Raw genomic sequence first — 72,089 nt, 5'->3', positions numbered from 1 at the left:
GTACATGTGTGTATACGTGCATATTATGTTGTCCATTTGCATGTATGTGTGCATGTGTAAAAGTGCATGCATGCGTATGTGTGCATATGTATTGTGCGTGCATGTGTGTATGTGTGCGTGCATGCGTGTGTATGTGCGCCTGTGTGTGTTTGTGGTGCGTGCATGTGTCTGTCTCCCAATCTGTTTACCTATCCATTTGTGTGTGTCTCTCTCTTTCTGTGTGTCTCCCTTTTTGTCTGTCTGTTCCTGTGTTGTTTCTTCTCTCTCCTATATCTGAAAAGTCTTTAATGATCAGGAAATGAAATGAAAGGAAGATTTTGAAAAAAAAAAGTTTACAAGATTTATAAACCGTAATTTTATATACAAACAGTTATAAGTTTGAAATGGCTGCACACAGGGATCTCTGTGGTCTAAGAAAAACCAGACATACTAATTACAGACATTGTGAACCCAACACTGATCACCAAATTCTAATTATACTTTGCTGGATCTTGGTGAGGTATATATTAGTATTTGATTGGGATTCCTGCTTAATTTCTACAACAAATGACATTCTTTCTTAAAGACTTTCTCCTTAAATAAGTCTGCATGTGTTTTTTTTTTAAATTTTGTTATATTTTGATTTACTTTCTAGAGTTCAACAAATAAAACAAACTAAAATTTTATACCAAAACTTCATTTTTTTCTCTTCTTGTGTCAGAGTCTCTATTTCGCTACTCTTCTTCTCTGCCATGTTCAAGAGCAACTTGCTCGTCATGATGAACAATCTGAGGAGATCCAACCACCTCCGGGGGAGAGGCCTCTTCCTCATTTAGAATTACATTAAAAAGTCGGGAATCTTGGTGATGTTCCTTTCCACATGCCTGGCAGCTGCAGTGTACAATTTTCTCCACTAGTTTGTCCACCCTGGGCATTTCATCATTGCTGGGACATTCCAACATGACCTGGAATACAAACCATGAACATCTTCAATACAGCATTTCAAATTTTTAGGATTTTTTTTTTGGCTATTTAGGAACCCAGTTGAACAGCAGGAGTGCAGAAAGCGTGAACAAAGGAGGCAATGCAGTTTGCAATGACTCAGTATTCCCAAGCTTGGGCTTTAAAAGGCTGCAGATTGCAGGGGTTGGGAAAACTGAGGGAGGGTGGTGAGGAGTTCCACAGTTTTGATGTCCTGGGAAAGACTGAGGTTAGGGTAGGAGACAGTGTGATGAGTCTTTATTTCAGAACAATGAAACTGTAGGGGAAAGTGGAGTTGAAGCCCAAGATCAGCCATGATTGTATTGAACGGCAGAGCAGGCTCAAAGGGCCAAGTGATTGACTCCTGCTCCTGTTTCTTGTGCTCTTGTGAGGGAGGATGAGTGTACGGGATTGGGTATTTGGAGGAACAACAGAGGAAAAGGTCCGACCATAGTGATAGACAAAATTGAGAGAGATAAGAAAGAATGCAGTGCAGGAAATGTAACTGCATTGAGTTTGTGCTTTTTGACCAGGTAGGAGAGACTTAGAGGAAGGGTAGATTACATAGGAGGCTGCATGTAACCAGACTGGGAGACAAACAGTTACTTACAATTTCCCACATGGACTGTGCTGGCATGCAGGAGTCACAGTGAACGAGGGACTCGGTGGACTGTGGAAAAGTATTGGGCACACTGTAGCTGAAACACTGGCCAAGGCATGCTCTGAGGGAGGGAACAAAGCAGGGTATTTATTATATCACTCAGCTTGTTCTTATAAACAGGATATTTACTTTTTTGACTGCAGTAAAACTAGATCAATCCCATCATCTCATAATCAACAATTACTGTTCAATTAAACCTGGCAAGATGACATGAAGTTGTTCACACTTTTAATTTGTTTTTGCCCACTTCCCTCACACAGGAGATGATTCTTCACATGAGTCCAGATACACAGGATTGGCAAGATAATCAAGCATGTTACCTATAATATTTATCGAGTGAATGAGTCGCTCACAAATGCTACAGCAAAGTAAATAGACTACTAAGTGTCAGAACCTCAAAATGAAACAGGTGCCACAACCCTTTATATGAGCACCAGGTCCCCAAATTCCCTGTGAATGGTGTGAATTTCTAATTATGCCTTTTACAAGTTGCAGTTCTAGGAACACTGCAGCTCATCGCTGCGTCACTGGGTACTGTAGTACTCATTCACACCTCAAATAAGCCAAGAGAACAGAGGACCAGCCAGTTCTCACTATGTGCTCGGCCAGCTGAAGGGCAGATGCACCATATCTGTCAGCAGAGAATCAGCCAATTGAAAACTCATCAATGCCATCAAAGACCCAGCTGCTGAGTTCAACTACCAGACAGCCCAAGACTCCAAACCAGCAACACTGGGTTTAAGTGCTTTCCAGCCTCTCACCCCTTGCTGCCACCTGGCTGGGATATTTTGAGTCACTGCAGGAGCAGCTGAGATCTTTTTAAGGAAGAATGTGTCATTTTATTGCAGACTGACATGAGCAGCAGTTTTAAGATCAATGGCGAATCTCAGCATTATCACTCATCTATTTCCAGATCTCCACTTACTGAAGCCGAGTCAAATCCCTGGATGATACATGGCCTTTAATTCTTATAGAAAACCATCTCACAAAATTTAATTCTCTGTGTTGCTGTTCCAAAGCATATTAAAATAACAGCTGTTAGGAACAACAGAAAGCTATTAGTCCTAACAAGCTCTTTTGCACTTTCTGTCTTCATCCCTCTATCTCTCCTCTGCACAAATCCACCCAACTATCTCCTTAGGAATCATGCAAAGGCCTTAGAGTAGTTCCATGGGTCAAGGACATCAGTTACATGGGTAGATTGGAGGAGCCAGGGTTGTTCTCCTTAGTGCAGTGAAGGTTGAGAGGAGATATGATAGAGGTGTTCAAAATTATTAGGTGGTCTCGACAGAGCTGTTAGAGAAAGTCTTTTCCCATTGGTGGAAGGGTCTAGAAGAAGAGGACATCGATTTAAGGTGATTTCCAATAATTTTGATTTGGAATGCACCTCCTGAAAGGCTGGTGGAGGCAGATTAAATCATGGTTTTCAAAAGAGAATTAGATATGTATTTTAAAAGGAAAAATGCAGGGCTATGGGAATAGAGTGGGTTAGTGAAAGTAGCTGGATTGCTCTTGCCTTCTTCTGTGCTGTAAATATTCAATAATTAAATGAACTTATTTATACTGTCCACTTGGATGACCTTCCCTGGGAAGTTAGTCCTCAAATTGATGACACTTTGGATAATGAAGGTCATCCTAACTTGACTTCTTATCCCTAACTAAGGGTGATGAATGTACGGAATGAACTTCCAAGGAATGTAGCCGGTGTCTAACTGTATGCATAAGCTCTAGGGAGAGATGGATAAACAACTGGGGAAAAAGACTGTTATGGGGGTACAAGAGACATCATGGAATATGATATTTCCTAAACATTGTGTCCTGTCCAGATGGACTGCAATGATCTTTTCCAGCCTTCTACATTCTGAAATTTTTATTTAATTCAAAAGCTAGTCTGACATAGTGATTCTTTTTATACCTACCTGTTCTGGATGGACTTTGACTCACATCCAGTGTGGCCAACTATCTGGGTGATATTCTTTGCTTCACACCAGGCACTTTTATCAGGAAACAGTGCCAGTTTATTGATGGGAGGAGGTGCTGCAACAACTAGAGTTGGAAGCAGAACGCCCAACATGGACATCATAGTCAACTGCTCCACCATGGTCCTAGAGAGAAAAGAGGCCAATTAGCAATGAGTAGTCATCTCAAAGAATAGCTCAACCCATAGATGTATCTACCTGAAGAAGCAGGGAGGAGAATGAGATGTATGAACTCTCCCCCAACAGATTCATCTGTGAGGTACATCCTCTCTCTCCCTTCCAGCCTCCCCTCATTCCAGATCCATGAATTGGCCCAAATTTCTCCTGTTTGGTTTTCAGTGCCAGAGACACAACTGTGTATAAACAGGGTGAAAGTTCACCAAGAGGGAATTTCTCAGTACAAATGTGAAGTCATTTTTGTGAAGCAGAAAGATCAATGCATCTGGTGTGATCAGCTGCAGTTTCCAATATCACAGCTTCACTGTGCTGGAATAAAGGAGGTGGATTTGACCCAATTTAGTTCATTTCCACAATATCAACTACCTCTTTACACATGGAGTATATGTTTATGTTCGTCACATCAGTGCATTTCAGATGTCTGATTCATTTGGAATTATGCAATTTTCAAGAGTATCACAGCAGGTGGTCAAATAGATCAATGCATTTCACTTGCATTTCCCCCAACTTAGTCTACTGCATTCGTTGCTCCCAATGTGGTCTCCTCTACATTGGAGAGACCAAACGTAAACTGGGCGACCGCTTTGCAGAACACCTGCGGTCTGTCCGCAAGAATGACCCAAACCTCCCTGTCGCTTGCCATTTTAACACTCCACCCTGCTCTCTTGCCCACATGTCTGTCCTTGGCTTGCTGCATTGTTCCAGTGAAGTCCAACGCAAACTGGAGGAACAACACCTCATCTTCTGACTAGGCACTTTACAGCCTTCTGGACTGAATATTGAATTCAACAACTTTAGGTCGTGAGCTCCCTCCCCCATCCCCACCCCCTTTCTGTTTCCCCCTTCCTTTTTTTTCCAATAAATTATAAAGATTTTCCTTTTCCCACCTATTTCCATTATTTAAAAAAAAATTTAAAAAAAACCCCCACTAAAGCTATACCTTGAGTGCCCTACCATCCATTCTTAATTAGCACATTCGTTTAGATAATATCACCAACTTTAACTTTAACACCTATGTGTTCTATTGTACTATTGTTGTTGACATCTTTTGATGATCTGCTTCTATCACTGCTTGTTTGTCCCTACAACCACACCCCCCCCCTCCACCTCTCTCTCTCTCTATCTCTCCGCCCCCCCAAACACACACCTTAAACCAGCTTATATTTCAACTCTTTCTTGGACTCGAACTCAAGTTCTGTCGAAGGGTCATGAGGACTCGAAACGTCAACTCTTTTCTTCTCCGCCGATGCTGCCAGACCTGCTGAGTTTTTCCAGGTAATTCTGTTTTTGTTTTGGATTTCCAGCATCCGCAGTTTTTTTGTTTTTATATTTATTTATGGTCAAATAGATCGTTCAGGCTGATGACAATAAACACCCAAAATCATTCCCATAAGGACAATTTGATTGGGTTAAACTTCTTCTGGACCCATCTGCTTTGGGATTCAAAAAGGGACAGAATAAAATACAATATGATCACACCCACATCAATCTCATACCACACGAGATATATACTGCAGTAACATTAGCATTTAAATTACAACAGCAATAAGATAGTAATCTCTCCCTTTCTCACCCTATTGCAGTAGGGAGAAGACTTTGATTTGAGTATTATTGGATAATTCCTTCTTATTTTTCAAAGTTGCAAATGGTCACATTTAAAATGTATAATTTCTTAAGATCCTATTGAGCTTTTACAAAAAGAAAGCTAGTATGGTGACGGTGGACTTCCCAAAGCACTGACTCTGACCAAAGTGCTCTTTCCTCTACTCGTTCACCAATGCTAAATGGGTTTATCACAAAAGCATATGCAAAGAGTCTATAATAAGTTCACTCTTATTGAATCAATTTTTCAGGCTGTTAGCCCACTATTCTGTAGCATTCACATTTCAATGCAGCCCTTAGGATAGATACAGATCAGAATCACAGAATTGTTACAACGTAGAAGGAGGCCATTTGGCCCATCATGTCGGCACTGGCTCTCCAGATCAGCAATCACCTATTACCATTTTCCCGCGTTCTCCCCTTAACCCTGCACATTCTTCCTTTTTGGAAAACAGTCTAATTCCCTTTTGAATGCTTCAGTTGAACTTGCCTCCACCACACTCTCAGGCAGTGCATTCCAAACCCTAACCACTTGCTGCATAAAAACGTTCCTCTTCACATCACTTTTGCTTCTTTTACTAATTACTTTAAATCTGTGCCCTCTTGTTCCTGATACTTTCATGAGTGGGGACAGTTTTCTCCCTATCTACTCTGTCTAGGCCCCTCATGGTTTTCAATACCTCCATCAGATCTTCACCTAACTTTCTTTTCTCTTAGGATAACAATCCTAAATTCAGAAAAGCCATTTGGCCCATCTTTGCTCAGCCCTGCAGTCTCTGCCTCCTTTAAGTTGATGCAGAGTTTTCTCCCACTGGCGAGTGTTGGTCACTATGTGTGAAGAATAGCTTATCGGTCCTAAATTTTCAAGTTTGAACTTGGTCGTGTCTTGGAATTCTCTTTTACCATATAACCCAAGAGGAATTTTGGGGGATTTTTTTAAGGTGTTTAAATTAATTATTAATTTAAAACTAGCACTCCTAGGATCCGATTCCCTGAATAATGTCATGACGAAAATGTAAATTCTTCCCACACACCAAATCAGCTTGAGAAAGCGGAGCTTTGTTGAAAACATTCCAGTAGATGTTTACACGTGATTTGTTGGAATGGTCATGTTTATGTGAACTCAGCCAAGATTGGTTGTCTGAAATCTAGGCCCAGACTCAGGTTTAATTGGTAGGTCAGCAGGGTTAATCCCCAAGCACAGAGAGCTGGGAGAGGGTCAGGAGTCAAACCTTTGACTTCCTGTCAAGCCAAGAAAGGAAACATGGGCTCTTTGGAGGTGCGATAAGAAAATAAGACACAGAGTGTGGGCGCCTTACTTAAGAGTCAATAGGTTTCAGGAAAATTACTAGCCTTAAAAGTGTATTTCAGGATAATGTTACACATATCATTATTTTCTATCTTACAAAGTGCAGTGCGTAATAGTTAAATTTCATTATAAAAATTATTCTGTTCATATATTGCATGCAAAATAAATCAGCCTGATGATTTATAATGAGCCTCTTCCGCTAGAATGCAATTCGGTCTTTTTCAGGAGATGGGGAAGAGTATATGAGGGACAAATGTGAGATTACAACAATCACATAGTGTAGAATGTCATTGTTACAACCCCCCAGTCATGCTATTATTAGGCTAGATATTAGCCAGTAAAGGTAAACTTTCAATGATAAGGGGCGCATGGTCCGCTTACTGGTTGACCTTGATGCTGACTCTGAGACAATATCCAGTCCAGGCTGTGGCATAGTGGTATTGTCACTAGACTAGTATTCCAGAAGCTCAGGGTAATGCTCTGTGAACCAAGGTTTAAACCCCACCACAGCAGATGGTGAAATTTGAATTCAATAAAACTCTGGAGTTAATAGTCTGATGATGACCACGAAACCATTGCCAACTGTCGTAAAAACCCATCTGGTTCACTAATGTCCTTTAAGGAAGGAAATCTGCCATCCTTACCTGGTCTGGCCTACACAAGACTCCAGACCCACAGCAATGTGGTTGACTCTTAACTGCCCTCTGAACAAGGACAATTAGGGATGGACAATAAATGCTGGCCCATGGATAAGTTTTTTTAAAAAAAGACATGTTTAAAACAATCCCTAATCAAATTCTCAAGATTTAGTTGAACCTTAGTTGACCTAATCTGATCTACATTATTCTGTGCACCCACCTAATCGAAGTTCAACTGGGCTAGTAGGCTAATGAAATCCCAGCCTGCTACATTGTCCAGTCTGTGCACTGTTTCTGTTGGAGTCAATGTTTCTGGAGCATAGAATGGATTATGGGACATCCTTCACTTGCCCGTTACCACCCAAGGGCAATTTCTCAGAGTCTTCTCTAGCTTGCAAAGGCTGATAGGGTGAATTTTGAGACATGGCTGTCTCACCCCACCCACGATATAAAACAAAACATAATTGGTACCAGACTAACAATAACCAGCTGCACATTTTACTGGTCAAGCTCTCTGCTCAACAGATTTTCAAAGGCTGATTTTGCAAAAGAAAGAGCAGCGAATGGAAGTGGAACACGACAGATCATGAATCACTGCTCTTTTCTCCTTAGTGGTCCCATATCTGAATCTGCTTAATGTAATCGGCTAATTGGCACCTTGTGACTACCACCCTTTAAGGACAGAGGTCGTGCTGACATTCTCGGTCCCTCACAAGAAGCCAAGCTATTTTCTTCTCAAATCTCCGCATGGCTTACATTTTTTTCTCAATCTTTCTTTCTCCACGGTTACACATTGGACTAGATTTTGCAGCGGCAATGATCGCAAGATAGTCAGCGTTCGCAATCATTAGTCCATTGAGACTGACTGCAACTTTGTGAGTCTGCATGTGCCCAGAATAACACAGAACTCCAGAAGCTGCTGATAGTGGGTCCGCACTCTTCCATAGGATGCGTACTTGAAGCCCCCCCAGACTAAAGTCAGCAGGAAATCATAGAACTAGCAAAAACTTCCATTTTAGTCTCACTATGAAAATCCTTCAAACAGTTATATCTTATTGAATGAGTTTTTAACAGCATACTAAGTTAATAATTACTGCTGAACATCATAACTGGCTCTGAAAAGGTAATGTTATATTTGTGAAATGTCAAATTTCTCCTTCATTACACAAAAATTCCACATATTTTAAAATAATATTGTTAAAGTTTATGACATTTTATCATTTATTTTAATTACATCAGAATCATTTATTTTGCTCTGTGAAATATTTGAAATAAAGTGAAGGATTAAATGCTTTTAATTTCCAGGTTTGCTGTCTGTGAGAATACTTCAATGTAATTGTTTGCTTGCCCTGTTTGCTGACATCCATGCTGATGATGCCAGAAGATCCCTTTGACTTGATTTAAACTGCTATTGGGAAACGTGTAAAACATAACACAGAGATCCCTAGATCCTGGTAGGCAGCTTTCTTCAATTGGTGGCAAGTGCTGTTGCTTCACTGCTGACCTCAAAATGGTAAAGAAGTTAGGAAGCAGCAGTGAATTGAGCTAAGGAAACAAGTGACCATTAACCAAGGGAGGAAAAGAAGGCAGGAGGAATCAGTACAAGAAACTGGGTCCAGATGTGTTCAGTAGTGAAGCAGCTCTTGACACGTATGATGAAGACAAGGGCGGAGGCATGGGGATACACAATCAATAGGAAGAAACACCACATCATGCAGCAAGTATTATCCATGAGGAAAGAAAGACAGTAGACAGAGGAACAGGAAGTGGTAGTGGGGAATTTCAAAATTATTGAGAACACAACTTATTAAAGGCAACATTTATATTACATCATTAACATACTCTTGCAACCCTCAGTTATTCAAGCAGGCTAGTTGTATTTAAAAAGTGCTAACCTTACCTCATTATTACTGAATCAGATCAATCTGTCTACAATCAGTTGTATGCATGGTGAGCTGTTGCCAGACTGCATCCTCAAGTGTTGCATGTGGCCGCTGTCTTTCTTCAGTCTTAGTTATGTCAATTTGGGCAGTTATCAAGTGTAGGGATAGAGAGGCCATTGGACTTCACAGAAAGGTCAAGGGAGAATTGACACGGGATGCACTCAATGGCTGAGGGAGCACATCCAGGATTATCACACAGCACACAGATCATGACCCTGACTCTCACACAGCACACGGATCATGACCATGACTCTCACACAGCACACGGATCATGACCATGACTCTCACACAGCTCACGGATCATGACCATGACTCTCACACAGCTCACGGATCATGACCATAACTCTCACACAGCTCACGGATCATGACCATGTCTCTCACACAGCACATGGATCATGACCATGACTCACACAGCACACGGATCATGACCATGGCTCTCACACAGCTCACACAGCATCACCATGTCTCTCACACAGCACACACAGCATCACCATGTCTCACACAGCAAACACAGCATCACCATGTCTCTCACACAGCACACGGATCATGACCATGGCTCTCACACAGCACACACAGCATCACCATGTCTCTCACACAGCAAACACAGCATCACCATGTCTCTCACACAGCACACAGAGCGTCACCATGACTCTCACACAACACACGGAGCGTCACCATGTCTCTCACACAACACACACAGCATCACCATGTCTCTCACACAACACACACAGCATCACCATGTCTCTCACACAGCAAACAAAGCATCACCATGTCTCTCACACAGCAAACAAAGCATCACCATGTCTCTCACACAACACACACAGCATCACCATTTCTCTCACACAGCATACACAGCATCACCATGTCTCTCACACAGCACACACAGCATCACCATGTCTCTCACACAGCACACGGAGCATCACCATGACTCTCACACAGCACACGGAGCATCATCATGTTTCTCACGCAGCACACGCACACATAGAATCACCATGTCTCTCACACAGCACATGGAGCATCACCATGACTCTCACACAGCACACACAGCATCACCAGGTCTCTCACACAGCACACACAGCATCACCAGGTCTCTCACACAGCACACACAGCATCACCAGGTCTCTCACACAGCACACACAGCATCACCAGGTCTCTCACACAGCACACACAGCATCACCAGGTCTCTCACACAGCACACAGAGCGTCACCATGACTCTCACACAACACACGGAGCGTCACCATGTCTCTCACACAACACACACAGCATCACCATGTCTCTCACACAGCACACGGAGCATCACCATGTCTCTCACACAGCAAACAAAGCATCACCATGTCTCTCACACAACACACACAGCATCACCATTTCTCTCACACAGCATACACAGCATCACCATGTCTCTCACACAGCACACACAGCATCACCATGTCTCTCACACAGCACACGGAGCATCACCATGACTCTCACACAGCACACGGAGCATCATCATGTTTCTCACGCAGCACACGCACACATAGAATCACCATGTCTCTCACACAGCACATGGAGCATCACCATGTCTCTCACACAGCACATGGAGCATCACCAGGTCTCTCACACAGCACACACAGCATCACCAGGTCTCTCACACAGCACACACAGCATCACCAGGTCTCTCACACAGCACCCACAGCATCACCAGGTCTCTCACACAGCACACACAGCATCACCAGGTCTCTCACACAGCACACACAGCATCACCAGGTCTCTCACAGAGCACACACAGCATCACCAGGTCTCTCACACAGCACACACAGCATCACCAGGTCTCTCACACAGCACACACAGCATCACCAGGTCTCTCACACAGCACACACAGCATCACCAGGTCTCTCACACAGCACACACAGCATCACCAGGTCTCTCACACAGCACACACAGCATCACCAGGTCTCTCACACAGCACACACAGCATCACCAGGTCTCTCACACAGCACACACAGCATCACCAGGTCTCTCACACAGCACACACAGCATCACCAGGTCTCTCACACAGCACACACAGCATCACCAGGTCTCTCACACAGCACACACAGCATCACCAGGTCTCTCACACAGCACACGGAGCACTCAAAGCATCACCATGTCACTCACACAGCACACACAGCATCACCATGTCTCTCACACAGCACACGGAGCGTCACCATGACTCTCACACAACACACAGAGTGTCACCATGTCTCTCACACAACACACACAGCATCACCATGTCTCTCACACAACACACACAGCATCACCATGTCTCTCACACAGCACACACAGCATCACCATGTCTCTCACACAGCACACACAGCATCACCATGTCTCTCACACAGCAAACAAAGCATCACCATGTCTCTCACACAGCACACGGAGCATCACCATGACTCTCACACAGCACACACAGTATCACCATGACTCTCACACAGCACACACAGCATCACCATGACTCTCACACAGCACACACAGCATCACCATGACTCTCACACAGCACACACAGCATCACCATGACTCTCACACAGCACACACAGCATCATGTTTCTCACGCAGCACACACACACATAGAATCACCATGTCTCTCACACAGCACACGGAGCATCACCATGACTCTCACACAGCACACGGAGCATCACCAGACTCTCACGCAGCACACAGAGCATCACCAGATCTCTCACACAGCACACAGAGCATCACCAGGTCTCTCACACAGCACACACAGCATCACCAGGTCTCTCACACAGCACACACAGCATCACCAGGTCTCTCACACAGAACACACAGCATCACCAGGTCTCTCACACAGCACACACAGCATCACCAGGTCTCTCACACAGCACACACAGCATCACCAGGTCTCTCACACAGCACACGGAGCATCACTATGTCTCTCACACAACACACACAGCATCACCATGTCTCTCACACAGCACACGGAGCATCACCATGACTCTCAAACAGCACACACAGCATCACCATGTCTCTCACACAGCACACACAGCATCACCATGTCTCTCACACAGCACACACAGCATCACCATGACTCTCACACAGCACACACAGCATCACCATGACTCTCACACAGCACACACAGCATCATCATGTTTCTCACACAGCACACGGAGCATCATCATGTTTCTCACGCAGCACACGCACACATAGAATCACCATGTCTCTCACACAGCACACGGAGCATCACCATGACTCTCACACAGCACACAGAGCATCACCAGGTCTCTCACACAGCACACACAGCATCACCAGGTCTCTCACACAGCACACACAGCATCACCAGGTCTCTCACACAGCACACACAGCATCACCAGGTCTCTCACACAGCACACACAGCATCACCAGGTCTCTCACACAGCACACACAGCATCACCAGGTCTCTCACACAGCACACACAGCATCACCAGGTCTCTCACACAGCATCACCAGGTCTCTCACACAGCATCACCAGGTCTCTCACACAGCATCACCAGGTCTCTCACACAGCATCACCAGGTCTCTCACAGCACCAGGCTCACACAGCATCACCAGGTCTCTCACACAGCACACACAGCATCACCAGGTCTCTCACACAGCACACACAGCATCACCATGTCTCTCACACAGCACACGGAGCACTCAAAGCATCACTAGGTCTCTCACACAGCACACACAGCATCACCAGGTCTCTCACACAGCACACACAGCATCACCAGGTCTCTCACACAGCACACACAGCATCACCAGGTCTCTCACACAGCATCACCAGGTCTCTCACACAGCACACACAGCATCACCAGGTCTCTCACACAGCACACACAGCATCACCAGGTCTCTCACACAGCACACACAGCATCACCAGGTCTCTCACACAGCACACACAGCATCACCAGGTCTCTCACACAGCACACACAGCATCACCAGGTCTCTCACACAGCACACACAGCATCACCAGGTCTCTCACACAGCACACACAGCATCACCAGGTCTCTCACACAGCACCACCAGGTCTCTCACACAGCACCACCAGGTCTCTCACACAGCACCACCAGGTCTCTCACACAGCACCACCAGGTCTCTCACACAGCACCACCAGGTCTCTCACACAGCACCACCAGGTCTCTCACACAGCACCACCAGGTCTCTCACACAGCACCACCAGGTCTCTCACACAGCACCACCAGGTCTCTCACACAGCACCACCAGGTCTCTCACACAGCACCACCAGGTCTCTCACACAGCATCACCAGGTCTCTCACACAGCATCACCAGGTCTCTCACACAGCATCACCAGGTCTCTCACACAGCATCACCAGGTCTCTCACACAGCATCACCAGGTCTCTCACACAGCATCACCAGGTCTCTCACACAGCATCACCAGGTCTCTCACACAGCATCACCAGGTCTCTCACACAGCACACACAGCATCACCAGGTCTCTCACACAGCATCACCAGGTCTCTCACACAGCACACGGAGCACTCAAAGCATCACCATGTCTCTCACACAGCACACATAGCATCACCATGTCTCTCACACAGCACACGGAGCACTCAAAGCATCACCATGTCTCTCACACAGCACACACAGCATCACCATGTCTCTCACACAGCACACACAGCATCACCAGGTCTCTCACACAGCACACACAGCATCACCAGGTCTCTCACACAGCACACACAGCATCACCAGGTCTCTCACACAGCATCACCAGGTCTCTCACACAGCACACACAGCATCACCAGGTCTCTCACACAGCACACACAGCATCACCAGGTCTCTCACACAGCATCACCAGGTCTCTCACACAGCATCACCAGGTCTCTCACACAGCATCACCAGGTCTCTCACACAGCACACACAGCATCACCAGGTCTCTCACACAGCACACACAGCATCACCAGGTCTCTCACACAGCACACACAGCATCACCAGGTCTCTCACACAGCACCACCAGGTCTCTCACACAGCACCACCAGGTCTCTCACACAGCACCACCAGGTCTCTCACACAGCACCACCAGGTCTCTCACACAGCACCACCAGGTCTCTCACACAGCACCACCAGGTCTCTCACACAGCACCACCAGGTCTCTCACACAGCATCACCAGGTCTCTCACACAGCATCACCAGGTCTCTCACACAGCATCACCAGGTCTCTCACACAGCACACACAGCATCACCAGGTCTCTCACACAGCACACACAGCATCACCAGGTCTCTCACACAGCACACACAGCATCACCAGGTCTCTCACACAGCACACACAGCATCACCAGGTCTCTCACACAGCATCACCAGGTCTCTCACACAGCACACACAGCATCACCAGGTCTCTCACACAGCACACACAGCATCACCAGGTCTCTCACACAGCATCACCAGGTCTCTCACACAGCATCACCAGGTCTCTCACACAGCATCACCAGGTCTCTCACACAGCACACACAGCATCACCAGGTCTCTCACACAGCACACACAGCATCACCAGGTCTCTCACACAGCACACACAGCATCACCAGGTCTCTCACACAGCACACACAGCATCACCAGGTCTCTCACACAGCACACACAGCATCACCAGGTCTCACACAGCACCACCAGGTCTCTCACACAGCACCACCAGGTCTCTCACACAGCACCACCAGGTCTCTCACACAGCACCACCAGGTCTCTCACACAGCACCACCAGGTCTCTCACACAGCATCACCAGGTCTCTCACACAGCATCACCAGGTCTCTCACACAGCATCACCAGGTCTCTCACACAGCATCACCAGGTCTCTCACACAGCATCACCAGGTCTCTCACACAGCATCACCAGGTCTCTCACACAGCACACACAGCATCACCAGGTCTCTCACACAGCACACACAGCATCACCAGGTCTCTCACACAGCACACGGAGCACTCAAAGCATCACCATGTCTCTCACACAGCACACATAGCATCACCATGTCTCTCACACAGCACACGGAGCACTCAAAGCATCACCATGTCTCTCACACAGCACACACAGCATCACCATGTCTCTCAAACAGCACACAAAGCATCACCATGTCTCTCAAACAGCACACAAAGCATCACCATGTCTCTCACACAGCACACGGAGCATCATCATGTCTCTCACACAGCACACACAGCATCACCATGTCTCTCAAACAGCACACAAAGCATCACCATGTCTTTCACACAGCACACGGAGCATCATCATGTCTCTCACACAGCACACACAGCATCACCATGTCTCTTAGACAGCACATGGAGCATCACCATGACTCTCACCCAGCACACGGAGCATTACCATGTCTCTCACACAGCACACGGAGCATCACCATGACTCTCACACAGCACACGGAGCATCAACATGACTCTCACACAGCACACGGAGCATTACCATGTCTCTCACACAGCACACGCAGCATCACTAGGTCTCTCACATAGCACACACAGCATCACCATCGTATACCATTGTGAATGGGAACAATGATGGAGGACTCACCTAACCTACTTGAATAGATCCTATCAGGGGGTCGCCTAGCAACAATGGTACAAGTAAGAAAGCTGGACTTTCCCAGCACCTGCAGTGGGTTCGGAACAAGGAAATCTGGTCCCTGGCTAGGGATATGCAGGACACAAGGATAAGTCATGAAGTTGAATGAGGCTAACAATGTTTTACAAAGCAGAAAGATATACTAACCATGAACAAACTTCCTTATTTAGACAGACAATTGTAAAAGGCCACCTCTTTTGCCAAACGCATAATGAAATATCATTCCCATGGAAATCACATTACAGGTTTTACAGATAGGGCAACGCTGTCAGAATTGGCAGGGGATGTACAAACTCAGCAATTAAAATTCATCACACAGAGAAACTTTAAGTTTACTTAACTGGACTGGCACCGACACAGGACCTTAACTCTCACAGACTGAACGCTGGCTCTCTACCAGTCACAGCTACATTCCTCATCGGCCAAATGGAGGAGAGGAGCCTGGAGTTTATATAGCTTTCCAAACAGGCCAAAACAATCAAATTCAGAGCATCAGTTATTCTTAAACAGTCAACAAGCAGGTTACAATCAGCATTGAGCAGTTAGAACAAGCAATGTAAACTGTAACATCAACTATCTCAAGCAAAATATCACAGCCCCCTGGAATTCCCACTCCAAGATATCCATTCTCTTTTAATAAACCAGCCCCTATTCTCAGTGCCAGCCACATGTCAAACTCATTCACTTGGCCCCCACCTATTTCCTCACAAAGATGCCAAATCTTTGCTGTGGTTTTACTTCATTTGTTGTTTATCACAGTGTAAGACAGTAACAAACATCCTAAATTGGATCAATAATACAAAAGCAAAATACTGCTGGAAATCTGAAATAAAAACATGAAATGCTGGAATACTCAACTAGTCAGGCAGCATCTTTGGAAAGATGTAACGTCATCAAGCTGGAACATTAACTCTGTTTCCCTTACCACAGATGCTGGCCTATTGTTGGCACCCCATCCACCATCTTAAACATTCACTCTCTCTGCCACTGACGCACAGTGGCAGCAGTGTATACCATTTGCAAGATGCACTGCAGGAAGTTACCAAGGCTCCTTCAGCAGCACCTTCCAAACCCACGACTTTTACCACCAAAGGGACAAGGGCAGCAGATGCTTGGGAACACCACCAACTGCAAGATCCCCCTCAAGACACACGCCATCCTGATTTGGAACTACATCACCATTCCTTCACTGTCGCTGGGTCAAAATCCTGGAACTTACTTCCTAACATTGTCCTCTTTTTTCCTACACCACATGGGCTGTTCAAGAAGGTGACTTACCACCACCTTCTCAAGGGCAATTAGGGTTGGACAGTAAATGCTGGTCCAGCCAGTGACACCCACATCCCATGAATGAATAATTAAAAAAAAACAGCTGAGTTATCCCAGCATTTCCTGTCTCTATAACACAAATAGGTCATATGGGTCATATTAGCCATACTCCAAATTCCCAAACAAGAGGCTGCGTTGAAGCCATACACTGCTCAGGTCATCCTGCAGCCAGTTGGTGCATTTAGGATTGGGATGAGGATAAATTACTTCACTCAAAGGGTTGTGAATCTTTGGAATGATCTACCCCAGAGGGTTGTGGATGCTCCATCGTTGAATACATTTAAAGCCAGGATAAATTTCTCAGGGAATCAAGGGATATGGGGAGCTGGTGGGAACGTGGAATTGAAGCTCAAGATCAGCCATGATCATATTGAATGGCGAAGCAGACCTCACGGCCCATTTGGTCTACTCCTGCTCCTATTTCTTATGTCCTTGTATATAGTTCAGGATTATGCACAATGGGCCTGAGAGGCATTGCAGAGGATTGCGAAGCTGATCCCTGGTATCAGAAGGATGAACTGTGAGTAATGACTTGATGAGCTGCTCAACCTTAGAAGGAGACATCTTAGAGGGGATATACTTAATGGGATAGAGAAAGCAAACACAACAGAATACTTTCACATACATGAACAATACTGAGGCCAAGAAACTGAACCCGTTTAGAGCCATTTGGATGTTGTACTGAAGAGATGCTGTGGTGTTATTCTGGAAGCATCAGGCCAAATGGGTTCAACTAAGATTGTGATTTCACAGGTACCAGGCACCACTCTGATACCTCATCCAAATGCCCATGTTGCACTTTTGAGCTTAGCAAGAAGTGTCAACTCCTGCCTCTGAGATCAATGTTCACTTGTTTCCACCACTGACCCATTATGCCTGTAACATATACTATATACAGAATGTATTGCAGCAAGCCATTAAGCTGATTTCAATGGATCCTCCTAGCCCAATGATCTCTACCATGGAGAAGGACGTGAGCAGCAAGATCATGAGAACAACATCATCCCCAGGTCCCTCTTAAATCACACACCACCCTGACTTAGATGCCTATCACCATCCCTTCATCACTGGGTCAAAATCCTTTTCTTAGGACAACTAAGGCTAGGTACATAGAAACATATGAATTAAGAGCCACTCAGCCTCTTGACCCTGCTCCAACATTCAATAAGATCATGGCTGATCTGATTGCAACCTACCCACAATAACCTTTCACCCCCTTGTTTAATGTATGCAGGTGATCCAATATTAACCAGACACTTCTGTGGACATTTTTTTTTAAACAATCAAAGGTGAGTTTGATCTTTTCCCCCACTTGACATCCACTTGAGCATACTTCCAACAGGTGTCACCATATGGAGATCTACAGCAGAAACCCCTGGTTGATTTCAGGAGCACTGATGCCAGTCGCAGCACCTTACTGAGTCCCCATCTAAAAGCAGCACAGATCCGGCTTCAAACACAGGCTCTTCAAGCCTATACCACTTCAGGTAGTATTTATACCTAGCTTACCATCAGCACACCTTCCAGCTTCATGCTAATGTTATTCCAGCAACTGTTTAGATTCTAGTTCTCATGGTCTATGATCTATAGCCGTTAGTCTATCAACAGAATTAAATCTTCTCCATTTACTAAGGATCTATATCGCTCTATCACATCAAACATCCATGCCCTGACCACTCATGCAAAAACCTACATGCCAACATTCTGAACTGCCCATACACTGTAAGACTTTGATGTCTGGTCCTGTTCTTTGGCACCTTTCTCTACTCATCCATACCCTGAACAGTGAATGTGCTAAAGACTGTACAGAAGCTGGGAACATCCCCATTTAACATTTAACTTAACTGGACAGTGAATGAAACTACCTTTGCCTCATCACAGATTGAAACTGGGCACCACAATATACGAAGGATGTGAAGGCAGTGGCAAGGATACAAAAAAGATTTACAAGAATGGTTCCAGGGATGAGAGACTTTGTTACTTGGGGAGATTGACAAAGCTGGGGCTATTCTCTTTAGAGAAGAGAATGCCAGGAGAGATTTGTTAGAGGTTCTCAGAATCAAGAGGGAGCAGGTAGGGAGTAGATAGGGAGAAACTGCCCCCTTTAGTAAAAGAGTCAAGAACCAGAGGGTACAGATTTAAGGTTGTTGGCAAAAGAAGCAATGACGACATGAGGAAAAACTTTTTACGCAGCGAGTGGTTAGGATCTGGAATGCGCTGTGCGTGTGGCTGAGGCAGATTCCATCCTGGCTTTCAAAAAGGGAATTTGATAATTATCTGAAGAGAAACCATTTGCAAGGCTACGGGGAAAAGGCAGGGGCAAGGAACTAGCTGAGTGGGCTTTACAGAGTCAGCACAGACATGATGGGCTGATTGACCACCTTCGGTGCTGTTACTATTCTATGATCCTATAACTGAGCTATTTTATTCTGACAGATTGAGTTAATTCCTTCACGTGGCTGTTGCTCATTTAAAAATGTGTTTGCTTTGATTACTTTGGCCTGTTTTGAAAGGTTATATAAACTCTGAGCTCTATCTAATCAACTTGGCATGATGGAAGCAACAGATTTGGCTGCAAGACACAAATTTGAACTTTCCAGTTGTATGGCAACATTTTTTTCAGAAACATGTTTTTGCTGACAAGGGAAACTCCTTTCTCACAGTTTTAGAGAGAAACATATATGCGTATAAGTTTGTGTGTGTGTGTGTGAGTGCGTGAATGAGTTTGTTTTTTTTTAATCATTCGTGGGATGTGGGCGTTGCTGGCCGGGCCAGCATTTATTGCCCATCCCTAATTGTCCTTGAGAACTAAATAGTTAGGCTAGGCCATTTCAGAGTCAACCACATTGCTGTGGGTCGGGAGTCAAATGTAGGCCAGATCAGGTAAGGACAGCAGATTTCCTTCCCTAAAGGACATTAGTGAACCAGATGGGTTTTTACGACAATTGACAATGGTTTCATGGTCATCACTAGACCTATAATTCCAGATTTATTTTATTAAATTCAAATTTTACCATCTGCTGTGGTGGGAACCCGGGTCCTCAGATCATTACCCTGGGTCTCTGGATTACTAGTTCAGTGACAATACCACTATACTGCCATTTGTGTGTGTGTGTGTGTGTGTGTGTGTGTGAATGCGTGTTTCTGTGTGTGTGTAAGTGAGTGTGTGAGTGTGTGCTCATGTTGTGTGATTTAGTTTGTATGTGTGTTTGTGTGTGTGTGTGTGTGTTTGTGCATGTGAATGTATGTGCAAGTGTGCATGTGTTACGTGTTGTGAGAGTGAGGTTGTGTGAGCGTCAGTTTGAGAGAGAATGTGGTGTGGTGCACGTATGTGTGAGAATATGTGTGTGAATGTGAGTGTGTGAGTGCATGTGTATGAAGTGTGTGCGTGTGAGATGTGTGATTATGAGATGTGTGTGTGTGTGTGTGAGTGCCTGTGCCTGTGAGTGTGTGCACATGTTGTATGAGTGTGTTTGTGCGTGTGCATGAGTGTGTATGAGTATGTGTGTGTTTGTGAGTGTGTATGAGAACATGAGATGTGTGTAAGTGAATATGTGTCTGTGTGTGTGTGTGTGTGTGTGTGAGTGTCAGAGGTGTGTGTGTGTGAGTGAGAGAGATGTGAGTATGTGTGTGAGGTGTGTATGTGTGTGTGTGGGAGTGTGTGTGAGAGATGTGAGTGTGAGTGTGTGTGTGTTTGAGATATGTGTGTAAATGTGTGAGAATCAGCAACATCCACCCATGCTGGGACACACAATTGTGATAAAAAGTGAGAGCTCATCATTCTAATGAAGAGCGGGGAAGGGGAGGACAGTGGTCTCTGCTGATGTTACAGCTCAACTCACTGCTAACACAGCATCAGTGAAACTTGATTTTAACCAACATCTCAGGGATACGAAAAGTCTAGTAAAAATATCAGAGTTTGCGAATAAAGAAGTGCTTAAATAATTGCACTCATTAAAGTGATTTAAATCTCATTCTGGTTTTATTTCCTGATCTCCTTCAGGTTTCCCTAAGTATTGAACACCACTTACCAGTCAGGTGAGTAGGTAGGTAGGCAGCAAGTAAACTGCCCCACATCCTCCACCCATACCACTGTCTGAACAGATTTTGGGAGCCAAATGAAAGGAGCTTGGGTTGAAACCTGCCTTCACCCCTCTGTCCTCCAGATGCCTGAGCAACATCAGTGATTCACAAAAGCCAATACAGGCCATGTATGATGTAGCCTATCATAGATTCAATGACCCTCCCTCTCCATCTCCTGAGGGAATGTTCTATATAAATACTTCCTAATTCACAATGAAAATCAAAATAAAATTCCAGATATTCATTCATTTTGAGAGTCTTTTTTCCAGAGGTGATCTGACAGCGGACTTTAAAATTATGAAGGGATTTGATAGGGTAGACATGAAGAAAATCTTTCCAACTGTGGGGACTCCAAAATAAGTATAAGAAAGTCACTAATAAATCCAACTGGAAATTCAGGAGAAATTTCTTTACTCAGAAAATGGTGAGAAATTGGAACTCGTTACCATTATGGAGTGGTTAAGATGAACAGCATAAATGCATTTAAGAATATTAGAGATAGGAGCAGTTGACAGGATTAGATGAGGTGAGGAGGGTCATATGGAACATCAACACCAGTACAGACCCATTGGGCAGAATGGACTGTTTCTGTGAATTAAAAGCTATGTAAACCCTGGCTTGCTATCCTTATCCAAACACTTCCACCACCCCACCCTCCCCAAACCTGGAGGAATTACGGGGAACTCTCCCTGAATATTTTTGGTATGGGTTACACCCTCTTCACTTTCTCCAGTTCCCATGTTTGCCGTAAATGCCTCTGCCAATTTTTGTACTGGGTGACATCTGTTTTTTCTCTATCAATGCATTATATGTCTTGAAGTGCTGGGTGCTCTTTGTCTGGCATGTGGAACAACACACACCATATACGCATCTACACAGGATACCCACTCCTTTGTGTGCACAAAAGCTCCAGTTAGAAAGGTACAATATATGCTCACAATCCTTCACATGTGTCATTTAGTGGAGCCCCTATTGGACTGGTCCTTTAAAAAATGTTCAATTTCTCATTACTTCCGACTCTACAAACAATGGGAGCACTCTGGACACATAACATTTTACTAATGTCAAAGTTTGTATTTGTTCAGTGCACACTGCCCCAAGCTCTAAATAGAATGAATGCATAACACATTAGCTCCATGAATGGAATCAATGCACGCTGCCCTGGACTGTGAATGGAATCCGGGCACAACAGGCCCATGAATGAAATATAATTTCCATTTGAAACTACTCACAGTGGATATTCTTACTCAGATATCATGCACATACGGAAAGACTCTAACTCTTTCCAGCAGGCAAGAAACTGGACAGTAGTGGAATTAAAGTGGAGGTGGTGGATTTACCATCTCATTCTTGTTGCGCCACCATTCTTCCTGTGGCCTTCCGTTGGGCAGCTGGGGTGCCCAGCAGAATGAGGCGGGTACCTCATGTAAATCATAGTCCTATGACATGCACAGGACCCCATTACCCTAACTATCAACTGGGCAGAGCGCCCTCTGTAGACAATCTGCTCAGCAAAACCTGGCAAGAGGAGGAGGTGTAAATAAAAAGAGCTAACATTATTTTTATGAGCCAGGGGTGCTGGGCTACACCTCCGCCTGAATAATGTTGGCCCTGGCACTGCAGGCTTCCCTCTCCACATTCGCAAACACTCTCACACACTGACCTACCCGTCCCCAGGCTGGATGGGCTTTTGGGCCATGCAGTACTGGGCTGCAGCAGCAAGCTGCATTGGGCCACCTGTTCAGATGAGGTTCCTGTTACTTAGGAACATAGAAGTAGGAACATAGGAGCAACAGTAGGCCATTCAGCCCATCGAGCCTGCTCCACCATTCAATATGATCATGACTAATCATCCACTTCAATGCCCTTTCCCCACACTATCCCCATATCCGTTTATGTCATTGGTATTTAGAAATCTGTCAATCTCTGTTTTAAACATCTCAAAGGCTGAGCCTCCACAACCCTCTGCAGTGAAGAATTCCAAAGGTTCACAGCCCTCCGAGTAAAAAAATTTCTAAAACACTGAAAAACATTTCCCCTCATCTCGGTCCTAAGTGGTTTCCCCCTTATCTTGAAAATGTGGGCCCCGATTCTAGTCACCAACCAGGGAAAACATCTTACCTGCATCTACCCTGTCTATCGCTTTAAGTATTTTGTGGGTTTCAATGAGATCACCTCTCATTCTTCAAAATTCTAGAGGATAAAGGCCCAGTTTCCCCAATCTCTCTTCATAAAGCTGTCCTGCCATCCCAGGAACAAGTCTGGTGAACCTACTTATATGTTGATGAGGCTTTGCCCATGCAATGGAGTGGGCCTCTTGCTGGCATTATCAAGTAGCCAGGTAGTGCGCTGGCACTGCAGCATCTAATGGTTAAAACCTACACCATAGGGCCACACCCACAGCAACTGCAGCAAGAACCCCTTCCAACATGTCATTTCACCCGATAGTAACACTGATAAAAGTGAAGGGTGTTGTAATTCTACAGTATGACATCAGTCACTTTGGTCAGCCCAAACATTCACCCAACTATTTCTATTTGAACCAATAATTCAAAAAAAATCTGGGAACTGGACCGGACCTGCTGGGGGTTCTTAAATAAAATTGAGGTACAGATCATGACCAAATTGAATGGCAGAACAGGCTTGAGGGGCTGAATGGCTTTTTTCTGTTCCTATGAGATGGGTTATTAAGTATTATTGGAAGATAAACCACTAATTACATTGGTGGATAATAAACATAAGAAATAGGAGGAGTAGACCATGTGGCCCATCGAGCCTGCTCCACTACTCAATCTGATCATGGCTGATAGACTAGTTACTTACAGGCCTAACCCATCAGTTTACTTAATAAATTACTCATTTTCTTCTTTGCTCCTCCTAAGCTTTAAATGCCCCATCCAATATAGCCCCTGTCTGACCTTCATCCTCACTGTAGTGAAATCAGAATGTTGTACCGTCTCCTACATACTCTCCCAAGACCTCAGAATTGAGGAATCCTTCACCTTCCTTAGTTATCCCTTCCCCATATAGTTTACAGGCTTTTGTAACTCGAGCTTGGAGTCAACTAATCACCACCTCCTGATTTACCTCAACTTCACCTTTTCAATCTGGATAATGCCCTAATGGTTTTTACCCTTCACCCGGGTTTGCCAATGATGAAAGCCAGTTCCTGTTTGTATGTTCAAATTACAGCACCGGTAAAGAATGGAAAACACCATGCAACAAATTGTAACAGAAGATAACATCACTGCATTTGTTCTATTACAGGCACTGAAAGCATCTCTGCAATTGGACAGAGTTTGCCCCTCAGGGGTCCCATAGAATGAACACTTAGTGCTCCCCAGCTGGACCACCCAGAGGGATCTGGTACCAATGCCAGGGTGCGTCTTCCTAGTGGCTTCTCCTGAAAATAAAGAAAGTGGTCACTTGATCAGGAAACAGGGCAGGGACTGACAGGAGGTGAGGGACAGAGTGAAGAACAAGGATGAAAGAGCTAGGCGAAGAATGGGTGATCCATTCCTGTGACTGGCTACAGGGCCATAGTCATGATGCAGGGATCACAAAATCAGATGCTACACAAATCCTGATGCTAGGAATGAAGGGGTTGTTAGTCATCACAGCCCACTTTAATTAATTTTTCTGCAATGACTGGAGGCAGAGAGCATCTGAAGACGGAGCTTAACTTCATTCCCAAAGGTCCCAAACTTTTGGCAGCTTTCTACCCCTGTCATATTACTCTACTATCTGCCTGTTGCTGAGGGAGTCCCAAGACACACATGTCCAAACATCGCCTCCATATTCCAAGTGCCTCTCTTCTCATTGACCATGGGCTGAGTAAGAGGACACTCCCCATCCACAGGTAAAAATTACCTTCGCTGGAGGTTCACAGCACATCAGAGGTTGACAATCAAATTATCCCACTCCATTTAGAGGATCTTATATGGACATTTGCTGCAAATTGATTTGGGCGAACTCCAGCAAACTTGAGAAATGTGGATATTCTTGAGGCACCTTTGAGTTTTGGAGAATTGGTTGGGAAGATACAAAGGAGAAAAAAAGTAAAATAAAAAGTTGATAGAGGAAATGTGAAAAATTTTGCTTGTGTGTACTGTGATTTGCTCTGCAGTGTGGATCCAATGATGTGTCTTGAGCGATAATTAGGAAGGCTCTTAGACTGTTCAGTACTGAGAATGAGGCAGTATGGAGCTTCCATTTTATGCCAAGGCCCAAATGAAGATGGGCAAGGTCATGACTTAATAGCCAGATGTTTGCTTTGAAATTCATCAAAAATACAACCTAAAGCACAAAAATAAAGCTTCCATATCTTAAAGGAAATGGACTTTGATTATTTTAAATAAGCAAACTTTCAGTATCTGGTTTAGAAATGTGCCTACTTCAAAACAGACTGTCTAAGCCAAATCCATAATAAAAACAGGAAATGCTGGAAAAACTCAGCAGCTCTGGCAGCATCTGTGGAGAGAGAAACAGAGTTAACGTTTCGAGCCCAATATGACTTTTCTTCAGGGCCTCCTTCTTCTCTCCAAACGTTAACTGTTTCTCTCTCCACAGATGCTGCCAGACCTGTGGAGTTTTTCCAGCATTTTCTGTTTTTATTTCAGATTTCCAGCATCCGCAGTATCTTGCTCGAATCTTAAGCCAAAATTCATGATGATTATCGGCCAATAATTATTCATGTCCTGGACTTGCATTGATTGAGTTAAAAGCAGTCAAACTTTCTACTTATATTAGGGTTGTAGCAAAAGCAGCATTTCCAGACACCAGTGTATCCACTCAGATAAGTTCCTATATTTGGGATGATTGCGGTGTAGCTAACTCCATGGAGCCACGGTACAGATTGCATCTCCAATGTCTCCATTGGACCTGTACTCATGTTACAGATTTCGAAGCGGGTGCAGCACTTCTCGCTCCAGAGTTACTTGCTATTTTCAGCCGGATTAATGTGAGCGGCTCCTGTCTCGTGCCTGAGGCACTGCGCTGCTCAAACTGAAAATTACTTCCTTACCGCCTGAGAGTTAGACTTGCTGCCTGACCCCAGAACGCTGGTTAAATAAATGTTTTGCAAACAGGTATCAGACTAACACTGAACATCAGCTCAAAGCACAGGCCTGGGTTACAGCGGTTCAACAATATGAGACTGTGTAATCAGAACCAGTCTGAGAGATCCTGATCTGATTCATTTGCTACAGTTCATATTATTATTGTTGTTCCCTGGTTATTATAATTTCATTTCCTAGTCTGCATATTTTACCATAAAGACTGAAATTTCTATCTGTTCAAAAATCAAATTAAAGCAAAATTTCTCCTTACAAATCGTGTATAGCTTCATTTTTGTTTCTGCATTGAAGTTTAAATACAAGTATTGTTTTCATCCAAGCTACTTGGCTCATTCCCGTGCATTGGGGAGCCTGCTGGGACAAGCTCCAATGTGAATGCTGTCAAGTTTGATTCCAGCACAGCGTGTGACCTGGTGCCGTTTCAATAAACTGCATTTGTTTCATCCCACACTGCATCGCAACATGTTAAAGGAGGATCATCCGAACTTGAGGCGCTGTCTCCTCAGCAGGCGTCCCCATTTGCCGTCCAGGAGTTCAGTGCAGCAATGTCCTCCTTCCTACACACCCAGGTCGGTTATATCAGCTCCCACAGATGAGCTGGACAAACTTGTCATCTCAGTGAGATGGATCATCTGATTGCGCCAGTGTTTTTTTTTTTGGCGCCAAGAGGTCAGGTCAGTCCGGAATGGATCGGGCAACCACGGAGCTACATCATGAGTCACCCACTGGGGACGTGACTCATAACATCGAACGAGTTTGGAGTTGTGCAGCAGCCAAAGTCTTGGATAGTTTGGAAGTGCAGCTACACAACAGCAGCTCAACCCTTGATTTCAAGCCCAGTTTCAGAAAAACCAGGAGGCTTTTTTTTCCTCTCTCTGTGCACAACATGGAATGATCTGCCTTACACAACTTTGAGTTTCCTTATTTGGGTCCTGCAATCCCTTATCTTACAACCCAAGGTCCAAGGCAGCATTGGCATGAGGTGCTGCTCATGACCGCGATGGCCAACAATATCAGAAAGGGAGTTGAAAGGCTCCCTTGAAGGCAGCAGCAGTACCACCAACAACTTGTGCTCATGAAGTGCCTTCCATGTGGAACAAAAAGTACCAAGTTCCTGGTCAAACCGAGGATACCGAGCTAAAGGGGATATCAGGAGGCATGACCAAACCTTACTCAAAGATACAGGTTTGAAAGGAGAATCTTAAAATAATTTGTATTTCTATAGCACCTTTAACATCCACTGGAGACATTCTAAATTATTGGAGTGAAGAGGGTGATGGGGTGATGTCCACAGGAAGTTTGCTTTTTTAAATTTGTTCATGGGATTAGGCGTCACCACAAGGCCTGCATTTTTTGCCCATCCCTCATTGCCATTGAGAAGGTGGTGGTGAGCCCCCTTCTTGAACCGCTGCAGTCCATTTGGTGTAGGTACACCCACGGTGCTGTTAAGAAGGGAGTTCCAGCATTTTGACCTAGTGACAGTGAAGGAACAGTGATATATTTCCAAGTCAGGATAGTGTGTGGCTTGGGGGGGGAACTTGCAGGTGATGGTGTTTCCATGCATCTGCTGCCCTTGTCCTTCTAGGTGATAAAGGTCACGGGTTTGGAAGATGCTGTTGGAGGAGCCTTGGTGAGTTTCTGCATTGCATCATGTAGATGGCACACTGCTGTGCATAGCAGAGTAAACAGTAGTTTCCAAATCCGTCAACCCACCACATCATAAACTTACATTTATACAGCTCCTTTCATAGAGAGTATTTCAAGGTGCATAAATGGAAGTGAGCAGGTCTAAAAGAGAGAGATTGTTAAAAGTTTTGTTGAAATGACCAACTTTGAGAAGAAGATCTTTAAACATGGAAGAAGCAGGAGAACAGACAGGTTCAGGGAGACTGCCAAACGTTGTGTCAGCGACAAATAGCCCATTGCTGCCATGTCGGAATCATCTCAGTTGGAAAAGAAAGCACCAATCACAATGACTGTTCGTGCGGTTTCTCTCCCCCCACCCCACCCCACTCCACTTTTGAATATATTTATTTTGCCTGCGTTTGCTGCCAATGCCGTACATGCACAGCCACCATCTTTATCGGGGGCGATGTGCATCAGGGCGCATGCATGGTCATCACTGGCTCCGGAATTGCAAGTATTACAGCCCTGGCAGTATCGAGCTAATGCTTTTTACTGTGCTTCATTTTTCACAGGGTTGCAAACAGAATTGTGGCTGTCACCGGGTGGATCAGGAGGGTCCCCTCCCTCACCACCCCGATCCCTGGGAACTGCAGGGATGGCTGACCGCGGGGCTCAGGAAGCGCGGAATTGCTTGAAATTTCAGACCGGCCAGGCCTGCCCAGTGGTAAAAGCAAAATGCTGCCGATGCTGGAAATCTGAAACAAAAACAGCAAATGCCGGAAAAGCTCAGCAGGTCTGGCAGCATCTGTGGAGAGAGAAACAGGATCCTTCTGAAGAAGGGTCATATGGACTGGAAACATTCACTGTTTCTCTCTCCGCAGGCGCTGCCAGACCTGCTGAGCTTTTCCAGCATTTTCTGTTTCTGTTCCAGATGTGCCCTGTGCTGGTCGCGGGAAATTGGAGCGCAATTTATTGAGTTCCGAAGGCTTGGTTGGCGTTAGCCTTTCCCCCTGGTTATCTAACATCTGTGGTGTGAATCAAGATTGATATAAATCAAGATGTTTGTGGCGTAAACCAAGATTAGCATCGCGAACGAAGCTTCACTTCGACCACCACCCCACCGCACAGCTCACACGCACCTACGTCATCAGATTCCGCACATGCGCGGACTGATAAGGGCGGCCATCTTGTGCTGGCTATGACGCGGAGATTTGTTTCTTTCTGCACACATTTACGTTCAGATATCGTTTCCCTGTTGATTGGGGGGCGGGGGGGGGGGAGGAATGGGAAGGAATAGGGACGATGCCCCCATGTTTCTCCTCACTGGCCTCGGTGAACAAGCAAGAGAGTAAACCCAGATGACCTCAACTCTCAGTAATCCCTCCATGTGGAGGGCAAGAGACACAAAGAGTCGTCTTTAGGTACAACTGTGAATATTGTTCATTTTGAAGAACTAAATTCAGCTGACTTGGATTGTTGGAGCAACTCCTGTCAGTCATATTGTAACAAACTCCACTCAAAGCTGTGCTTCTGTACCTCCTCGTCCTGTAAAGATAAAAGCATCTGATGGTATCAAAATGCAGATGGATGCCTGCCACTGTGCTGTGGGATGGTGGAATGGGGTTTGGAGCATTACAGCAGTGCATCTTTGACACAGTCACCATATTTTTATTTCCTGTAGGTTTTGCATTGCTTTTGTTGTAAAGCTTTGTCTCTATTTTATCTGCATCTGTTTCTTCACATTTATATATCCTACAGTGAATTCACCAGAATTGCTGTCTCTTATTCAGTGTAGGTAGTAAACACACCCATGGTATCAACACTTCACCCGCTAAGGGCCTTCAAGTTTGCAATGTCCTACAATTCATTTCAAATCCTAAACAAAAACAGAATTACCTGGACAAACTCAGCAGGTCTGGCAGTATCGGCGGAGAAGAAAAGAGTTGACGTTTCGAGTCCTCATGGCCCTTCAACAGAACTGGCCAACATTTCAAATCCTACCTTTCGTAAATATGGCACCGCCTGATCACAGTTTCCTGGTTGATCTTCTCACCTCTCCTACTCTTTTCAAATCCCTGCACTCTACCTTCACCTTAGGTGTCTCAATGAGGTTGTCTGTAGTGGGTTGCCAACCCTCCAGGATTGGCCTGGAGTCCCCGTGAATTGAAGATCAATCTCTAAGAAACTGCCCTGCGCAAGCCCTGGAGAAAAATCATCGGAACATTGAAAAAGATTGTTTTTTTTTAATGTTCTTTGAACATTTCTCTTTACCAGATATAATAATATTTAAAATGGGGGGAGGGGAGGTTGTTTGGCAGAGAGTCAAGCATAATCCAATTGGGTATTGAGTGTTTTTTGCTTCCAATTGGCGTAGGGAGGCAGTACGTCAGAAGGATGGATGTGTTGGCCAACTAATGGCTGGAGTGTGGAGGCAAGTCATGTGATGAAACCTCCAGGAATACATTTAATCGCAGTTGGCAACGCTAGTTATCTGACAGTTTATACAAACAGAGCTGCTGCTCCATGCAGCCTTTCGCATACAGTTGTGACGCCCCCGTATAACACAAAACATACACTTCCCACCCCAGCAGGTAATTTTCTGGGAAAGGTACCAAAAACATGGGGGAAAAACAGCCCGACTAGGGGGGAAACATTCCTCCCAAATCTTCCGAGGGCGATCGAAACCTATTCACTCTTGGCGCTAGCAACGCTGGTGCGTGGATCTCCCACTTTCCTCAGTAAAGGCAGCTTTGTGGGCTCTCTGAATGAGCAGAGCCACAAAAGGAGGTTCTGCGGCAGAGAAAACATGAGAAGGCAGAGGGAAAGTCACTGAGTGACTCCATCAGCCTGTTTCCTTACCAGAAGAATTGCAATTCATAAGAAATAAAAGTCGTGGATTTAAAACCATTGCCAAAAAGGCTTAGAGGGGATATGGAGAATTGTTTTGGGAGAGGGGGCTGTCCGAATGAGAAATGTTTCACCTGATAAAAGGAGGTCGGAATTGTTTTAAAATGGAGCTGGGCAGGAACTTGAGAATGAGGAATTTACAAGGTCACCGACAAAAATGCGGGGAGGTGGCCCAACTGGTCTTTCAGAGGGCTAGCAGTGGCGCGACGGGTCGAATGGCCTCTATGTGCGCTGTGAAGTTCCCCTGATTCTCCTGTCCAGGCGGCAGCACTGGTTCGGGAAGGCAGTTCCCCTACTTGGGATGTGTTGACTCATCTATCTTCCCGCCATTGGAAAGACTCCACGAAGATCATCCCTTCCCCACCCCCGCGGCAACAGTAATTGTCCAACGATGCGCCCGAGTGTCTCATCGCTTCCCTGAGGAATGAGAATTATAATGAAAGAGGGGGCGGGGGGGTGTTACTCTGTATAGAGGAGTGACACCAGGGCATTAGTTGTGAGGATCTCTTTGCCTATTAAAAACGAATGGGTATGGGTGATGCCGGAAGACTGTGGCACTATCACATTTGTGATCAGACAGTTTGAAGGTGAGCTCATCTTTTCCACACGCGGCTGTGTTGCACACTCGAGATCGTTTCGTTACTGAAATCTGCACTGAAAACTGCTGAGAATAAATAAGTCCGAAGACGGGCAATAAAACCAAAGGCCAGCAGAGGGCCTCAGTCAGGCTTCAAACTTGAAAGAAATGGCCTCAAAAAAAACTCCTTCAAATCTCAGGGCCGCTGCAAAGATAAAGCTGCTTTGAGTTTTAACATACCGCCAGTCAAGCGAGACTTAGACTTGAAACAATTCCTACGTTATCGGATATTTTTTAAAAAAACATTGCGTGCCGCTTAATAAAAAGCAATAGTGCGCGAGGACGGGAATTCTTAGAAAAAGCCCCTAACATAAAAAACAAAAGCGTGAAGCACTTTCGGATTTGGCAAAGTTGCAGGAAAGATCAGAGCTGGCTTTAAAGCGGTGAAGAAAATGGTTCAAATGTGTTGACCCAGCTGAGGTGTTTGAATGTTTATTTATTGGTCTCAGAACAGGCTGGGGAATCGAAGCCAAAATGATGAGACGCTCACACGTATGGGTGGGCCAGGATTATTGGAGATATGGGGCTGGATGGTAATTTTTAACATTAAAAAACCAGGTCAAAAGCAGCTCGGCACCATTGGTACAATGCGTTTCTTCCTGTTGGCCGCCTGTCTTTTTAAAACTGAATGTCGACTCCATGTAACAAGAGAGCTTTGGAGATTCCTGTCAGATGTGAATGGACTGTTTTTAACCCAGAAACCCAGAGGGTAAATAAATCCCGCTCAATTTTTAAGGGTTCACCACTAACAAAAAAACTTTAGTTTTTACACCCGATTATTAAAATAACAAAACCTGGATTGCTGAAACAGGCAATCTGGCCACATCCATCCAGACCACTCAACCCGGGCAGGTGTCCAGAGGGCCGCCCCAACACCCCAGGGGTATGAGGTGATTGAAAAGGGTGGGGGGGGGGGGGTGAAGAGGTGTAAACCAGACATTGAAAGGAACGGCGGCTTCTCTCTCTCTCACACACACACACTCAGAAGCTCACGGGGCTAGAGAGGGCCAGACAGCGTTCGGGACAACTGGGGTCGAACTGACCAGACGCTCCCCAGCCCAGGAGGGGGGGGGGGGGGGGGAGTTGGGGGTGCCGGAGCTCTGTCACGGGACAAGGTTAAAAAAGAATCGGTGTGTAAACAGAGCCCGTAAGAGACTAAATGAACGGTTACAAAGAACTTTGTGGCCCTGTACAACCCGGGCTCTTTCACAGTCACGTTTAAACAGTTTCGCAAATCCCCAAGGTTGTCCTCAGAAGGGACCGAGGTAAAAATCGAGCCCGAATTAGACACTGCGTTTGCGCCCACCACATCAGACACTTTCCCGGGACTGGGATAAACCCTTCGGGGCAGCAGTTCATCCGTCGGGACAGGAGGATTGTTCTTTTTAGAAAATCCCCTGCAGCGAAACGTATTTTTAACAAACCCGAAATGTACAGACATAAAAGACATGCTTTTGAACCGCGCTCTGTGAACGCAGTACAGGTTTAACCCTGGACACAGGTCGTAGCTGCTTAAATCCTCCCTTCAAGTTTTACATAATTTGAGATTTCAAACACGAAAGAGGAATTCTAACTACAAAAAAATGTACCCGGTGATAGAAAGGAAAATGTTCGTAAAGAGAGAGAGGGAGAGAGAAAGCACAATTCGAATTAAATTAAATCTAAATAAACGGATTGTGGAATGAAATGGTGGGGGCGGTGGGGGGGGGGGGTGTCTGAAGGAGAATTAAGATCTTGACGTAAGAGGCAAACCTGATGCCTGGAGTTTTACAAACACTTTCCCATCAGAAACTGAGGTTGCTCGCGAGAAACTGAACCACACGGCAAGACGCAGAAATATAATTGCACCCATTCTATAGCACAGCAGAAAGTGTCAAGAACAACAGCATCCAGGAGCTTTCAAATCTGTTTGAAACTGCAGCGGGTCAGAAAAGGGCGCATTTCTTTTCTGCCCCTTGCGATATCCACATTGAACTTATTAGAGGTGAAAATGTATTCCCCGAATTGAAACCTCGGTTTTATTGAAATATTCGGGGATTCTTTGATCAGTTTAATCTCGGGTCTGGAACAGTTTAGTTCTGAGGACAGAGTCCGAGTGAAGTCCCGGGTTTCTGCCGCCGGAAGCCCTCTGGGGGTGGGGGAGTAAGGAGGGGGGCGGGGTGGGGACCCTGGTTACTGTCTGCTCTGAATTTCTCTCCTTTTAAAGCCCAGGTTCTTCCCACCCCACCACCCCACACCCCCCCCCCCCCACCCCCAATAGTTTCCCTCTCAGAAACCCTCCCCCCTCAAAGCTCGCCTCTACCGGGGCTGTTAGCGGCCCTAAAGCCGTTCCAGAATCGGGGTGGGGGGGAATCGACCCATGGGACGGCCGCCCATCCAACAGCCCGGGGGAGGGGGGTCCGGAGTTCGGGAGAGCCTCAGCCCCCTCCCCTCCCCTCCCACCTTCGGTCCCTCCCAGCCCCTAGCGCCCACCCCGCTCAGATCCCGGTACCGACTGGGTGCTCCAGCTTCAACCGGATCCCCACGGGTCTGGGTCCCGCCAACCGCCGTTCCAAAAAAGCCCTGAATGCCCCCCCCCTCCCCCCCCTCCCAGACCCCCACCCTACACCCCCTTAGCCGCTGCTCAAAGTCCCCGTACCCTCCGGCCCTCCCGTTAAGAAACAGCCGCGATCCAAGCGGAGACTCACCGGCCGCTCGCCTGCCGCTTCTCACCGTCTCCAGTGACTGGGATTCGGGGGTGGGTGCTGGTTGGGGGTGGAGAGGAGGTAGTGGTGGCGGGGTCGGGGCGGGGGGGGAGGCTTGCTCGGAGCCCCAGCAGGAAAGCCAGTCCTTTGAGGGGTGTGAGAGCCGCTCTCTGAACCAGATTTTTTTTTCAATCAATTACATTTTCTCGACAGTTAATTTACCTTCTCATCAGCAAAACTTTGTCCAGTGTAGGGGTGTCTGCTTGAAGAGGGGAAAAACGCTTTTATATATATGTAGAGACAGTTTCTACAGAAGGGGGAGGAGGATTGGACACATCAAAAACACGCTGCTCTCTATCTTAGGCTCAAACGACAAAATCGGCAAAATTTTGAATAAAGTTCTCTGAGGAGTGAGGCCAGAGCCGCGCTGGTTAATGGAAACAAAAGTTGGTTTCAGTCAAGAGACTCGTTCCCTGAATGTACCTGAGCCGGGGAAAGGGTCCGGTAGTTAGTTGGTGGGACACCTGCATTTAACCTTCCTCCCTGCTCCGAATTCAAACAGATATTCGGCTCTTCAGGGCATTAATCCGTCCACTTGTCAAATAGGCTTTAGGCGGTGTCTCATCCAGCGTTTACCAAAGGATGGCACCTTTTATTAAGCCATCAATGCCAACCAGGGTGGCACCCCCTGCCCCCCGAATCAACCGAGCCCAGTTTACAGACAGAATGGGCACCGCTGCTTCAGGGCGTTGGAGAGGCCACGGGAGGCAATACAATGCAAAAGGGGTGGAGGCCGCCATTTCTGAGTATGGGAGTTCCCGATCTCAGTCGCGCCGTCACTAACAGCGAGTCGAGATTCAGCGGGAAATAAATGTCAGGGAGTCACAGGTGTGGAGGTCCTACAGCCTGGGTGACCAAGTATCTCTGATAGACTCCTCACCTAGGCATTTCTCAGCTGGTCTGGGATAAAGGGAATGGAGGAGGGGAGGGGTGGTACTGTGAGAGGACTAATAACATTTTAACCGAGACATAACAACCCTTAAATTCACACCTTAGGAGGTTTTTTTAACAAAAATATGTGAACTATTATGTTCAAAGTAGGACATATTGGTGGTGGAGAATGGCATAATGCCCATTTCTGATAACATTGTTAGCATCAGGCACTCCTAGATCAGGCCCAGGGTAAAGCTCCCTGGGAACTGGCCCATCAATTTGACTCAGAAAAATGCCCCCTAATGCACCAGCTTGACTACGTCTAGTTCCTACACTAGTCATCATGCGAGATAGCCCCTTAACACTGAACTGTCTTCAGTCTTGTGTTGTAGGTCCACATCTACTAGGATTGAGTTGAGATGAAATCCGGGCGGCGGCGAACAGAGCGGGTTTTCGTCCAGTCAGGGCTGGATTTGAAGCCAAATGCCCGAAACTAAAAATTCACCGGGGGGCGGGGTAACATCATCCTCAAATTATCTATACTAACTGGATACTGTTGGAACCCCATAAACCTTCAATGTAATGTGTTAGTTGTTTTACTGTGTATTAAACAATGGGACGAGTTCCACCTGTCAGAACTGGTTAATATACTTCAGTTACCAAAATGAAACAAATGGCAAAGATTAAATGTAACTTTACCGCTGTACATTAAACTCCTGACTGACAGCAATCTGCAGATCGCGGCAAAATCCTTGCAAAAATCTATTCTATAAAGTGAATGTTCTTAAATTTAGTACGAAATTGCACTCAACTTAAACATACTTAACAGGAATTCAAAAAGGACTTTTATTAGCGTTCCCCCCCACCCCCTCCTTGCTGAAGGTGCTGATTTTGCTGTATTTGGGTGCCCTCTAGTACTTGGGCCGAGTGCCCATCCGGCATAAGTGTGCTTGGCGAGTGAGCCCCAATATAGAGACAACGGCAGAAACCAGTCCTCTCCCCTCGCCTAATGAGCGCACACACCCCAGAGTCGCCAGCAGCAGTTACTGCCCGCTGCTCAGGAGGGGGACCCTGTCCTGAACCCGGGTCTCTGAGACCGGCTGCAGCATTCGTACCGAGGATCCGCTATCTCACAGCCCCGGGTGGCTGCCTCCACTGTATGTACTGCCAAAAATAATGCGGGTCACTTTCAACCCTCGGATCGGATCGCTCACTCTCTGCAGAACCCGGTGGGAACTAAGGTCCGACCAAGTTCCACAAGTGGGAGTGATCTAGTTTTATCAGATTAACATGGTGGTGGTGTGGGGGGGGGGGTAACATTATCCCCAAATTATTTATACTAACTGGAGTCTGATGGAACCCCATAAACCGAGGTTTCGAAATAAAAACTCTCAGACATTTCTAGGTAAATTATATCCCTGCTGCCGTATCAATCCGTCATTTTCAGATACCTCCCGTACCGATGATTCTTGAAGCCCATCGATCTTTCGCGGCAAGAAATGGCTCCTTTCACCGTCCGTGTGCAGTAAGATTAAAAAGGAGGATCAGATCATTTTGGCCCTTTCTCCTTCGGTCCTCTGCCCTGGCTTCTTTGTAACTTCTCCAACACAACCCTCCAGATGTAAACGCCAAGTGTGTGACATGTGAAGCAGAAGAGGATTAAGAATTCTTGGAAGTTGGTGGTTCTGCAATTCGCTAAAGGAGGCCGGGGGGTGGGGGGGGGGGGTGTTGGTGGTGGGGAGGAGGAGGAGGAGGAGGGGGAGGGGAGCCATCCCTGGCCATTCCAGGATGATAAAAAGAGATAAAACACAGTCCAGGATGAATCCTATTGGAAAATGTGCATATTGTGGGAGTTGTGGTGCTCTCCCCTGGCCGGTGTATGAAGGACAATTTGCCGGCAACAGAAGCTGCTAACACCCGGCCGCGAGTCTCCGCTGAGAGACAGTGGCCGAGCAAAGAAAGCAAACGGGGCAAACTGGCAACACGACTTTTTACCTGTGTTTTCGAAGCAAAGTCCTTGATTGTCCTTTCCTTGGGAAGTTTGACGGTGCCGAACGATTTCTCCTTGAAAACGCATTAAGGTGTTTCCAGCTTGTTTGAATCGAGCCCTTTCCTAATGCTAAGGGATGCCGTAGAGACTGTGTAATCCAGGGTGACTGTCAGCAGATATAACAAGGAAATCAGCAGTCTAACAGCGCCGTGTTAAACTGGAACACGCTTTTATATTCTGCTGCACTCCATCTGGCCTTGGTTGCTTGAAACTTACTTGCAGTGGGTGGTGCTCATACTTTGTGACAGATATAACAAGTCTGAGAGGTATTACCAATCCCTGATGTGATAACAGCAACCACCACCACCGCCCCCCTCCCCCCCAACCCCTCTCTGTACTCCCCTCCCCGCAGGACTGTGTACAATCTGAATGGGTTTGTCAAAGCAGGCCGTATTATTAAAAGTGGAACAGCTGCAAGGAGCGGAAACGCGCCCTGGAGGAAATGCGAGGTCCGGGAGCAGTCCTGATCCTCACCGTTGGAATGTGCACTAGAGCCGGCCGCTTTGATATCAGCTCCCGGCCTAATCCTCACCACCGCTTTAATGCAGCCTCGGTCTACATGTCATCCAGAAAGTTAATGGCTCTAGCATTTCACAATTTGATCTTACAGGAAGAATCGCTGTTTAACGACCGACGTGGTTTGTTATATTGTTCCCCTCCAAAATAAAAGGCCACAGTAACTGCACGGTAACCACATTGTAGCATTGTGAAAAATACCATGCGCAATCCCTCCTTTTGTAAATAAGGTTTTGTTTTTTTAGCAAGAAGCTTGTTAGTGCTGGGGTAATGGATGCATTTTACATTTCAGGAACGCGGCAGGAATCTCCAGGGCAGGTAACTGTAAACGAGAGTTAGATACAGAGTGATGCTCCCTTTACACTTCCCCCATCGAGCACTTCGATATTTCATCCCAATCTGGGACACAAGCTGCCGGATTCGATAGATGTTAGAGTCCATTGTGCTCTTTTGAAGAGAGAGACGTTATCCAGGACGCTATCTCTCCTCAGTCAAAACAGATGAACTGATCATTTTACAATAACAGCTCGCGTTCACATAACACCCCGTTAACATGAGAAAATGTCCTGCGGTGTTTCACCAACAGATGTAAGCAAAAACAAGCTGGGCTGGAAGCGAGACCTTAGAAGAGGTGACCAAAAAGCTTAGGCGAAGGAATGGGCTTTGAGGGTGTTTTTGCAGGTGGAGCGAGGTGTCCAGGTGAAAAGATCTGGAGACGGAGTCAAAGCCCAGGACAAAGGTTGCTGAATGCTTTGCTATGAATGGTGAAGGAAGAGGGGATGCAGGATCCGGTATAGGGAGGAAAAGCTTTTCAAGGGGGATTATGGAACTAGAGGAGATTGCAAACAGGGCGGAGCAAAGCTTTGTGGCAAGATTTCTTAACCAGGACAAGAACTTTAAGTGTGATACATTGGGGAACACCAGAGGTTTCCGGTGGGACAGAATGTGTGTGGTAGAGTTGGAGACGGGAGGCCAGTGAGGGGATGATTGGTGTTGTAAAGCCCAAAGATGACAATGGGGTTTTAGCAGTGGAAGGGATGGGTGGTGAAGGTGGGTCGTGGCGTTCAGGTGGACGTAAGCGGTTTTGATGATGGATAGCTGCGGCGCCAGGAGCTCAAACTTGGGTTGAGCCGGGCGCTGAGATTACGAACCGTCCGCTTCAACCTGAGAGCAGGGTTGACCTGAGAGTGGAGTCGATGGCGGACGTCGAAGGAAATGACTTTGACTTCCAAAGTCGAGCTGGAGGAAGCCAAGGATTTTCCAGGAAGCTGCCGGACAGAAGGTGCAAAGCCATGGATATAGTCGAGGGATCAAATGATGTGAGGAGGGAACGCAGTTGAATATCATAGGCAGGCATGTGAAAACTGGCATTATACAGGCAGCTGAATCTGTCCAGGGACAAAATAAAAAGGTAAGAGGATAACCCTGGGGCAGTTCTCCTACTGATAACGCAGGAAGAAGCCACAAACAGCAATGAGGTTAAAAACAGCTGCTTTTGCCTACATAACAGTCTCTGCACTCCAAATCATTTAAAACCCCGCCATTTGCGGAGGCTATTTTCTTGGAAAACTTCGCAAATGTCGAATTCGCAAACGTATCTTATAACGTGAGTCAGTTAGGTAGGTTCCATCCATTCAGAACAATTGATACGTTTATAGACAATAAAAACAAAGTTTTAAATAAATATAAAGGTGTCCTGTTTAACAAAATAAGAAATATATATTAGACATATTAGTATGTATTAGGCCTTCTTCACCGTCACCAGTAGTACCAGCAGTAATTCCTTTATTACTTTTTAACGTGCTGGTACAATTCAAGCGCCTTGCTTCTAATAATTTGGCCATTAACTGTTTTTTTTTTTGATGCTGTTGCTCTACCCAGACGTTAAGTAACTTCTCCATTTCTTCCAAGTGTGGATCTCTCATACTTACAAAAGTTAAACTGGCAGTAGGACTACACTAAAATTGGCCCTAACTTTATCTTCAGACTGTCTAATGTACCCACTTGTAGATCCATTAACAGTGTTCTCTGGCCATCGTGGTAGCACCTGTTTTTCAGCCAGCAAGTGTCATCGCTTTTCTAGGATATTTGTTGCTTGGTTCAGATTCACTCATTTTTCAATAATGGTGACTTAAGATTGCCCAGATGCTGCACTGTAGACAAAAAGGAATTTGTAGCAACTGTGAACACCCACGTGCAAACGCTCCAGTAAGCAACATGGCAGACGACGCATGAGCAGTGTGTATCTCCTAGCCCAGCAAATGCGGGATGGACACCTTCCATATGGTATTTTTCAGATTCATTTAGGTGCTTTGACTATTTTATAACATTTTCTCCAGTTTTTCTTCTAGCCTTTTTCTCTGAAAGCTGTAGATAAACAAACATTGGACCCACAATTGGCAAAATAAACAAATTTGCCAATGCGAAGACCCAAATGGCAGGATTTTACTGTATGTGAAACACTGTGCCATGAGAGATTTGATAAGGTACTGTATAAATGTCAAGGTTTTTTCATGAAATATATTCCAGATCTCACTGCGATATGTCAATTGAAAACAGCCAGCATGCACAGAAATTACATGTGAACATTGGATGAGGGCAGATTTTGGCTAAACTTTGGTGCTATCCACAGTCAAATAGGCTTCTCAATAAAAGAAAATGGCAAGTTACTGGACCATCTCTCATCGAACTCTAACCCAGCCTTCAGAAGAGGAGAAATTAACATAAGAAATAGGAACAGGAGCAAGCCATTCGGCATCTGGAACCTGGTCCATCATTCAATAAGACAATGGCTGATCCGATTGTGGCTTTACCTTTACTTTCCTGCCTGCCCCCACGTAACTCTCGACTCTCTTGCCAATCAGAAATCTGTCTAACTCAGCCTTGAATCTATTCATGACCCTGTCTCCACCCCTTACTAGGGCAGAGAATTCCAAGCACTTATGACCCTCAGAGAAGAAATTCCTCATCTCTATTAAATGGGAGACCCCTTAATTGTATATGGTAAAGAGTAGGGATACATTCAGAAAACACGAGCTTTTTCAGTGTTATTTTAGTTGGAAGAAAAAAGCTCACGTCAGTTATTTCTTGAAGCACAATTCACTGTTGATCAATCTTTAGTTGATGCTGTGATGAATCACAAAGACTTCAGATGCCACCACTGAACATTTTCATTTCTCTTCTGCACACATATCTCTTGCTACATTAACTAAGTGGCTAATATCTGCTGAAAGTTTCCCTCTTCTCAAATAGTGAATATAGTCAGACCCCTATAACCGTCTTAAAAACAAAAAAATTGCGGATGCTGGAAATCCAAAACAAAAACAGAATTACCTGGAAAAACTCAGCAGGTCTGGCAGCATCGGCGGAGAAGAAAAGAGTTGACGTTTCGAGTCCTCATGACCCTTCGACAGAACTTGAGGGATAAGGTGTTGGCAGGAGGTAGGTTAGTGGTGAAGCTGCTATGCAAACACCAATAGTAGTTCAGGAGCTGGGAGAAACCAAAAGACACAGTTGGATATATATATATATATATATATATACATACACACATGTTGCTTTATTTCAGTACAGATAGGGCCACACTCTTAATAGTCATTGTGAATTTTTCCTTAAAAAGTTACTCGATGTCATCAATAAACATGCGGTATAAAAATGTTGTGTTTGTCATTCATCAGAAATCTCCAACCAACACTGCCTGATTTCTGAACATGAAATGAGCAGAGTTACAAAATAAAATCCAATTTACTGAAGCAATTCTATCGACAGTTTGAAAATTGATTACTTCCAAATAATCCATTATTAAAAACAATTGAAAATCTGAATATATCACTCTTGAGCAAGGCAATAGGTCTGAGGCAAAAATCAGTACGGAAAGTTTTCACATTTTTATATTCTGAGTCTAGCAAATCCTACTTCCAATCAGTTTATAAACTCTTGACAGTTACATGACCAAGGATTCTCTTCCTTATATTTCAGCACTGTAGCAGGGTACGGTATACCAAACCCTTATTACTGTAACCAGTATAAGAAAGAGGTTATGATTACTAACTATATTTGAAAGTTTTTAGTTTTTCTGATTTCCTTCTTGTATCAAAAAATATGTTGATGACCTCAAAGAAAATAGGCAGACGAGGGAGGGACAATTAGCGCTGGTATTGGCAGGTTAGACGCTTTCCACTGAAAAGCAAAAAAAACTCCAAATGATCAGCTGACAGCAAACTTTGCGCATGACTGAAGGGGAAATATACAGGAACGAGATTAGGAAAAGTAACATTTGCGCATGTCTATATGTACGGACTAAAAATATCCTTTGCAACATCATCACATTCCCATTGCCACTCTAATTAGATCGCAGCAAGGTCATATAGGTTTATTTAAAAGAGGTTTGCATATTGTTCACAACTTCCTATTTTCATGGATCCGTGTTAAGGTGAATTATAATGTGAAATGTGATAAACACAAATCACAACCCCGAACGCTGTTACTTTGTGCTATAGACACTAGCAGTTGTTAGAATCCAATATTTAAGGCATTTAAAGATTGGGATGTATCATATGTAGTCCCTTTACATAGGCACAATTGGAAAGAGTAATTATGAAAACGTATTTCTTAATTTTGTTTTTAATATGTAAAGATCTTCAATGGCATTTGCTTACAATAGGGTAGACTATTTAAATGTACAATGTATTATTCTACTGCTGAAACGCAGCTGTGTGTAATTTGGTGTCCCTTTAAGACCATAAGGTCTAATTTGTTATGCCTATTTAGGGGAAACTTCTGGAAACTAATTACTCTTGGGCAGATCCTATGGTGGATATGGTGACACAAGCAAAACCACATTTATTGCTCATCCTTAGTTGCCCATAACTGGTGGGGTTTGAACTACTTGCCTCCACCATGCCAGTCTAGGATCACAACTACTACATTGGCCTATCTCAATTAGAGGGTTTAATGAAGAAATTACTATTTATTTCTTTTCAACACTTTTTATTTCAAAAGTGTTGTAGAAATGTATACACTTAACCTTTGACAGTTACAACTCAAAATGTTTTACAAAGTTTTTTTGTTTTAAAATGTGAGGGTTAAATGGACTTGATTAGTTGTCCAGTAGCTGGATTATGGTAAGAAATAAAATGAAGTACAGAATCCAAAGATAATGAATTCAGTCATAATTCTAAGCAACCATTGATTTTGACAGAACAGGTGGAGAGAGCAGTTAATAAAGCATTTTGTATCCTGGGCTTTATTAATAGGGGCATAGAATACAAGAACAAGGTTATGCTGAATTTATAAAAGACATTCTTTAGACCTCAGCTGGGTGCCACATTATAGGAAGGATGTGAACACATTGGAGTGCAGAAGAGGTTTACAAGAATGGTTTCACGGGATGAAAAACTTCAGCTATGAGGATAGATTGGAGAGGTTGGGACTGTTCTCCTTGGAGAGAAGGTCAAGGGGAGATTTGATAGAGCTATTCAAAATGATGAGGGGGCTGGACAGAGTAGATAGGGAGAACCTGTTCCCACTTGTAAAAGGATCAAGAACAAGGCAGCACAGATTTCAAGTGATTTGCAAAAGAAGCAAATGTGACGTGAGAAAAAAACTTTTTCACACAGCGAGTGGTTCAAGTCTGGAATGCACTGTCTGGAAGTGCGGAGGAGGCAGGTTCAATCGAGGCATTCAAGAATGCATAGGATGATTATTTGAACAGAAACAATGTATAGGGTTGTAAGGAAAAGGCAGGGTTAATGGCTCAAGGTCATAATGCTCATTTGGAGAGCTGGTGCAGACACAATAGGCTGAATGGCCTCCTTCTGTGCCATTAAAATTCTGTGATTCTGATTCTGTTGATGAATTTTCTCCTCTCCTGACTCTCCACGGGTACAGTTCCATTGATGACAAAAGCCATCTGCTTATTCACTAGTGGCCATCATTGAGCTGAGATCCTAGACCCTGAATGTCAGCAAACTATTCCACTATGCAGAGCATCAGAGCTGAGCTTAACTCTGTCCTCCGTGACACATGCACTTTCTCATAGCGAGCTGAAGTGGAAATGCTGGATCATTTTTCTCTTCTTTATCCAATTGTCATACCTATAGCCAACTCCTCTGAGCCTTTGCTGAAATTAGCCAGCTCAGAGGAGTGGAATCTGGGACCTTCTCGTAGCAATTACCATCCTCGTCAATTTGTTTAGTTTATCAGGGACATATTGATCATGGACTCCATCATCATTACCAATTTGGTAAACTCAACCAGTAGAGGGTTTTCTGGGGTGCCACACCTCCAGTTTGGAAACAAGGACCAGTCTGAGGGTGAAAGAACTCAACAGCATTGCTCCAGGAAGCACGAGATATTACCATAATGCACCTCAGAAAAATAACTATGGAAGGCAATAAGATCTGAAATTGCATAATTCGTTACCCTGAAAATACCTTTTCAAATTGACAATAATTAGATATGCATTAGGTATGGTGTATAACATACTTTGAGAGACAGGGAGAATGTACCCTGAAAGTACTTGACCCCTTTCTCCTTCACTCCCTTCACGGCAGTTCCTCCTTTAATTACAGAGCATTCCCTTTAGCAGCTGCACATAAATAACAGCTACAAGATCAATCAGAGGCTAATGCAATCTTCGGACAGTTTAATTTAAGCCTAGACGTCAACCAGGGTTTATTCCAGTAGTGTTAACCAGCAAATCATACCTATTAATATACAGGTAATTTATAGACTGTGGAATCCACATGCATGTGGACTAGGCACTCAGCAATAATTAATTGAAATGTACAATTAATATTTGACTTATTATGGAGGTGACTTTATAATTTCCCTGTAGTGAATCTGCGGTAAACCTTTACAATTTTGCTCTCCAGTGCAAAGCATTAATTGAGCTGATTTACTACTAGCCTGGACTGCAGTTAACATCAATACATTATCACACTATAATTTATTGTTAGCTACATAGTGATTCTAGATTCCAGAGATTGCACAGAGGGAACATTCCAAACCAGGAGCACAGCTTATAGACCGACTATAAACACAGGAGTGATTTAAAATGCCCTCTGGGGGAAGGCTGTTGTGGAGAGCAGAAGCCGTGTGCTGTGCTGCTCTTGCTTCACAAGAAACCAGGAGCTAGCCTTTCTTTTAATGACTCCAGCTGTGGGTGTGTGCTCCTTCCCTCAGCTCCTGTGTAACAAATAAAAGGGAAGCCTTCCTTAGAAAAAGATTCCTATAACCCAAACAATGCCACAAGACAAACATAAATCTGTCAATAAATGTCCATCAGGTTTAATTGGATGCTTGATAACTCAATAACTTATTTTCAGATCTCCACCTCACTTGGTCATGCCACCAGTGGCTGTATTTTACATGCCTTCCCAGATGAGCCCATCTGGTAGTCTTTAGACCCATACCTTTCTCTTGCCATGCACAAATGGATCAAGCTGCGCTCAATAAATAAGAGTCGTTAGCTCTTTTTATTAATGACGATTTTAATATAGAAGCTTGAGAAGTGAAATTAAATACAGCACAGCAATCAGAATCGCTGTTACATGCACACAGGCAGAATTGATCCACGGGAAACTGGTACTGTATAGTAAGCAAATCCTAAGGCGACTGGTCCTGTGAAAAAAATAATAATTCACAAAATTAGTATAGAATTTAATTTGGCAGAATTAAGAAACAGCAATAATATTTTACCACAAATAAAGAGGCACAGAAAATTACATTATCTGCGTTCCTCACAAAGAAAAAACGGGCATGTTTAACTAGTAACAGAAAAAGGTGGACATAAACACAGAGATGAGGGCACAAAAGAAGGTACGGAGAAGGACCTTCAGAGGCACAGTCAAAGAGCTTTGGAAGGAAGTGGCAAGGAAAAAGGATTTGGGGAGAGAATTCCATATGCAATTGATCTACAGCTTTAAGACAATTAATTTTGTTCTCACCTCTGGCAGAGGCTGAAGAACAAATCAGCTTCATTTCCTCAGTTGGAGAAATTCTGTATGTGTAAAGCAGAGATAAAAAGAGCTGAGAGGAGGCACAAGGGTGGGGATTGCAGGGGGAAAGTTTTCACAAAAGCAGCTGAATGTGAGAGGAGAAGACAGACACTCTTCTCCTGGCTGTGTAAATCATTCCCAGTTTGATTTTGACCATACAAGCCTAATTTCATTTAAAATGCAATCATGTCATATATATGAAAGAAACTCAAATTTAGCTGAAACGTAATACACGCACAGCACAACTTACAGTGCCATTTCTATGCATGAATTACAATTTCAATGATATTTCTGTTCTAGTGGGATGAACCTATAGCAGGTGAATTTCAGTATTTCTGGTTCATTCCAAGTTCAGTGATTTACAACCAAGCTAAACAAAGGGGTATACTGCATTTACAGCTAATCTTGAGTTTTATTACCTTGCCCTGTCCAGAAAGCTCCTCACTGGAGTCAGTTTCATGGGCCCTGACTACCCTTTTGAATCTCATAAGGGGTCATTCTTCATAGTGTTGACAGAATACTTATCTACAGAAGACATCACATTGAGACCAACCTCATCCTCACCTGATATTGTAATTTGTAGCAGGAGGATCATAATTGACAACCAACATGAACATCTATCCCTCTACCCCAACCCCCTTTATTTTGGATAAAAACACATGTGATCCAAATAACTGATTTGAGAATAAAACAATTCAACTATTTAATTTTTTAAAAATTGTAAACACAGACATTGTAACAGAGCTCACCATTTTAAAAATGAATCAATTTCATATAACCATTTAGTGAAAGGTTTAACTAGCCTCCATTAGAAAACTTGTAAAATGACTATCACTTGACATTTGCTGAAGCTTTCTCAGGGAAACCCTGGTATTTTGCTAAACTAAGTATTTTATTAAGATTCAACTACACAAGCAATGTTTTACATGAATGTGACCTCACTGCCCTTTGGTCTAGGTTGGGCAAAGAGAATTTTGGATCACTATTCAGCAACCCTTGCTGCACAAATATCAGGCAAGGGTGAGTAGATTCGCTTCTACCTTCCTGATAGTTAAATACATCTTTCCTGTCGGACAGTGAGGTCTAGAAAGCCTGGTTCTGTGTTTAGATGTTCTACAGCTACAATTTGCAAGGCCAGTAAAGGTCATAAATATTTTGCAAACCTGAAATTCAAGGGAAATGGAGGAAACATGTGTTCAAGAAAAGGAGAATCCACATATACTTCGAGTTAACTTGGCAAGCATCCTTGTGCCAAAACAGAGGAACGGGTCAATGACAGAAACAGGAACTGCAATAACAGTCACTGAAAAGTTGTAGGCAAGTCACAGCCAATGGAGCAAGAATGCCCATCCACTGACCTCACTTGTGTCTACAGCATCCAGTACAGAATAGACTTGCACACAGTTGGGATTGTGAACTGTCTTCCTTACAATCTGAAGCTGTGGCCCTCCATGCTGATCAAACCATACCCAATAGATTTGATGACAAGAGTTTGGCAGAGATGCAATGGACTAGTAGGTCAAGTCTCCTTTGACCATAATTCTAGTTTGCTTACATATGACAGCACAAACTCTCCTTGCAAGGGTTCAACAAATGCTGAAGGACAACTCAGAGGTTGTTTGATTCTCCCATATCATCTGTCCTGTAATACCGATCAAAATCTCAGTTAAAATACAGTATCTGTACTCACTTTGACGAATTTTCCATACATAAGATACGGGGACTGGAAATCATTCTGGCAGTTAGCATAGGCCATTCCTATACCCATTCCTGCACCAAATGTAATAGGCCAAACACGCCCTACACACAGAAAAAACATAACATTAGGCTCAATGTAAATACCTGAAGCCAGGAAATCATTAAATACATTTTTCAATTTATTTAATAAAGCTCTAAAATAGACTCATTTGCTTTTCTGTTTAATAGAATGACAGAATAGTACAGCCCGTCAAGTCGGTGCTGCCTCTTTCAAAGAGCAATACAGTTAGTCCCACACCCCCTGACACTTTCCCCATATCCCTGCAAGCTTTTCTCCTTTGAGTATTTATCAAATTCCTCTTTGAAGGCAACTACTGAATTTGTATCCAGTATCCTATCAGGCAGTGCATTCCAAATCTACTCTTTTCCCCTCTCTTCTGTAGCCACATAACCGTGCTAGGTTACAATTCCACAGCCACAGTCTGACAATGAGCACCATGACTATTCTTCTCAGGTGCATTTGGGCAATGAGTGTCAGTACACTATTCAATCATGGCAGGAAGGAGGTGGAAGGGGCAATGCAGCCCAGCCTGGTCCTTATATCACCCAGTATTAGCTTGCCAGAAATGTTCAGGAGGTACAACTCTGGGGGAGTTTTGCCCTCTAGTGTGCTGACACACCTACCACTACCCTGGAGAGTCACTAACTCAGTATAGACCAAAGATTGCACCTGGGCTGCAGCTCTGTATGGCTCAATTACTTAAATGGTGGATATATTTAACAGAGTTATCAGAGGAGCAAGGGTGTTAATTTTCCTGAATATGTCAAATCATAGCTTTGATTTTTCTGGGCTATAACGGCAGCACCTCCCACAATGTTGCTATGACTCACCTATTGGGAAGCACTCTACATCAGCCTGGGGAATGACCCCCATCCTCCCGCTTACCTCCTCCCAGATTTTGCTTCCTGCAGTTATGACACTCACTTATTTACTGTGCCATACACACTCAACAATAGTGAACTGCAATACTTACGCTTAAAAACGACGACAGAGAATACAATGCCTAAGCCAAAGCCAACACCTGAAAAGTAAATAAATTTTCTTTTAAAAAAAGCTTGAAATTTAACCATCAAAAGCCACAAGCTAAAGTGTACCAGTCTTATAAACTGTTTGGATCAGTGGCTTTGCAGCATTTAACATTTCTGTACACCCGCGGATCAAAGAATTATTTTTGTCCATTTTGTAGCTTTTTGTAAATAACCTAGCAAAGACCCAGTCAATACTGGGCTGGTCTATAGGCCTCTCCTCTCACTGGCCTCAAAAATCATCAGGGTGGGGGAGGAGGAGGTGTTAAGTAAGTTTTGGCTTTTCATCTTGAAAGAGAATCTTCCTTAGGGGCAACTAACACAATTATAACTTGGAGTCAAGTCATGGTGTTCAACAAATTGCAGGAACTACTGCAGGGGAAAAAACATCCGCCTGCACAACTGTGAATTTCAGCTTGTCTGGCATTATTAGTCTTAACAGATTGATTGTATAAAGAAAGACAGGTACCTCCTAACTCAAACTAATAAATGAACACACTTCAACTCAGTGCTAATTAGCTCCATGTCAAAGGCTTTAAGAGCAGACCTACCCGCTCCAAAAAAAGTTTACAGTTTTTGTATTTTTATATCGAGTGCTCCCTGATGGCTTGATGAGCTTATCAGGGATGTAGCTGAGACTTACAAACTAGGAGGTCTCAGATTCAATCCTTTGTTGATCCAGGGCAATACCACTGAGAAAGGGAGTGGAGCTTTCCACTCCCGATAGAGTGATACCTGCAGGAATTGCACGTGGACACTGATGGACAACCGAGAACTAGCTGTGATGTCACACATGAGTATTGTGCGCTTTGGTGAGATACTGTAACCCACCAGGGAGTTGGTGCCTTTTTTTTGGGGGGGGGGGGCAATTTTGGAGAAAAAAATGTGGTACATCATGTTGGAGGATGGGACAAAAAGCATAGAAATTAGTTTTCTAAACAAGTCAGTTACTACCTAAAAGGAATTGGAAAATGAAATGTTCATGCAACAATCTAACATCAGGCTGTCAACTTACACTATCATGAGCAGACTTTTTTAACCACAATTTGGGCATTAAATTAGCAATAGAATTTCATATCTTAAAATCAGCATTTATTTTATGAAACATATCAGGAATTATCAAACCAGAATAACTCAATATTTATGGACTCAGCACTAAATAGCAGAAGTGTTGGTCACAATCTTTCAATCTTCACTGGATATAGGAGTGCTGTGGCAAAACTGCAAAGCTGTTAATGTTATACCATTATCCAAGAATGGGGAGAAGGATAACAGGAAACTACAGCCTAACATCAGTGGTGGGGAAGTTACTGGCAACCATTGCCAAGGACAAAACAAACCTATATTTGGAAAGGCTTGAGTCAATCAAGAGGAACCAGCATAGATTTGTTAAAGGCAACACATGTCTAATTTTGTTGAATTCTTTAATCAATCTAGTTCAGTAGATGTTATATATTTGGACTTTCAGTTGGTATTGGACAAAGTGCCACATAAGAAGATGGAATCCTGTGGAATTAAAGAGAAAGTGGGGGTATGGATACAAAATTGAATCAGCAAAGGGTAGTGGTGGATGAATGTTTTTCAGACTAGAAGGTGGTGGTGTTCCCCAGGGGTCAGTTTTGGATCCCTTGCTTTTTGCACTTTTATATAAACGATTCAGACTTGGGTGCAGCATTGTAAAATTTGCAGATGATACAAAACTTGGCAAAGTAGTAGATAGTGATAAGGACAGCTTATAGGTTTCAGGATGATACAGAGAGGATGGTGAAATGTGTATAAGCTTGAGCTCAATGCAGAGACGGGTGAGGTGTTGCATTTTGGGTAGACTAATATGAAAATACTATAACTATAAATGGCATTATTTTGAAAAATGTAGATGAGCAGAGTGTCCTTAAAGTCAATACATACAAATACTTAAAAGGTGGCAGAGCCAATTAATAATGTGATTCAAAAAGCATATGGCTTTATTGGGTTTATAAATAGAGGAATGGAATTTAAAAACAAAGAGATTACACTGGAACTTTAGAAATCACTGGTTAGGTTGCAGCTATTGTGGACAATTCTGTGCACAACACTTCAGGAAAAGATGTAAAGCACTTAGAAAGGATGCAGAGGTGTTTTATTACCAGGGATGAGGGACTTCAGTTGAGCAGCAGTTAGAGAAGTTGGGACAGCTCTCATTGGAACAGAGAAGGTTAAGAGGTGATGCAAGAGATTTTCAAGATGAGAGATTTTGATAGTGTAGACAGAGAAAATTATTCTCCCTGGTGACTGGGTCAATAACGAGAGGTCACAGATTCAAATTCATCGATAACAGATCTAGGGGGGAGACCAGGAGAATTGTTCCTCATTCAGCTGTGGGGATCTGAAATGCTTTACCTGAAATGGTGGTGGAACCGGATTCCATAAATAATTTTAAAAGTGGGAGTTACTTGAGGATGAGGAACTTATAGGGTTACAAACAAAAAGGGTATGTGGGACTAAGCATGCCTGATCTTTCAAAGAGCCAGCAAGAGCACAAAGGGCTGAATGGTCTCCTGTGCTGTAATTGTCTGTGACTCTATGAATTTTCAACTTGCTAATAAATTTAATTAATAGCTTTAAAGTTAATCTTCAGTAAGGTTGCAGTTACAAACAAGCCAATTTAATCTTGCACTGAAGATTTTGGCCATTAGATCAGCAAGAATTTGAGAACTTGTTTTGTTCCAAGCATTTTTGAACCTCAAAGCCCACTACAATTAACAATTTCCTAAAATACCGCGCACAGAAATTATACCTAACTAGTACACGTTAACCATCAACAAGAATGTACAAAATAGGGAACCATTTCGACCTTTAACCTTCATCTCTGCTGCACACCACCTGTCTCCCAGACAGAGATGCATTAAGGTCTTTTTTTTGTTGCCCTTAACCCTAGGGCTGGGGCCCACAAGAAGGGACTTTATAAAGAGGTCAAGTCTGCATTTTGCAACACATTTTTGTCTTTTTAAAAGAAAAAAATCTCTTCTCTGTTGGAAACTGACTTTCACTCTAAGTATTTAAACTGTGACAGAAAGTTTGTGAACTTAACAAATATAAGCTTTGTACAAGGAATTATTTAATCAGGAGAAAAGCAACCCAGGCATGCAGTCAGTAAATGCTGCAGTCGGCTAATTTATGTATTGTTCACGTTTGGATTGCAAAGCCATTTACGTGTTGGAGTGTTAATCATATAGAACTGCACCTCAAATGTTCTAAAAGAAAAGGCAATGTACATCTATACTAGATTCAAGGATGTGGCTTTGTTTAATCTTTAACACAGAAAAACACATTAAAACATATATGCAAGCCCAGGATAAATGGAACATGGTAGACTGAAAGGTTCCAGGATATCACAAAACTCTGCCACAGAAGGGCCTTAGAACAGAAACTTTATAATCAGTATTCAAATCAACTTACACTATCATGAGCAGACTTTTTTAACCACAATTTGGGCATTAAATTAGCAATAGAATTTAATATCTTAAAATCAGCATTTATTTTGTGAAACATATCAGGAATTATCAAACCAGAATAATTCAATATTTATGGACTCAGCACTAAATAGCAGAAGTTTTGGTCACAATCTTTCAGTCTTCATTGGATATAGGAGTGCTGTGGCAAGACTGCAAAGCTGTTAATGTTATACCATTATCCAAGAATGGGGAGAAGGATAACAGGAAACTACAGCCTAACATCAGTGGTGGGGAAGTTACTGGCAACCATTGCCAAGGACAAAACAAACTTATATGTTGCATTACCGCTCCAATGACCAATAATCAAATTAATAAGTTCTAAACTTATTAATTAGTTCTGAACAGAGTTTGAGACTGATTAGATGAGAGGTAGTGGGCTTCACACGACGATAGTGGATCCTAACATACAACTCTACAAAATATACAGCACAGATAAAAGGCTAGTAGGCAAGAAAGATAGAACTCAAAGATAATCAGAAAGGACCAAAATGAGACATTTCAGAGGCTTCAGTGTTTAGGAAGAAAATCTTGTTAAATATATAGGACTGTGTTTTTGTGGGGTGCTTGGAATCTTAAACTTTGTCTCAGATGTGACCACGGAGCCAAACTCTAGCCTTAGCCACAAAATTATACTTCTTCAGTGCTTTTAGTAGCAGGAATACCTGCATGCAATCGGCTGAAGGCCACTATTAACAAGTACAGTGAGTGAGGAATGGCCCATTTGATTTCTAAGGTGGAACTAAAGAGTACATTTACAACAGGGTTGAAAATATTGTATAAAATAGTGCAGAGAAACTACCCAATTAAAATAGACTTGCATTTTTTATATCGGGGCTTTCATGACCAGAGGACGTCCCAAAGCATTTTGCAGCCAATGAAGTACTTTTCAAGTGCAATCACTGCTGTGAGAAACATGGTAGCCAACTGGTGCACAGCAAGCTTCCATAAACAGCAATGGAATAATGACCAATTCATCTGTTTTTAGTTATGTTGGATGAGGGATAAATACTGGCTAGGAAACCGGGGAGGACTCCCCTTCTCTTTATTGAAAAATGCATTCAATTTCATCCACCCATTTCACCAGTCTGACTCGGTCCTCCTGCAGTTTTCTACTATCCTCACTGCTCACTAAATTTCCGAATTTTGCACCGTTTGCAAACATTGAAATTCTGCCCTGTATACCCAAGTCCAGTCATTAATACACATCAAAAAGAGCAGTGATCCCCACATCAACCTCAGCAGAAACCAGTGCACACTTCGCTCTCGTCTGAAAAAAATTCTCTGCTTTCTGTCGCTCAGCTCATTTCTTATGCACGCTACCACTGCCCTTGTAATCTCACTGGCATCTATTGTTAGTTATATTTATCAAACACCTTTGGAAAGTCCATATACACAACATCAACTGCACTACCACTTGTTAATCCTTTCCACAACTTCATCAGGATCTGCAGCAGCCCCCTGCCACACTAAATGCTACAGGATAAGCACAACATTATGACCAGCAGCCCATCAATAAGTATACCCTACCCCAAACATCAGTAACATCCCATGCATGGCGGCATACTGGTATTCAGTCAAACTGGACAGTCTATCACAAGTCGCAAACAACAGGCACTTGAAAAAGTAAAATCAGGACTTGTGCAACAAAGAATGTTTCAAGTAAACAAGATCAATGAATCAAAAGGAAGCTTTCCATGAATTGAGGAAATCGCATAAGACTATTGATCAAGTGGGAAATATCAGCAATTCCTCCTTAATCATAACAGTCTTTGCAACCCACAAGTGGCTACCCTGTACTCCATAGATAATTCAAGCATGTCCATGATTGCTGTTTGATCAAACAGCAGTCTAACAAATAAGCTTATATTTCTGGGAAACTGAGATTTGACACGGCTTGCTGTCTCCACTGAGAGAAAGTATGAAACAAAAACTAAGATGGTCATGTAAATGTCCTAGAAGGTACCTGAATAACACTGAAAAAAAGGGGAAATATATGTCACTTTATTTATGTCTTCTGAAGCAGTCTTAGAGAGATCAATATTAGGTCAACTGAAGCACTTGGAGAGTAAAATTATAATTAATCATTACAAAACTACTTTCTGAGCCAGTACTGAAGTAATCAGTACCAAACTCTACCTGGAAAAGGGAAAATCAACTGTAGGGCATGACTGATTGTAAGTTCCTGTGCAAGTCTCCAATTCAGACTACTCACTGACAAACTAACCTCAATGGTGGTTAATTAAATAGGTTACATTCTAAAATGGTTCTCCTCATGATAATAAATGGCAGCTCAGGCTTGCAAGTGGTGAAAGAGGAATGAGCAATCAGGGCTACAAAAATAAATAAATAAAATTAGGCTGAAGATTCACCCATTTTTGGACGTAGGACATTTTATCATCTGTAACATTTAGCATTAATGCTGTCAGACACTGATAATGTGGAAAAAAAATAAAACTCCCTCTCCCCCAACATCCAAAACACCTATGCTTTTATTTCTAGGTAACCCCACATAAGGAGAATTATTTTAGACACCAGAATGCTTCAGACGATTGATCGCAGAATTATCCTTCAGGAACTGTGGAAATGCAGTAGCAAAGCCTGTTTCTATTTTCACCATTAATATTAAAAACCTAACATACAGGGTCACACAGACTAATCTCAGTAACAGCTCTAATATTTATATGTCAGCCAGGTTCCAACTCTTACATGCTCAATTTCCATTACACAGCAACATATTCCCTTAAACACTGCCCACATGAGTAAAATATAATTATAAAATATAACTGCCCTACAGTTGACTTTACTGTGATCTTGTTCCCAAGTCAAACTCCCTCACAGTTACACAATAAGGCTAATTTGGCAAAAAAAATACCAAGAATTGTGTTTTGTTTAGAATGCCAACAGTATTTTGTGTCATGAAAGAAATACATACATGAGAAGCAATACAAATAATTTAACTACTGAACACTTTGATCACTTAAACAATTTCCCTAAATATGTAGCCACATGTTGTTTGGAAATAAGATCTAAATTTTCAAGTATCCCACTTGATGCTTTTCAGTATGGTGCAGATGCTGGAATGGTTTGAAATAATTTGAGAACATGAAAAGATTCAAAAGCAAAAGTATAAAGCAAGCTTCAAAGACCAGCAGCAATGAGTAACTGAAGAGTAGACTCCAATCATCATTTTATGGTCATGTATCTAGCTAAACAAGGGTTTCTCTAGCAATCCCAGGGAAGGTGGCTGCTCGGCATACCGAGATACAAATGGGGTATGAAAATTGGTCAGAATTTCAGTACAAATAAAACGTTAAGAAACCAGTAGTCCCAACTTAGCACTTCCCCACAGAACATCTGACATGGAGGAAGGTTAAGCAAGGTTTAAGAATAGTTCACCAAAGCGCTTCCCTTAAAAATTAGGGGAAAAGCCTAGACTATTTTAAATAATGACTAAACTGAAGGGGCACTTTAAGACATTACTTTACCTGAAACTAACAAACTCCCTTAATAGTTCACATTCTATACTTCAATTCGAGATTTATAGATCAAAAGCACATATCTCAAATGACTGAACAATGCTATGTTAAGTTCAATTTTTTTGTCTAGTTAAATTGCATTTCTGTGGAATTTTATAACCAAGTAGAACATAAAACATTCACCCATTTTAGGATGTAGGACATTTTACCATCTGTAACACTGCGAATCCTGGAAACTTGAAATTTTAAAAATCAGCTCTAAAGACTCATATGGGCTAGAAACGTTAACTCTGTTTATCTCTCCACAGATGCTGCCAGATCTGCTGAGTATTTTTCCAGCATTTTCTGTTTTTATTATAATATGAAACATATGTACATCAACAGACTTAGCAAGCATTGTCTATTTTGTTCTGTGGGTCCCAGACCCAGTAGAAATTGGATATATACTACCAAAGTTAATCCCCCATCAGCTCCCACCCATTTTCCTAAATAAATCCTAGTTGTTTGTGGTGGGGGGGATGGGGAAGAGAGAAGTGTAAATGGAAACAGGCACACACACACACAGAACAAGAGCAAAAATAAAAATAAAAATACCTGGAAAAACTCAGCAGGTCTGGCAGCATCTGCAGAGAGGAACACAGTTAACGTTTCAAGTCCGTATGACTCTTCAACAAAACAAGAGCAATTGTGTGCGAGAGTTATTGGGAGAGATCTAATGGCCAGCACGAACATACTGCTAAACATCAACTTGGATTTATATAGCACCTTTAGTATAATAAAACATCATATGGGTCTCTATTGGAGCAATATCAAACAAAAATTGACAGCTTAGGACAGACTGAGATAGAACAAGCTAATGTAAGAAGGGGTAATGAAGAGCCTCCATGAATAAAAGTGAGAACTGAAAGCAACTGACAGCTTGCCGGGTGTGTGTGTGGGTGGGTGTGTGTTTTTTTTTTGGGGGGGGGGGGGGGGGGGGGGGGGGGGGGAGCACGCAAAGTGCAGGATGCAGGGTTGAGGGGGGCTTGGGGTAATGAGAAAGAGATCACCTAAAGTAAGGGGCAACAGCTAGAGCAGGGCAAGGAAGAGGACCAGCACAGAGCAAGGCAGAAAGGAACAGACCAGAACAAGAGCAAATTGAGTGTGTGTGTGTGTGTGTGTGTGTGTGTGTGTGTGTGTGTGTGTTGGGGGGTGGGGGGGCGGCGGCAAGAGGAGACGGCAATGATCCAGTGAAGGCAGATGGGAGAAAGAATGATTGACAGCAAGCTTGGAAGGAGCAGCAGAGAAGTAATTGTGCAGTAAGGTTAGAGATAAAGAAACAACCTAGTACAGGAGAGAAAGGGGAGCAAAAAAGGAGAGGCTGGTGACCAAAAGTGGGGTGGGGAACAACGGAGGATGGAAGAGACAAAGACAGAAGATGGCAATAGGAATAAGGGACAGGAACAGTGAGAGAGTTAGGAAGAGAGAGAGAGAGACAAAGAGAGAGAGTGAGGGAGGGCATGAACAAGCGAAAGAATTAGGATTTCTACAATAGATTCTTTTGTTCACTTGTTTAACAGTCATTAACCCCAGAGTTTGCTGTAAGCACATTAACTAGCATGTTAAATAGAGCATGAAGAATTTTCAACCACTAAGTCAAAGGGTTTATGAAAGTGTTAACTCCAATAAATCTCCATTCCTTTACGATATGATTTTAAACTAAGCATATAGTATGGATGGATTTGGACCTCAATTTTATTGGTCTTGGTAAGTTAACTTTTCAAAGTAAACTCTTGTCAAGTATAGTAAAAATTTCAGCTTCAGAAAAATGTACCAGATACTACCACAGCTACCAAGTCAACAAGGAAACTGGGTCAGTAATAAAGTGATCAGCAACATGTTTGAGATAAGCACTCTCTTACTCTCCTTTCACTCCATTTTTGCTAACATTGGTGAGTTTTATTTACATAATTAATCCTATTTCTTTCTTTCTGAAGATTGGCCTTCCTGCAGGCTATGGCACGCTCAAAATTACCTACAATATCCGATCTAGCTGTTTCCTTCTAAATTTTGAGATTTTGACATACATTTCCCTGAAAACAATGCCAAATTAATTAATATTGACTAACATCACAGCTGGTATACTTAAATTATCAGTCTGCCTCTGTACTCACATCTTCAGGCACGGGGTATAAAATGAACATGCTGACCATTATGCTACCTCAGTACCACGAGCAGTGTGCAGCCCAAATAATTCAGCCCCGCTTGTAGAATACCGCTGAAGCCCAAATCTAATGACCTGGCAGTCACGGAAACTTTTGACCCATTTCACTGCACAAAGTTGCCAGATGGCTCTTGGGATTTAAATTGTTTTTATAATTTGATACTGATTGATGGAAACAAGTATCACATTAAATTAAATAGTACACGAGCAATTAGCTTGGCCAATAGACTTAAATGTAAAAGTGGTTTCAGAATGGAACAGAAGTCTTATTGTGCTCCAAAACATTAATATGCCGTTAAGCGCTCCCACAATATCTGTATTATTTATGAAGTGCACTAATGGTAGTTGATGCAGTGGATCAGATTCTATTGGGACTAGATGGAGGATGCCAAAACTCATTTAAAGTGTGACCTTTATAACCCTTCAGTAAGAGGTGGCCTTCATTATCCATCCCCAGACTGAATTTGAGCTTGCAGCTTCAAACCAACAGTGTGCTTAATTAAGGTATTTTAATATCAATTTGAGTGCTCCAATTTAGGATCTTAACAGTAAAGAATACAACCTTAAAAGCAAATTTGTTTTCTACATGGAGCTTCAAATGTTGTAAAGTAGACAAGATTTTACTGATCTCTTCAAAAATGAAAAAATGATTTCTCTGAATAGAAAGGTTAATGGTTTAATAAAGGTAATCATGCTAAAATTAATTCAGAAGTCCTTTTATATTCAGCCATACAGATATAGAGTACATTGTCATGCTGCATCTGCCTTTGTTGTAGCAATTTGAAATGGTAATTTAGCTAATAGAGTTTTAGCAACTGCAAACAGACAGCCTTGTTATCACTCCACCAGCCTTGCATTCAAAGGATCATCCTCCGCCATTTCCGCCAACTCCAGCACGATGCCACCACCAAACACATCTTCCCTTCACCACCCCGGCGGCATTCCATAGGGATTGTTCCCTCCGGGACACCCTGGTCCACTCCTCCATCACCCCCTACTCCTCAGCCCCCACCTATGGCACCTCCCCATGCCCACGCAAAAGATGCAACACCTGCCTCTTCACTTCCTCTCTCCTCACCGTCCAAGGGCCCAAACACTTCTTTCAAGTGAAGCAGCATTTCACTTGCATTTCTCCTAACGCAGTCTACTGCATTCGTTGCTCCCAATGCAGTCTCCTCTACATTGGAGAGACCAAATGTAAACTGGGCGACCGCTTTGCAAAACACCTGTGGTCTGTCCGCAAGAATGACCCAAACCTCCCTGTCGCTTGCCATTTTAACACTCCACCCTGCTCTCTTGCCCACATGTCTGTCCTTGGCTTGCTGCATTGTTCCAGTGAAGCCCAATGCAAACTGGAGGAACAGCACCTCATCTTCCGACTAGGCACTTTACAGCCTTCCGGACTGAATACTGAATCAACAACTTTAGATCTTGAACTCCCTCCTCCATCCCCACCCCCTTTCCGTTTCTTCCCCCTTCCTTTTGTTTTTTCCAATAATTTATATAGATTTTTCTTTTCCCACCTATTTCCATTATTTTTAAATCTATATCTTTTATGCCCTGTCAGTCTTTCCACCCCACCCCCACTAGAGCTGTACCTTGAGTGCCCTACCATCCATTCTTAATTAGCACATTCGTTTAGATATCACCACCTTCAACACCTCTTTGTTCTTCTGTCTGTGACATCTTTTGATTATCTGCTCCTATCACTGCTTGCTTGTCCCTACAACCACACCCCCACCCCCCACACCTTAAACCAGCTTATATTTCACCCCTCTCCTAATATTCACTCAGTTCTGTTGAAGGGTCATGAGGACTCGAAACGTCAACTCTTTTCTTCTCCACCGATGCTACCAGACCTGCTGAGTTTTTCCAGGTAATTCTGTTTTTGTTTTGGATTTCCAGCATCCGCAGTTTTTTGTTTTTATTGGCCTTGTTTTCATATTTATTTCTTGATTTGTAAATGCCATCTGCATAAAATTATGAGAAGTGCAATGACCTATCCAGGCTATGAGATCACACAAACATTACTGACTAGTTTCAGACAAAATGTATTTTCTTCCCTTTCTCTCCCTAGTCCCCACAAAATTTCCTCTGCCTGATGTGTCTTTCTTCATGCCCAGGCTGGCAGTGCCATCTGTAATTAGCCTGAGACCAGGAACTACCCTGGCATGGCTGCCTTCTGATCTTCCGCCTCACTTCCAGGGAGATGCCACAGACCACGCCCTCAACATTACTCAGATTAGAGTGTCAAAATTACATCCATTCTCACTTCATGACATGCACAGAGTGACAGCATCAATTCTAAGACTTCTTTTTCTACTGCCTCCACAGCAGAGCCAAATTGCCAACAGGTAACAGTTAACTACTATTAAATAGTAAAAAAAAATTATTTTACTTAGCTAGAATTCACAAGTAGTTTATTAGAAGTTACTTTTTTAAGAAAGACAATGGGCTGAATTAAAAATGTCATGCAGAACATGTGGCCAAATGATTTTCCAGGAAATCACCTGGTTACATTGATGAATAGATTTAAACAACAAATGGGATTAAGTAAAATGAGTTTGGTATTCAGTCCCACTTGGCACCAAAGTAGTACACATAACTCAGGACGACAGTTCCAACAACAAAACATTCTCTCAGCACAACACAAGGGTGGCAATTTTGATTGCCAGAGACAAAATCCAATTTATGGTGTGCAAACCCACATTCTTTTGATGCCAAGGCGACAATTCTTAACTTAGCACATCGCAGACTCGATATATAATTCCAGCCATCTTAGAGCATTATCAACAATTGTGGCAAGCCAACATATAGAGCAGCTTTGGTGGGAGCTGAAAGTAGGGCATGTGATCTTACGCAAGAAAAAGAGCAAAATATATTTAACAATGTGGAGCTACAAAATACTCCCCTCTGAGGGAGTGGGGTGGAAGAGAGATAAATGCTGAATGGAATTATGCACTAGTGCTTGAATAATGGAGTACAATATTAACAGTGAAGAACTTTCTCATTATCATATATACACGTGCCTCCCAATGATCTATATAAATGACTTGGATGAAAGGACCGAACATATGGTTGCTAAATTTGCTGATGATATAAAGATAGATAGGAGATTAAGTTGTGATGAGTACATTAGGACTCTGCAAAGGGATATAGACAGGTTAAGTGAGTGGGCAAAAAATTGGCAGATGAAATATAATGTTGGAAATTGTGAACTTGTCCACCATGGCAGGAAAAATAGAAAACATTATTTAAATAGAGAGAGATTGCAGATCTCTGCAGTACAGAGGGATCTGGGTGTCCTGGTACATGATTCACAAAAAGTTATTATGCACGTACAGCAAGTGACTAGGAAGGCAAATGGGATTTTGTTGTTTATTACAAGGGGAATAAAATATAAAAGTAGTGAAGTTTTGCTACAGTTGTACAAGGCATTGGTGACCACATCTGGAGTAATGTGTACAGTTTTGGTTTCCTTATTTAAGAAAGGATATAATTGCATTAAAAGTGCAGAGAAGATTTACTCAGCTGATTCCTGGGATGAAGGGATTGTCTTGTGAGGAAAGGGTGGGACTGTATCCATTGGAGTTTAGAAGAATGAGAGGTGATCTTATTGAAACATACAAAATACTGACGGAACTCGACAGGGTGAATGCTGAAAGGATGTTTCTCCTTACGGGAGAGGAAAGAATCGGGGGTACAATTTAAAAATAAGGGGTCTCCCATCTAAGATGAAGAGGAGGAGAATTTTTTTTCTCTGAGGGTTGTTAGTCTGTGGAATTCTATTTCCCAGCAAGCAGTGCGAGGTCATTGAATGTGTTTAAGGTCTCACTCCAGGAGGAGCAAATTTGTTTTTTACCTTTACATTGCAGGTAAGTGATACATAGGGCTTGAAGAAACACAAGTCACTTCACTTACTGTAACAAGAAGAGCTATATTTTGAATCCAGACAATAGACACTATCAAAATATTTGGTTTCAAGGATTTAAGGAAAATAAAGTTAGGACATTTTCCTACACATGGTTCCAAAACATAAAGCACAGTAAACTGGTGTAGTGAAGTGTTATACCAAGCTGTGAAAGACTAAGGAATTTCATTGCAACAATTTTGCAACAATGAAATCTGTTGAGAGAATCCTCACCAACCACAGCTTCACAACTGTCTTTCTGCTGCTTTTTCACTCTTTCTTCCCTAAGAGTATTAACTGTTGGGCACAGTGCCACAGGCACCAAATGCCCTCTATTGCTTCATCCACGTGGCGTTATTGTTGCATGTTAATAAACAACAGGCTACTCAGCAACAAAGGTCATAATTTTGAACCCAATCGTTTCATCTACACAAGCGCACCATCTACCAGGGTCACTGTTAAGCCATCAGAAATAAAGATTACTGTGTCTATGTGAACTAAAAAGTACTACCTAGCAGTAAACTGTAATTATATATTTCATTCTTCCAGAATTAGCTGTGTAAGGAGACAGTACTTCTGAGTTAGGGCAAAGTACACGTGCGAGCAATTTGAGATGATAAATTATCACACACAAAAGTGCAGAACCACATTAAAAAAAATGTATAGTTTTATCTGAAGTTTATTATTACTGATAGACTAAATAAGCCTGGTGAAAACTAGGTCATTGTACTCAACCATACAAACCAGAAGATCCCAAGCTTGGCTTCCAGTTGGTGCAGTTAACTGATTTCAGCAAAGACACCAAGAGAGGCCCAGAGCAGGCTATAATTATCCTTGAGGGAAAGGAGAATCACTTAAAACTCTTGCTTCCAATTACTTATCAATGACCCATACTGGGTGTTGGGCGAGGGTAGGATCAAGTTCAATCATGGACTGTTCATACTTGGCTCACACATGAACAATCCTGTGGATGGCACCGGAAGACTGCTAGCACCTTGTGAATTGCATCCCAGCATGAGTCAATACCCTCAGGTGAGGGGAAGTGGGGGAAGTTAATTTAAAACATTTTTAACACTACATGCTGCAACATCACCTCCCAATAACCGCATGACCAAGAAATCTGTTTCCAAGTCTCTGATTATTTTTGTACCAGCTGCAAACCACTTTGACAAACATAATTAACTAAATATAAGTTGCATTTCTAAATGTCATCCAATAAAGTTTGAAACTAAAACAACAAGCTGACACAGCATTAATGCCAGCATAATAGCTCCCTTTAAAATTAGCAGGAGCTGTTACTGGTGTACTGTATAATATTTTGGTTTAGCTTCACTCTGATAAACACGCACCCTATTATTTGGCTCATGTGATTTTAGAACAAGAAAGGTGTTTTTACCTCCCTTCATGGTTTAAAACAACTATTTTCTACAAATATTTAATAATTTTTGTTTGCAAGTCAAAGCATTGCATCACAGCAGATTCATACAGCTGAACTCAAGCAAGAAAATCTAAGTACAGTACATTTATCAGCTGCCACCGATTGTCTCACAGTCTTGGTGCCAATTTCTCTCCTCCATTCCTGAAAGCGGTTTCCTGCCGGGGTTATTCCACATGTACCTTCCATAGTTTAACCAAGGTGGTCATTATCCACATTTGAATCAAACTAAGTACCGATAGGCTATCCAACACTGGAGGTATTATACTGAACCAAATCTAGTCCCTGCCTGATGTCCACACTAACAAACACACAAAGGTAGATATTAGGAAGCTTTAACTGATACCGCTGTAGCTTAGGGACACCGAAAGCAAGAGTAGTCCCTGACTGAGATCAGCCAAGTAGCTCAAAGGCCTGTGAACCTGCTACATAGAAATTACAACATGGAAGCAGCTCGTTCAGCTAAACAAGTTCATATTCCCATTTATCCTCCACATATGAAGCAGTCTCAATCCCTTGAGCCAGCACTGCTCCTATACCCCTTTAACCCCTTTCCTTCAACTAACTATCTAGCCTACCCTCAACAGTTGGTCTTGCTTCAATCACTCGAAGTACATTGCACAGCCTCACAAGCCGGTGTTAGGTAAAAGTTTTTCCTGCTTTCTATCCTAAAGCTCTTACATTCAATTTTAAATCTATGTCATTTCATTCCGGACCCTTCAATCACCAGAAATACATACTTTTCTATCTGCTCTGCCCCATCATTTCATGATTTTAAACACCGCTATCAAATTACCCCTTAATCTCCTCTGCTCTAAAGAAAACAGCCACCATTTTTCAAGTCTTCCTTCATTCCTCATTAATCTGCAATGTAATATCTCATTTGCCCCTACATCCTTAGTGTAAAACTGAGAACTGTACACAGTAACTATATAGTTACTAAGGCTTTATATAGATTCACCATTACACATTGACATGTTCTAGACCAATTATCAAAAGCCCACTATTCTAACTTTTCTAATGGCCTTAAACCACTTGAGTGCTGTTTAATGCCTTATGCACTTGAATCCCCTTTTCCACATTGCCTAGCTTTTCCCCCTCCAAAGTATATTCATTTTTTTTTAACCAAATCAGATTACTGACATTGAATTACATATGAACTAAAAGCCGGATTAGGCCACAGCCCTTCAAGCCTTCTCTGCCATTCAATAAGATCATGGCTGATCTGATTGTAACCTCCCGCCTACCCACGATAACCTTTCAACCCTTGCTTATCAAGAATCTATCTACCTCTGCCTTATAAACGTTCAGACACTTCTTCCAGTGCCTTTTGGAAGAAGAGTTCCAAAGGCTCACGATCTTCAGAGAAAAAAATTCTCATCTGTCTTATATGAGCAACCCCTTATTTTTAAACTGTGACCCCTAGTCCTATAGTCTCCCACAAGAGGAAACATCTTCTCCACATCCACTCTGTCAAGACCCCTCAGGATCTTAAAGGTTTTGACCAAATCACCTCTTACTCTTCTAAGTTGCAGTGGATACAAGCCTAACCTGTCCAACCATTCCTCATAAGACAACCTGCCCATTCCACGTTACTAGTCTAGTAAACCTTCTCTGTACTGCTTCTAATGCAATTACATCTTTCCTTAAATAAGGAGACCAGTATTGTACACAATACTTTGTGTGGACTCACCAGTGCCCTGTACAACTGAAGCATAACCTCCCTAATTTTGTATTCAATTACCCTCTCAATAAATGATAACATTCTATTAACTTTCCTAATTACTTGCTGTACCTGCATATTAGCCTCTTGTGATTCATGCACTAGGGCATCCAGTTCTCTCTGAATCTCAGAGCTCTGCAATCTCTCATCATTTAGATAATATGCTTTATTATTCTTCCTGCCAAAATGGACAATTCCACATTTGCCCACATTATACTCCATTTGCCAGGTCTTTGCCCATTCACTTAACATACGTCATTTTGTAGCCTCATGTCCTCCTCACCAATTTTTTTCTCCATTCTTCTCAGCATCCACTTTCAGCTTCCTGCAATTCTCAAAATGATTTGCTATAGTTCTTATACCAGTATTATCTGAAACTTTGGACAACATATTCTCCAGCCCAGGGCTCCCCAAACTGTGGCAAGAGGAGATTTGGGGGTCACGAGCTCTGAGGCAGCAATGGCTGCCACGGAGCTTGAATTGAATGCCAAAAGCTGTGAGGCCCCTTTAAATCCACGCTTTTATTTTGATGGTGGGCATGGCTTAATGTAGGCTCTCTGGAGCCCGACTGCTGTTGCAAAACAAGCCTGTGAAAGGAAGGTATTTGTTTCTTTTAAAATAAACAAACCTGTCTTTTCATCAATTCCCACAACGCTCAACTCCCCTTATATAATATGAAGGCAAAATGCTGCGGATGTTGGAAATCTGAAACAAAAGCAAAAAATGCTGGAAAAACTCAGGTCTGACAGCATCTGTGGAGAGAAAGACAGAGTTAACATTTTGAGTCCATATGACTCTTCTTCAAGCTCAACTCCTCTTCCCCATCCTGCTCAACAACTCAAGCTTCCCCTCTTCAGTAACTGAAGTTCCCCCACCCTCACAACCTCCCTGGCATCATACAAAATCTGAGGCATTAAAATGGGGGTTACTCCAGAAAAAGCACTAAATCCACCCTAAATCCAAATCACTGATGAACAGTAAACTCTACTGACCAGAATCCTGTGTGACACCGCTATCCATTTCCAATCATTGAGAAAGTGACTTTAATTATAGTTTTGTTTTCTACCTTCTAATTACTTCAATCCAATTTACAGCCTTCCCATTAATTCCGTAGCCACTAATCTTCTCCAGTATCAAGTCTGGTACCTTTCTGAAAGTCTATGTATACCACATCTACTGTATTTCCCTCATCCACTATATCCTTTGCTTTCTTAAAAGAATTCCATCAGATCCATCACACAATCCTTCCCTTCTGAATGCCATATTGGAGATTCTAATTATTTTCTCTTCATCTATATATGGTTTAGTAATACACAGGGTACAATGTCCACTCATTGGGTCACCAGTGTAGCTTCACAATCTTTCAATGTCAATCCAATGTCAGATTGCCTCTGTTGGTAGCACCTCTCATCTGTAAGTCAGAGGTGCTGGGTTCAAGCCCCGCTTCAGAATCTCAGCATGTAATCTATAGTCCTAGCTCAGTACAGTGCTGAAATAATGCTTCATTGTTGGAAATGTCACCTTTCACAACAGGCATTAAAATCAGGGCCTGTGCACCTGCTGAGATGAAAAAAGGACATGTACTTATGCAGTGCCTTTCCCAATTTTTGAATGTCCCACAGCGCTTTACAGCCAATGAAGTACTTTTTGAAATGTAGTCACTCTCGTAATGTCAGAAACACAACTGCCAATTTGCACACAGAAAGCACTTACAAACAGCTATGTGGTAATGACACTGATTGAGGCTTAAATACTTGTCATGACATCAGGGATAACTCCACTGAGATGGTGCCATGGGATCTTTTACATCTGCCTGAAAGCAGACGAGGCATAATTTTAACCTCTCATTCAAAGACAGCACTTTCAACAGTGCAGCACTCGCTCAGTACTGCACTGGAGAGTTTGCCTGGATTTAGATTTTTAGGGCTTGAAGCAACAACTTTCTGAATCAGGTGAGCGCGCTACCAACTGAGCCACAAAAACGTAAAAAGATCCAATGGCAACTTTTTTGAAGAATGGCAGTGAGATTGCTTGGTTGGGCCTAGGACACTACCCTGAAGAAATACTGCAAGATGAAAAAGCTTTGACAAAAAAATCTCTTTTTTCAGCAATATCCCCACATCCCTTGTCATTGGTATCCAGAAATCTATCGATTTTGGTCATGAACGTGTTCAATCATTGAGCTTCAACAGCTCTCTAGGATAGAGAAGTCCAAAGATTCAGTGAAGAAATTCCTCCTCATCTCAAGTCTTAAATGGCTTACTCCTTATTTCGAGACTGCCTCTTCTGGCTCTAGACAACAGCCAGAGAAAACATCCTATCTACGTCTAACCTGAATTTTGTAAGTTTCAATGAGGTCACTTCTCATTCTCCTAGCTGTTTTCTACTCTCCATGGAGCAGCATCTAAGCAAAGATAGGTGGAAGTAGGTGGGATAGATGGTTAGATGGAGTAATATTTTCTATTTCCAATACTGTTTCAGTCAGTTTTCACTCCTTTAAGAGTCTTGTCTAAAAGATTTGGCAGAAAGTGAAACTTGTTACATTTACAACCTGGGTTTTACATTTGTCAAACAATCTAAATTCTGAGATTCATGGATAACAAGCTGATCTAATATGTCCTTATTCCATGACAAATACTTGTCCAACACACCCCCAGTGGTTAGTTTTACTTCACGTGCAATGCCAGAGATCAACATGTTTTCTCAATAGATTTATTATTATAGCAAGTCAAGTACAAAGTTCACTCAACACACAATCATTCAGCAGTTTGCATGATGCAACTGGTGTATTTCCCCAACATCCTAGCATGATTTATGAACTTCGAGAAATAGAAATATATCAACAACCTGCATTTATATAATTCCCACAACGTCAGAAAAAGACTTCATAAATAAACAAGCCGAAGAGGTTAGAGAGGTGACCAGAAGTTTGCTTGAAGAGTTGTGTTTTAAGGAGGGTCATAAAACAAGAAAGAGGAGAGGCAGTAGGTTTACAGAAGTAACATCACGAAGCAGGGGCTAGGCAGCTAAAGGTAAGGCCACCAACAGTGGAATCAAGAGAGTGGGGAACGTACAAGAGACCAGAGTCATTGGAGTAGAGCGTTTGGCTGGAGAGGCTATACAGATAGCGATAGGTACAATCTTAAAGGGGTTTAAACACAAGAATGAATTTTCTATTTGAAGCCTTGGAACACTGGGAACCAAAGCCAGTCAGCAAGGACAGGGTTAATGCATAATCATGATTTGGTGCAGGATAGGATACAGAGGGAAGAGAGTTTTGGATGAGCTAAAGTTTGCACAGGATGGGAGATAGGCCAACCAGGAGACTGTTCAAAGTTCAGTATGGAGGTAGCTAAGGCATGAACGAGGGTTTCAGCAACAGAAATCATGAGGCTGGGCAGAGGTGAATGATGTTACAGAGGTAACAAGAGACCCCTTTTGTGATGCAGTAAAAAATGGGTGCAGAAATACAGTTGAATCAACTAGGATACCTAGGTTGTGAACAGTCTGGCTCGTTAAACTTCTTACAGCCAGTTGGTGAAGGAGATGCCAGAAGTCAACCTTTACTCTGTTTTAGATTTATTCACAAAGTGAGACATTACAAATGTATAGCTCCTAACTCTACCACAAATATCAAAAAATGTTTTTTTATACTCTTTGAACAAACAATAATCAAATAAATAAATTAACAAATTAACTAATTAACAACCCCCAAAGGGGGTACTGAACTAAAACAAAAATTTCAACGGAAATTTAGCAAATTAACATCTTTACCAGGGCTGATGAAAGGACTAAGCTCCTTTGAGCCGGAATTGAACCAGCTGTGCACATGTAATTATATCCAATGAGTGCCCATCTGTATACACTTAACCTTCATTTATACAATTAAAATTATTCAACCAGAGACATGGCCAAGGAGGGGCATGGGATCCTCGGCAAGCACACAATTTGTGATGAAGTGCTTAAGATGATGGTTTTGGTCTTCCCAATGTTCAAATGGAAGTAATAGTGGCTCATCTAAGACAAGCAGTCTGACAACATGGTTATCAAGAGGGAAGAAAATGTAGACATGATTGGGTGACAGGAAGGGGAGGAAACAGAAAAGATGACCCCAAGAAAGGAAATTAAATGCAGACAGAAGTAATGAGAGCTTGGATCTGGGGCAGCAGCAAAAATGCATTTGCAAACAAAGAAGGAATCCAAGAGGCACAAGCACTGGATAAGAGGCATATTCCTGGACTTAAGAATTTTTCTAGTTTACTCCAAATGCCTTTTCATAGTAAAATCAGGTATAACAACAGGAACAATTGGTACCTTACTGTTACATAGCAAGACTCAAATTCAACAGAAATTGATTTCTTTTTTAACTCTTCCCCTGTGGGTTTGGTGGGTAAAGGTGCAAATCCTTGGTCTCTCCCAATTCTGATGGTTTACTAGGTAAAGGCAATGATGTTTAGTCTTTGCTAAGTCTCCAGTGCTTTGGAGATGCACAATATCTAGTCACTAATCATTCCTGTCACAGATTCAATGTGCTTCAATTCATGCACATCAACAGACTACACCAGTTCCATTCACATGGTATTTCAACATGGACAAGCCCAAACTACTTCAGTGAAGTACAGAAGGAGCATTGACAGAGATTGTCTTCCAGATAAGACAATAAAGCGAGATCCCATCCATCTCCCCTCAAGTGGACATAAGAGAACCCCATGGCACAATGAGAAGTGTCCTAACCAGCATTAATCCAACTACGAAGAAAATAAATAGATCATGCGGAGTACAAATTAACAGATGTGTTTGCAAATGTACTCACACCAATTACGCTGCAAAAGTAATTACATAGCAATAAAGTACTTTGGGGCATCTTGAACGCATAAAAGACATTATATAATTGCAATAGCTTGCATTTATATGGCACCTGAATAAAACATTTCAAGGCATTTCAGAGTGCAATCAGACAAAAGCTGACTGAGCTAAAAACAGGGATATTGGGGCAGGTCAAGAAAAAAAAAACTTGCATTTATAATCTTTTAAATGAAAACCAAATCAACAAAATTGGGATAAATCAGGCACATCCCCTAATTCATGCATTTATATTGCATCTTTCACAGCAAGTCCCAAAGTGCTCTACAGCCAATGAAGTACTTTTGAAGTGTAGTCATTAGTAATGTAGGAAACATAACAGCCAATTTCCACAAACGTCCACAATTTCCAATAGTGTGGTAATGATCAGGTAATTGTTTTTGAGATGTGGTTAAGGAATAAAGGTTGACCATGAGAATAAGGATGACTCTCCTGCTCTTCAAAATGGGGATATTTTAAGTCCACCTAAGAGAGCAGATGGGGTCTCAGTTTTTACGTTTCATCAAAAAGACTGCACCTCCAACAGTTCAGCACTCCACTACTGTCAGCCTTGATTTTTGTGCTCAAGTCCTGGTGAACCAAACACTTGGTAAAAAAGTAGGTTTTAAGCAATGTCTTAAAGGAGTGAGAAGTGGAGGGGAAAAGATCACTGGAGGGAATTCCAGGGCTTAAGGCCCAAAATGCTGAAGGCACAGCCATCAAGAGTGGGCAAAACCAATGGTGATGACAAAAGGTCAGGTCAAAGGAACACGATTCTCAGGAGGCTGTGAGGCTGGAGGAGGTTGTAGAAATAGGAAGGATGAGGCTGTGAAGAAATTTGAACAAAAGGTATACAAACCAAATTTTCTTTACTTAAAAGCAAAATACTGCAGATGCTGGAAATCTGAAACAAAAAAAGAAATTGCTGGAAATCCTCAGGTCTAACAGCATCTGTGGAGAGAAAGACAGAGTTAATGTAGAGTCTGCATGATTCTACTTCAGAGCACCTGAAGAGTCATACGGACTCGAAACGTTAACTCTGTCTTTCTCGCCACAGATGCTGTTAGACCTGTTGAGTTTTTCCAGCATTTTCTATTTTTGTTTCTTTCTTTACTTAACTGTCAAGGCATCAGAGTCAGGTCTGATATCTTTATAAAAAAAGGGTAAAATATTGCAGATGTTAGGAATCAGGAAGTAGAAAATGCCAGAGCAACACAGCACGTTACTGTTTCAGGTACTGATCTGAAACGTTAACGTATCTGTTTTCTCCACAGTTACTGGCTTATTCCATAATATCTTCTGATCCTATTCTCACCTTACATTCACACACAAGCACACCTAACAGAAGCCATCAGATAGTAATCAGGAACACAAGCTGTGCTGACTTTCAAGGTCAACGGGCCAACCAGCACCTGATGTCTGGACCAAGCATGAAGAATGGCAGATGGGGTGGGGTACCGAAAGCAGCCGATTACGGTGGGGTCGCAGCCAAGCCAGAGCCCAAAGCTACTGGGGAGGACAGACACGGGGGTCGCCAGCAAGGGCATTTAATCCCTTATGCTCGATCTGATTGTACTGGGGATTGAGCAAGGCAGCTGCTAGTTTGCTCCGTGTTACCGTTAGTCATAGCGGGTTGTTGAACTGCTGCTGCCGGTGCCAGTGTTATCAGTGACCGGGCATCTTGCCCAAGACCTGCCGGCTAGGCCCTGAGGCACAACCGTTGCCCACTCCGCCACATCCAGGTCAACCAATACCCGCCGCCAGCTCAGATAGGGACGATCCCGAGCCATCGGCTACACTCTGAGCAACTTTACCTAATTTCACCAACGCGTCCGCCATGCACCGCTCCGCTTTCCTAGCGATTTCGGTCTCCGCCATCTTACACTGCCCAGTAACTGCCTCTCGCGAGAATTGGCCGCGATCTGACAGCAAGGGGCGGGGCCACGGTGCTTGCCACGTGACCGGGAGGGGCCCAGAGGCGGAGCAGCAAGAAGAGATCAGAGAAGTCAGCAATGCACTTACAAACTTCATCCATTAAAAACCCACACAAACCATCAACAATCCTATAAATGCATCAGTGAGCTTCCAAATTTCATCAATAGCCCTGCCAAATAATCCACAACACCACAAACTCCCACACCAGCTTCCAAAATATCCATCAGTGCCTCAATAATAGAAGGCTAGCGGCACAGAAGGAGGCCTTCAGACCATTGAGCCTGTGCAGGCTCTCTTGCAAGAGTAATTGTAATTGCAAAAATCCCAATCCCCTGCCCTTTCCCCATGGCTCTGCAAATTTCTTCTGTTCAGATGCTTGTCAAATTCCCTTTGGAAAGCGATGATTGACTCTTCTGATAAAAGCAAAATACTGTGGATGCTGGAAATCTGAAACAAAAACAAAAATTGTTAGAAAAGCTCAGCAGGTCTTACGGCATCTGTGGAGAGAAAGACAGAGTTAACTTTTCGAGTCCGGATGACTCTTCTTCAGAACTAAAGAGAAGTGGGAATGTGAAATGTATACTGTTTAAAGGGAAAACAAAAACAGAATTACCTGGA

The 72,089-nt window shown here is 43.1% G+C and overlaps 2 protein-coding genes across 11 annotated transcripts in view; both read right to left on the bottom strand.

Moving 5' to 3' along the window:
* The window catches only part of nbl1 (NBL1, DAN family BMP antagonist), a 38,358-nt gene extending 1,014 nt beyond the window's left edge, over nucleotides 1–37,344 (bottom strand). The window contains exons 1-5 of one of the 9 annotated variants that reach the window (XM_041206754.1): nucleotides 34,174–34,251; nucleotides 29,944–30,143; nucleotides 3,541–3,726; nucleotides 1,571–1,682; nucleotides 1–944 (exon numbers count right to left, since the gene is read on the bottom strand). The exon at nucleotides 1–944 is cut by the window's left edge and continues 1,014 nt beyond it. In XM_041206754.1, coding sequence (XP_041062688.1) covers nucleotides 714–944; nucleotides 1,571–1,682; nucleotides 3,541–3,722 — 525 coding nt within the window. In that variant the 5' untranslated portion in view covers nucleotides 3,723–3,726; nucleotides 29,944–30,143; nucleotides 34,174–34,251 and the 3' untranslated portion in view covers nucleotides 1–713. Of the gene's footprint in view, nucleotides 945–1,570; nucleotides 1,683–3,540; nucleotides 3,727–4,924; nucleotides 4,984–16,170; nucleotides 16,259–29,943; nucleotides 30,199–34,173; nucleotides 34,252–34,392; nucleotides 34,417–36,563; nucleotides 36,791–37,098 lie in introns of those variants that run through there. The other 8 variants (XM_041206753.1, XM_041206748.1, XM_041206749.1 and 5 more) reach the window with 8 other exon arrangements.
* Nucleotides 37,345–45,144: 7,800 nt separating this feature from the next.
* micos10 (mitochondrial contact site and cristae organizing system subunit 10) lies at nucleotides 45,145–71,470 on the bottom strand. 2 transcript variants are annotated; one of them, XM_041205826.1, is made up of 5 exons: nucleotides 71,351–71,470; nucleotides 48,402–48,449; nucleotides 47,360–47,469; nucleotides 45,619–45,671; nucleotides 45,145–45,292 (listed from the first exon to the last, which is right to left on the bottom strand). In XM_041205826.1, the coding sequence occupies exons 1-4, from the start codon at nucleotides 71,412–71,414 to the stop codon at nucleotides 45,657–45,659; spliced, it is 237 nt and encodes a 78-aa protein (XP_041061760.1). In that variant the 5' UTR covers nucleotides 71,415–71,470; the 3' UTR covers nucleotides 45,145–45,292; nucleotides 45,619–45,656. The 2 variants fall into 2 exon arrangements, with proteins under 2 accessions (XP_041061760.1, XP_041061761.1); XM_041205827.1 differs by lacking the exon at nucleotides 45,619–45,671.
* Nucleotides 71,471–72,089: the final 619 nt, after the last annotated feature.

Source organism: Carcharodon carcharias, chromosome 15 (assembly GCF_017639515.1).
Source record: "Carcharodon carcharias isolate sCarCar2 chromosome 15, sCarCar2.pri, whole genome shotgun sequence".
Classification (NCBI taxonomy): domain Eukaryota; kingdom Metazoa; phylum Chordata; class Chondrichthyes; order Lamniformes; family Lamnidae; genus Carcharodon; species Carcharodon carcharias.
This window is presented reverse-complemented; position numbering and strand designations above follow the sequence as displayed.

Excerpts from the sequence above, each read along its gene's own strand:
- micos10 (XM_041205826.1), bottom strand. The coding sequence starts at position 71,414 with ATGGCGGAGACCGAAATCGCTAGGAAAGCGGAGCGGTGCATGGCGGAC. Across the intron at positions 48,450-71,350 it reads GGACGCGTTGGTGAAATTAG|GTGTTGGCTTTGGCTTAGGC; the intron begins GTAAAGTTGCTC and ends TTTACTTTTCAG. Across the intron at positions 47,470-48,401 it reads CTCTGTCGTCGTTTTTAAGC|GGCGTGTTTGGCCTATTACA; the intron begins GTAAGTATTGCA and ends TTCTGTGTGTAG.